Source organism: Phalangium opilio, unplaced genomic scaffold (assembly GCF_054372755.1).
Source record: "Phalangium opilio isolate 3A_F unplaced genomic scaffold, DU_Popi_V2 ptg000017l_1, whole genome shotgun sequence".
In the NCBI taxonomy this organism is placed as follows: domain Eukaryota; kingdom Metazoa; phylum Arthropoda; class Arachnida; order Opiliones; family Phalangiidae; genus Phalangium; species Phalangium opilio.
In genome coordinates this window covers 11,224,773-11,285,720 of record NW_028324151.1, presented here as the reverse complement: position 1 = coordinate 11,285,720, position 60,948 = coordinate 11,224,773, and the positions used below count along the sequence as shown (strand labels likewise).

Here is a 60,948-nt window from a genome sequence, read left to right as displayed (position 1 = left end):
GCCAATCGCTAATCGTGCGCGTTCGCTTCGTGCGTGTTTGAAAGAAAGAGAGAGCCAACGAGTTTTGGGTATCGTAAAACAATTTTAAATTCGAACCTTAAAGTGTTAATATTATTTTGGGGGCTATAGTGTGCATGCGAATATTATTCCGGGGTTTATAGTGTGCATGTTAATATTATTTTGGGGGTTAATGTAAAAAGAATACGGGAATTTAAATTAACTGTTTATTGTTTGTTAGCCAGGGCCTTCTGCCTTGGTTAGGTATTTCTTGTTTGTTAGCCAGGGCCTTCTGCCTTGGTTAGGTATTTTAATGCAATTAAATTTGATTTCGTTTGGACATTTAAACCAGTTCTAGTTATTACTCCTATATTCATACCCTAGACTTTAATTGAACCCACCGTTAGATTACGAGAAGCCTAGTATTTTATGTTTTCCGCTAGTTCAGGGAAACCAGGAAAAAGCGGTTACAGCATGGATCAATTGGGCTATGCCCTGCCTGGCCAAGTCAGCTGACTTAGGTCAAATATTTATCACTTCAATGCGACTTAATTCTAGAGATTCTTGAACGAAACATCTTGTGAACATTTTATAAGACAGGCTTCTGGCGCTGGGTTTTTTTCTGATCCAAATTTGTTTTTTAAATTTAATAAAAAACTAATTTCAACCTTTTTTTTTGATCTCTTGAGAAATTTAATAACGATAGTGTGTTACAAATTTATCCAAAAATTTATATTAACACACTGTAAATCCCTTTAACTTTTCTCAAGTAACTTTAGAATATGCACTAAAATGAGCATTATATAAATAATTAAAAATTTAATTGTTACCTAATAAAAATGATTGGAAGAGCCACAATCTATCATTTATTTTACCAGCAATTTAAACAAAAAACTGGTCTTCATAGCGGTTACCGTTGGCTGGTGGAGCCAGTCTAGAAACCTAATGTGTAGTTTGAATTAATCTACATTAAACATCAAAAATGTATCTAATTTTAAGAAAAAGGTTTATTCTAAATAGCGGTTATCGTTGGCTAATAAATAGTAACTAAAAATGTAACTGTTACCTAATAACAATGATTGCAAGAGCAGGAATAAAAAATATTGGTTGGTTTGTTGACAGGGTTTAGTTATCGTGTGATTCAATCTATCAATTATTATTTTACAAGTAATTTAAACAAACAAAATGATCTACGTAGTGGTTTTCGTTGGTCGGTTGCACCAGATATAATCTCTGTAGCTTTTATCGTTGGCAAACTGGCCATTTTTTTATTGTTTTCCTAGGTAACGTTAGATTAAACGCTTTAGACTCACCCAGTGAGTCAGGCTTCCTTGTGTTACACTTGAAGCCCAGGCCTCCCAGTGTAAATGCAATGAATCCTCTTAGTCTGTAAACTATGTATTATGCCGGGAGTGTGGCGCGCTCCTGTATGCCCAGCTTCTGGGCGGCAAAGTTTGAGGGAATACGACACATGTCGGCGTTCCTACCCTATAGGTGCCGAATGTCCCGTGTCCGCCGGAGGTGACTAACCCCAACTCCACCTTCCGTCACCTCCCAAGTAAACCTCATTTCCTTCCCTGCTTATCCTCATACGACCTAGCGGCCCCGTCTGTGCTGGGCCGCGTAGGGTCTCCCGCTCCATTCTTCCCGGTGCTCAAGGCCTAACGGCTAAGCACTAGTGCTCGTAGGTGGGAAAAAAAAAACAAAAAAAACTATGTATTATTCCTAGTTATCTTAATGTTCATTTTATGGAGAAGCTTAAGTTGTAGATTTTCATTTGACACATTCAGAGTAATGTTATTTTAACCTTCAATACCTTTTTATTTATACCAGGAGTTCATAATAACCCCCCTTCGGGGGGGAAGTATGAAACTGGCCATAGAGCTAATGGTAAAAATCGCGAACAACAAGATTTTGTCGTTGCGCATAGAAAGGATTAGCCTGTTTATGGACATACAACCTTACAGTATATCGTAGTGGTATCTATGCTCCTTGGTTTTCGTTCCAAAACTTCCGTTGGCTGGGATCTCCGTCGAAAAGGAAAATGGCGATATGGTGGACGTAGAAACACGTTGCAATTCTTATATTAAAGATACTGGGAATAAATTTGTCCAAACCGTTTTAATTTAACCACGGAATTCTCACTCACACATATTACAACAAAACATCATTGACGATTGTTTAAATGTTTTGTAGAAAACTAGAGACCCCGACTAAAAGCCAACTTCTTAGCCAAGGCTTAATTTACACCGTTCCGACAGACACAGACGCGAGCCATTTTCGGTCCCAAAATCACAAGATAAAATAGTGCTAAACCGGAAGTGTGTAAGTTAATGCGCGTGGGCGCTAAAAAATGGGGTAACTATTTCTTTGGGAGTGAAGCGGTGTATGAATCCGCTGAGCTTTACGGCGAAACTTTGTTGTTACGGGCTTTTTAACTAGTTTCGTACTTCGGGTTATTATGAACTCCTGTTTATACTTGAGTAGCACAGTTTTTAGAATGATAACTTAATTTAAGGATGATGTCAGTTTGTAAATCTCGTTAATTGAGTTCCTCATTAGAGAAGGTGTGAAATTTAAATCACTTGGCAGAGACTGGAGGTCGCAACGTTGAGTAGCAGACTCTTAATGGGTTTTTAAGAAACTGGGATACATTTAAATTGAAATTGCAAATTATAATTAAATACTTTTTGTTTGATACCTTGATATTAACGTAATCAATCCTTGAATACGTTAATTTCGTTTTATTTAAGTGGTGTTTCGCATTTCTTACTCCTGTTATCGTTGAGTTGTTGATTTAATTTTATAATTATCTTTCAGCAATTCAAATGGAGCCTTAAATTTTTCATATTAACTTTAATTAAACCATGAGTATGTTGATTGCGTTTGTCATTAATGGTATCGCCGGAATTAAGTTGCATTTAAACACCTCATTAAACTATCATTCGTTAAGCCTTTTAGACTTTGCCATAAGCAGAAGCAGGCGACCCTCTAGACGGAATTTGCAGTCTATTTATGACATCTCATTTTGCCTCTATTGGATCTCAACACAACTATCGTTAAATTTATTACTTAAATAATATAATTTTTTTAAATATAATAATCATATTAGCTAATTATAATTATTTAACTTTAAATGAGTATGTTTCATTGATTTAAATCACAATGCTAAAAATTATTGGCACGCGCTAGGCAGTCATTCTCTCTACTCTCTCTCCTCTCCCACTTACAAAATCCAGCTGCAGCTGGTTGGCGCGCGTCGGGAAGGGGAGAGTGGGTGGGGATCCACATAGTTCTACCTCTCTCTACTCTACAGTCTAACTTAACTCGGGTTTTGTACCAAGCGAGCGTGGGTCGATTGGTAGAGAGTTCGGCGTCTTCACTGGCGTCTAGTATGGATCGGCACATCGCAGGTTCGAAGCCCCGCACCGACAGAAAAATAATTTCAATTGAAATAAAATACGTTACGCCACCTATGAGGTGTAACGTGAACTATGGGTGAATTTGGAGTCGAAAATTCGCGGGAAATTCGAAATTTAAAAAGTTTATTTATGACGAATCTCATCAGGTCACACCAAAATCCAGCCAGCCGACCTGCCGTCCAGCCAACAGAGGGCCCAACAACAGTTTTCCAGCTCTAAAGAGCGGCAAAACTAAAAAGAAAACTATCAAAACTAGAGACATCTATGTCACTCTATGAGTACTATACTTGGCGGGGAGTCTACCCAGGTAGCAATTCACCATGTAAATAACGTGTATTTTGAGTGTTCTTAGTGTATATAACCAGAAGTAAATAGGGGGAAGTACGTATCAAAGGGGGTTTCGAGAGGCGTCGAGTTATGGTATTTTTCGCGCCTTTCCGCAACCGCGTTTTTGGCGGGAACTCGCGGATGAATACATTTCCCCGAAACTATTTTCTTTTCCTCTGCTCCTGAGTCAAGTCGGCTCCGTACCTTCGCTCTGTAGTCGGCCCGGCAAGCTACGGACCGGGACCGGGAGTACGGAGTCGACTGCCTGGCCCTAGTAAAACAGCGTAAAATTTTATTCGGCGTGATATCCTGTTTTAGTACATTTTTAATAATAACTGAATGTTTTCTAAATAAAAAAATAGAATAATAAAACTAAATATTTACTGGTAATATTAATTTAGATGTGATTAGAATCAGAATGATCAGATGCGTAAAATTTTAAAATGAACTTAAGCCTCTGCCTAAGCTTACAACACAAATAGCCTGAATAGTGAACTTTATGACCGAGTGGTGGCGCATGATAGAAAATTTCCCTGGATAAGTTGCCTCACTCTTATTGGACGAATTCAAATTTTGGGCCGCAAAGCGTGATTTTACAATAAAGGGACGCCTTACACTAGCTAAAGCTGGAGAAACGTACTTCCCCCTATTTACTTCTGATATAACGTGTTTGGGTTTTTCATAAGTGTAAAACACGTGGAGTATACGTTGAATATATCACGTTAATAGAGCTGATGATTTAGGGCGTGTAAAACAAGTGGAGTATAGGTGGATAATATCACGTTATTTGTGGTGTTGATTTAGGGAGTGTAAAACACGTGGAGAATAGGTTGAAACTAACACGTCAATTGTGGAGTATATTTAGACGTGTAAAGCATGTGGAGTTTTGGTTGAACACATCACGTTAATTTGGTGGCGATGTAAAGCGTGTATAACACGTGGAGTATAGGTTGAAAATATCACGTTTATAGAACTGATGATTTAGGACGTGTAAAACAAGTGGAGTATAGGTGGATAATATCACGTTATTTGTGGTGTTGATTTAGGGAGTGTAAAACACGTGAGGAATAGGTTGAAACTAACACGTCAATTGTGGAGTATATTTAGACGTGTAATGCATGTGGAGTTTTGGTTGAACACATCACGTTAATTTGGTGGCGATGTAAAGCGAGTACAACACGTGGAGTATAGGTTGAAAATATCACGCAATTGTTGGTGATGATTTAGGGCGTGTAAAACACGTGAGGAATAGGTTGAAACTATCACGTTAGTTGTGGTGTATATTTAGACGTGTAAAACACGTGGAGTTTTGGTTGAACACATCATGTTAAATAGGTAGCGATTTAAAGCGTGTACAACACGTGGAGTAAAGGTTGAAAGTATCACGCAATTAAAACACGTGGAGTTTTGGTTGAACTCATCACGTTAATTAATCAAAAATGTCTTGATTAGAATCAAGACCTAAAAAGTATCGATAAGACTGAGGTTATCACTTGTCTGAAGGATCAGATATTAATTTTTCTTTTTAATTGAAACTTAAATGCATGCTTAAGAAAAAACAACGTTCCATTACCGTTTTCCGTTGAAATAAATTATTTTACTGGTAATCAATTTCAAAAATTTACTTATCTCGGCTTTTCGACCACAATTCCATTCCCCGAAAACATATTATCATTACATTAATTACTTTTGGGAGAGTACGTGTATGGTTTTGCGTTTTAAAAGGTTCCTAAAGACGTTACATCCCCATTCGTGACCGGCACGCTTCGCAGTGGAACATTTTAATTATTCTAAAACCGATGGCACCAAAATCAGTAGGGTCAGTAAGATTTTTACTTGCGGTTTTGAAAAATGATGTAATGACCAGTTTAAAAATTGCCTGGAACAGTTTAAAAATTCAATCGGAGCGGGGTCTGTGGTCCACAGGACCACTAAGAAAATTCAAGGGTTTCCAGAGCCCAGACATTAGCTAATATTTTGTAATTATCCACTTCTTCAATTTAGCATACGACGCGTCCTGGTCAGTGGTCATGGACCAGTTTATTTATTCCAGGCCAGAGGGGTTGCTGGCCCAATGTCCAGTTTAAAAATAATCCTTATTTCTCACCCTGTTAATATCCCTCTTACGGCGTGAATCACGACAAAAACGCCGTAAGTCCAATTTAAAAAATTAGGGCTAAATAACAGTGGTAAAACGCTGTAATTCCAATACCCAAAACAACGTAAGTCAAAGAATGTGTTAATAATGATAAAAATCAATACTTAAACTTAATTGATCTTTATGAAACTTGAAAAGTAGGTAGAATGAAGTGTTATCTTTCATTTAAGATGGTTCCCAAACGTAACGAGTGAATAGTTTTCCTTATATGCCTTCGGAGAAAATGCTCTTTTTTATAAAATTCCCATGTTATGTCTATGGAAGAATATTGTATCTTTCACCAAATGTCGGATTAATTTTATGGATTCTAAAACCACCCTTAACAACTTTTTTCATTATAGAATTAACTATTAGTTGGATCTCTTTGAAATTTTAACCACAAAATTAGGGCCCAAATTTTAGTTCACTTGCAAAATTTCAAAGCAGCAAACACAATACGAAAAAAGTTACGGCCAATCAAAGAACCCTCCTTTAGCATTAGAGGCGGTATCAAGTCTTATCTAAGAGAGCGACCGCTCTCCTAGAATTTGGTGGGGATTTAAAGCGTTTAATACACGTGGAAAATTGGTGGAAAAAATATCACACTAACTTTGGTGGTGATTTAGGCCGTGTAATACACGTGAACATGAAGTTGAATTTAACAGTTACTCAATATGCCTAAATCACGTGACAATGAGGTTGAAAAAACAAGATATTTGTACTTGTGGTTGGAGTTGATTCTAACAAAGTAGTTGAAATATATACTATTTCTATTATATGAAATTATTTGTTACTTTATAGTATCACAATGTATTAAATTTAAACTTATACAATTGTTTTAATATAATTTTTAGAAAGGCAAGCACAGGTGATATGTATGGGTACAAATAAATAAGTGATTATTGTATAGACTTCATCGTTGTTAAGACCGACCGTCATTCACAGCAAATTGTTGAAGCCCACATTTTCTTTCTCTATATGACACCTACCATCTAGTACCGTTTTCTATTGACATTTTCCCTGGAGTAATATTATAGGATTAAAAATAAACGTTGCCTCATAAGTGCTTTAAAATACAGCTACGTCTCCTTCAGTATAGTGCTCCTAAAAAATAGGTAGGGTGTTCGGCCGTTCGCTTTTTTAAATCTTTCATTTTAAAACGAGGTCTAAAAAATATTAGACTTCTTTATCTATCGAAATGTTTTATCCATTTGGTTTTCGGTCGGCTAGCTGGAGGTTAGTTTCCAGCTTTGCGTTTAAAATTTAACCTGGACATATTTTGGACTTCAACATATAACATCAAGTTAAATGATCATGTGCCATTCATTTTCACCCATTTAAAGTTAATCTTATGATATTTATTAGTAACAACAACGTGATCTTCACTCTTGGTTAACGTGAATAAGACGGTGCTTAGAGGTGACATGGTATGGGTATTTTACACGTTCATAATTACGTTTACCGTACACCGCTTTTAGACGGGTAAATCACGGGTTTTGGGTACCCGAGAAACGTTGGGTACACGTGCTACCCACGTAAATTGCACTCTACGAACATTTAATTAAATTACATTCTTTTCACGTGGATTCTGAGTGCAAATATTGTTTACATATTTAATAAAAACAACGTGATCTTCACTGTTGGTTAACGTGAATAAGACGGTGTTTAGAGGTGACATGGTATGGGTGTTTTACACGTTCATAATTAGGTTTACCGTACACCGCTTTTATACGTGTTAATCACGGGTTTTGGGTACCCGAGAAACGTTGGGTACACCTGCTAGTTGCTACCCACGTAAATTGCACGTGACAAACATTTAATTACCTTACATTATTTTCACGTGAATTTTGAGTGCAAATATTGTTTTATATTTAATAAAAACAACGTGATCTTCACTGTTGGTTAACGTGAATAAGACGGTGTTTAGAGGTGACATGGGATGGGTGTTTTACACGTTCATAATTAGGTTTACCGTACACCGCTTTTAGACGGGTAAATCACGGGTTTTGGGTACCCGAGAAACGTTGGGTACACGTGCTACCCACGTTAATTGCACGTTACGAACATTTAATTACCTTACATTATTTTCACGTGAATTTTGAGTGAAAATATTGTTTACATATTTAATAAAAACAACGTGATTTTCACTATTTGTTAACGTGATTAAGACAGTGTTTAGAGGTGACATGGTATGGGTTTTTTACGCGTTCAGAATTAGGTTTACCGTACACCGCTTTTAGACGTGTAAATCACGGGTTTTTGCTACCTGGGTAGGCCTATTTCGATTTAACCGCCTCCCTTTTGGTAACGCATCGGCTTCCGCCATCTTCCAACGGATCATGGAAATGGTCCCCAGCAAAATAGAGCGAGTTACGCCATTTCAAAACGACACACTGGTGGGCGGTTGCACGAAAGAAGAACATCTTCGCTTACTAGACACCGTTCTCCAAACGCTGAAAGATCACGGCTTAAAATTAAAGCGTGAGAAATGCCACTTCCTTCAAACAAAATTAGAATTCTTGGGCCACACCCTGGATGCACACGGTCTACACTAGGGTTGTAAGTCGGAAAATTTTCCGAAAAAGGACCGAGCTATATTTTTCCGGAAAATTTTCCGTATTTTTCCGCTACCGGTTTCTCAATTAAAAAGTTAAAACTTTAAAATTTTTCAATTGCCTTTCTTTTCAAAACATTCATTATTTTGTTTTAGGTGAATTCGGAGGGGGAAAAAATTGTCCAAGGGCACAGAGTCTAGTGACCCCTATTCTCTATAGGAAAAGCTCACTCATTGGCTATCGCTTGCATGCATAGGGTTACTGTTTGCTCATATGACGGTATAAGGCGGTAGAGAGTCGAGACCTAACCGTTAAGAGACCCAAGTGAAACTAAAATTATCAGGCATAAAGGATAGTGATCGTCTGCGTCATTGTAAGGGAAACGAGGTGTTATGTTGTTAATGTTATTAAGTTTGTTAACCCTGTTTAAAGTTGTAGCGAATTGTGTAACGGTCGCTACCTTACTCATTTCAGGAAGCGTAGGTAATATTAAGATAAAGTCACTTTGTCTAGGGGATGATTTTATAGGAGGTAAGATAAATTAATTTAAGACGGTATTGAGAGTTACCAATAAGTCAATATCTTTACTATACTTAAACAACTAAACAGGTCATGACCATACAAAATTAATACACTATGGCATACAGGTTCTTAAGGAACATCTTTAAATAATAATAACAACAATAAAAATAATAAAATAATATAATAAATAAATAATAGTCAACGTGTGCTGACGAGCCGTGATCATCTTTGGCGGCTTTCGTCGCGTGTGGTACCGGACACCGTCGTCTTAATAATAGACGATTGTTTTTAATTGCCCAAGCTCTTTTAGTAATTAGAGTCTTTGCAAGCGCGGCATTCGGCGCGGGAGAAGAAGAGTTTTCGCTTAACCAAAAGCCATAGCGAACCGAAACATTTGCAAGTTGGTTTTTGCGATTTCGTGCATATCAAAGTTTAGACCTAAGTCTGCGACGTCCAGAGACCAGCTCTCTTCTTCAAAATCGTGGGGCTCTCTGTTCTATCTTTTATTCTCCCTCAAGTCTTTGGGACCCCGCGACCGAGAGCAATATTGTCGTCTCTTTTTGAAGGCGCCACTTCCATGCCCTTAATGGCTTAAGAAGAAGTCATCGTGGCTCCTCTTTCGTCTTTGGTTCTACACTGTGGTGTCTAAATAGCGCCATAATGGTGTTAAATCAATGAGCACTATTTGTACACCTTGACAAGGTGCTGAAATAGTACGAAAATAGTGCGATATTTTAAAAACACCATTAGCTTAAACCAATGGTGTAGAAATGGGTTTATAAAACATAATTTTTTAAAAGGTTTGAAAATGTTACCTTAATTATATAAATGACCCTATCGAATACCCCATTAAATGGTGCTCAAATGGCATAGAATTAGTGCGAAATATTTAAACGCTATTCGCTTAAATAAACGGTGTAAAAATGGGTTGAAAAAGCCTCATTCATAAAAAAGCGCACAAATGATTCCGAAACGATATAAAATAACACCTTCGCAAGGCCCATATAAAGGTGTTGAAATAATGCTAAAATAGAGTTATGTTAGGAACACCATTCGCTTAAATAGAAGGTGTAAAAAAGGGCTGAATAAAACCTCATCCTCGAAAACGTGCGCAATTGATATAAAATAACACCTTCGCAAGCGTCATATAAAAGGTGTTGAAAATGGAGTTAGGTTTTGAACACCATTCGCTTAAATAGAAGGTGTAAAAAAGGGCTGAAAAAACCTCATCCTCGAAAACGTGCGCAATTGATATAAAATAACACCTTCGCAAGGGCCATATAAAAGGTGTTGAAAATGGAGTTATGTTTTGAACACCATTCGCCTAAATAGAAGGTGTAAAAAAGGGCTGAAAAAACCTCATCCTCGAAAAGGTGTGCAACTGATATAAAATAACACCTTCGCAAGGGCCATATAAAAGGTGTTGAAAATGGAGTTATGTTTTGAACACCATTCGCCTAAATAGAAGGTGTAAAAAAGGGCTGAAAAAACCTCATCCTCGAAAAGGTGTGCAACTGATATAAAATAACACCTTCGCAAGGCCCATATAAAAGATGGTGAAATAATGTGAAAATGGAGCTATGCACTCTAAACTATGGTACCTAAATGGTGTTGTAGTGGTGTACAATTTATTCTGCACTATTTGTACACCTTGATAAGGTGTTGAAATGGTTTGAAAATAGTGCGAAATTTTGTAAACACCATTAGCGAAAATTAATGGTACAAAAAAGGTCTCAAAAACCATCGTTCGATAAAAGGTGCTCAAATTATACCTAAATGGATTAAAATAACACCTTCGATTATACCATTAAATGGTGTTAAAATAATATAAAAAACTTACACCATTGCAAACCCCGATTTACCCCATTTTAAGTACTTAATTAACCCATTCCAAGTCTATATTTACCCCATTTCAAGTCCCCTTTATACCATTGCAAAACCCTATTTACCTCATTTCAAGTCCATACTTAAAACATTTCAAGTATATATTTAAACCATTTCAAGTCTACATTTACCCCATTTAAAGTCCCTATTTACACCATTTAAAGTCCATATTTACCCCATTTAAAGTCCCTATTTACCCCATTTCATGCCCTATTTACACCATTGCAAAACCATTATTTACACCATTGCAAAACCCCTATTTACACCATTGCAAAACCCCTATTTACCTCATTTCAAGTATATATTTACACCATTTCAAGTATATATTGACCCCATTTCAAGTCTACACTTACCCCATTTAAAGTCCCTATTTACACCATTTAAAGTCCCTATTTACCCCATTTCAAGCCCTATTTACACCATTGCAAACCCCTATTTATACCATTGCAAAACCCCTATTTACACCATTGCAAACCCCTATTTATACCATTGCAAAACCCCAATTTTTACCATTGCAAAACCCCTATTTATACCATTGTAAAACCGCTATTTACACCATTGCAAACCCCCTATTTATACCATTGCAAAACCTGTATTTATACCATTGCAAAACCTGTATTTATACCATTGCAAAACCTGTATTTACACCATTGCAAAACCCCTATTTACCCCATTTAAAGTCCCTATTTACACCATTTAAAGTCCATATTTACCCCATTTAAAGTCCCTATTTACCCCATTTAAAGTCCCTATTTACCCCATTTCAAGCCCTATATACACCATTGCAAAACCATTATTTACACCATTGCAAAACCCCTATTTACACCATTGCAAAACCCCCATTTACCTCATTTCAAGTATATATTTACACCATTTCAAGTATATATTTACCCCATTTCAAATCTACACTTACCCCATTTAAAGTCCCTATTTACCCCATTTCAAGTCCCTATTTACCCCATTTCAAGCCCTATTTACACCATTGCAAAACCCCTATTTACACCATTGCAAAACCCCTATTTACACCATTGCAAAACCCCTATTTACACCATTGCAAAACCCCTATTTACACCATTGCAAACCTCTATTTATACCATTGCAAAACCCCAATTTATACCATTGCAAAACCCCTATTTATACCATTGCAAAACCCCTATTTACCTCATTTCAAGTCCTTATTTACCTCATTTCAAGCCCCTATTTACCTCATTTCAAGCCCCTATTTACACAATTGCAAACCCCTATTTACACTATTGCAAACCCCTATTTACCTCATTTCCAGTCCATATTTACCCCATTTCAAGTATATATTTACCCCATTTCAAGTCTTTATTTACCCCATTTTAAGTCTTTATTAACCCCATTTCAAGAATATATATATACCCCATTTCAAGCCCTATTTACACAATTGCAAAACCCCTATTTACCTCATTTCAAGTCCTTATTTCACTCCATTTCAAGCCTGTATTTACATCAATTCAAACCTCTATTTACACCATTTTTCAAACCCAATTTACTCCATTGCGAACCCCTATTCTATGTTCAAACTTAAAAATAACAATTTTCGAATCGCTTTATCAAGGGACATTTCTCCGATTTGAAAACATTTCGTTCTTCTAAACTCTAAATTTTGCTTAATATTTTAAAATACACAAGGAATTATTGCTCATTTTACCTAACCCCTCAATCTTCATTAGATAATCAGATTAACGCGGGTATCTTCGTGTTCCCGAGAATTACTATATTTCCATAGGGAACTTTTAATAGTAATACAAGATGGCCCCGGCCATATTAACGTTTTGCCTTTACTAGCTAAATTTATTGTAAGGTGACCCCGGCATATATACTTTACGGTTATTTTTTTTAAATATCAAATATCATTCCAATTGTGAATAAAAATAATCTAGCTTGATTTTGGGTTATAGATTGTGAAACAAGTAAATAATCAACTTCTGTCCTATGAACTGGAACAATTTTCTTGATATTTTTGTTGCAAACCTAATGTTTGTGGGATAATTGATGCGTTTGGGTACTAAAATTATTCATTGATTGCACACTAATAGAAATATGCAACAAGCGCTTACAGGATTGGCAACTCCCTATGTTCGACGGCAGCTTATTCATTATAAAATTTGTTCTAGCTTTGGTTCTCAGCACGACCCTGGTTCCTATACTGGAGTGATTTTGCGGTAATCTATAACCTAGTTTTAAGCGTGCTGACAACACACGAAAGAAATATTTCGAGACAAAAGACGAAAAAACACTGATATTTAGGATTTAAAATCTCGACGTTCGGAGTGAAAGAACTTTGACTGGTAGATGGGCCCTGATTAGTAGGAGATTCGAACACCAACTGACTCTCTAGCTTCTTTCTTGCCGCATATCTCTCTAGTCTTTGTGCTTTTTCTCTTTCTCTGTATTCTGGATTCAAACGTAGCCTTCTCATCTTTTCGGCTGATGTTTCTTTCACATTAGATGCCATTTCTGAACTCTCTCGTATTTGTATAACAGCTGAGTTAAACGGCACAAAGTCAATTTTGATTTCAGACCGTTGAAAATGTCCTAACTTAGTTCATGACTTGTTAGATATCCTGAAAACAATCTTAGTTTACCCGTAAATAGGCCTAACAAATAAAAATATATGACAAAACTACCCGTTCAAATAAATACTTACTTGAAGTTAATTCTGAAAATAAACTATAATTAATGGTAAATTAATAGGTCTAATAAAAAATGGGAACTATGGTAACAAAATTAAAAACAAATACTTATTTCGAACAATAAGTTTTCAATTCGCATTCACAAAAAGCATAAGAAATCTTCCACAGCCGTTAAACGCAGAGTTCGCAAGAGAACAAAGGAAAGGATGTTCAAAGCAGTGATGTCAGGTGGAACAAATGAAATTTCCCTTTCTAACCCTTAAAATTTCCCTTTTAGGACCAAAATTTTCCTAGTTCTGCCAGATTCCGCGCCTAGAACGAAAAAGAAGTTTCACTAGTGCCACCGTCCGGAGAAAACGCGAAGCTTGATCTAGGGGGAAAAAAATGGCAGGCCTGAGACCTGTAGCATCAGCGGCAGTGTATGTGACGTTTAAACTTATAATTCAGTGCCAAATGAAAATTAGTACTCGAAATTTCTTGCAATGAATGAACCACAATTTTCAGAAGAGAATATTTTCAAAAATGGTAAGTGTTGAAAACCTAATCACCCTAATATTAACCAGATTAGTTATGTAAACTCTTAAGCCTTGGTCATAACATGTGTATAAAAATTGGTAATACTGTTTTCGTTTTGTTTAGTACCTGTTGCTCTCTCTCTTGTCAAAATTGCTACGAGTATTACACATATTTTCCAAAAGATCCTACTGAAAAAATTCAAAAAGCTCTTCAGTCAAACTTTAAGGGAAATGAATTCACACAGTATGGAATTGCAAACGAAAAAAAAACACTTGTTGCTTTAAAAAAAGTCTAATTTAAAAGTACTGAAGATTGGTTTTGAAGTCAACCCTTCTTATCCATTCTTGGGGTGTTCCCCTGACGGAATAGTCAACGATAATTTGGTCGAAATGAAGTGTCCAGTCATTGGTGAAAAAGGAAACTTAGAAACAGTCCTCAAGAAAACTCCTTACGTAATCAAGAAGGACGGAACATTTTCTTTGAAACCCAAACAAATGTATTATGGGCAAGTGCAACTTAGTTTGGCCCTTTTAGGACTTCAAAGTTGTCATTTTGGAATTTATTCTAAACTGGAAGATGACTGTTTTGTTATTGGTGTGCCTAAAGACCAAAAATTTATTAGCAATCTTTTACCAAGATTATAAATTACTTATTTTAAAAGGTTTTTTGCTTATTTTAATTACTACATTCCAAATTATTTGAAATGGAATAAAAAGGACGGAATGTAATGGCGGAAATAAGGCTGAAGTGATATTTTTAAGTTCCTTAAAATGTGATAGAATCTTACAAATTTTTTAAATAAAATTGTTTTACAAAATTTCAGGAGTCTTGGGTTCATTATTTATTTGCATTTTTTTCACGGGTTTTAACAAGCTTGGGAACTGCGTAAGAGTTAATTTAAAATGATTTGAGGTCTGAACTTTACTTATTTCAAACAAAGCTGATAGAGCGGTGAATGAAATCAAATGCCAAGTTTTAGTTTCATGAGTGTCAAAAATACCCTATCTCGAGACTCGTAGTTTTCTCCCATTCTTGGCCCTCTCTACCTTATTTGTCCATGAAAAAGAGGTATGAATTTACTGTTAATATTTTTAATGATCGCATCAAATAGACCAGTACTTTGTAATCCTGTTAATGAAATTATAGAGGTGGCATTCAATATTCCATTAGAAGCATCAACATAACATGTATGATTTTCCAAGGTGTTGACCATAATGCATTTACAGGGTTGCCACGGAATATTCAAAACCAAATTCCCTGACTTTTCCAGGTTTTCCCTGACCTTTTTCTGAGATTTTCCCTGACCTTTTAGGCCGAAAGTGTAAATGTTTACAGCACGTTTTAAGTGCTTATAATTAAATAAAGTCTCTACATTTAAGTTTTCCAATGTATTTTTCACACCAAAATGATTAAGAAACATTTTCGCCAAAATGATTAAAAAAATTTTTAACTATAAATAACAGTCTGAGAGATTTCTTTAGAGAGCTTTAACTTTACAAAAACAATTCTAGACATTTTTTAGGATTGCTCTAGAGTTTTCTGTGTTAAGAGAGGATGAGAAGAAACTTTCACTACTCTTTCAATAAAGACTTTTCCCAGAAATTTTACCTACTAAAATAGAATTCCCTGACTTTTCCCTGACCTTTTTGGCCCATTTTCAAATTCCCTGACTTTTCCAGGTTTTCCAGGTTCTCCCTGACCCGTGGCAACCCTGATTTATCATTGGGGTTTGGAGTGGTGCATTTGTCGGTCTTAGTTTCCTCGGTAGTTTGTTGAACAGCATCAATCCCCAATCTTTCAGCTAGAATTTCTGCGTCTGCTGGTCCATTTATTTCAGCTGTTTCACTTGCATGCAAAGTTGGAGATTGTGAGAGCTGATTCCTTTTTTTCAGTATTTCCAATCTCCCATTAGCCTTGAACTTTTGTTGATCATGTTTCCTTAACGGGAGTTTTTTGGAAGGAACAGCCAAGGGTCTAAGTCTGGGAGGGTAACTTGACTTATCTACAATAATAACTCTCATTATAATTGGTTTTAAATTAATATTATACGCTTAAAACATACCTGAATGTTCATATTTCGGTTGAAGGCGGTAATCCTCTAATTTGAAATGAAGGTAGCAGACAACCATGGACTTGGTGTGTGGTTTACCCATTTTTAAAGCTATATCCCATTGTTTCGACAATTTAACGTCGCGTAGAAATTTACACCCATACACGCTGCAGTATTTAACCATTGTTTAATTACGTTTAAATAAACAGCAAAACTGACAAAAAGTTAAAAACTAGCCCAACTATCGTTGAGCAGATAGTTGAGTTGTTGATTTAATTTTATAATTATTTTTGAGTAATTCAATTTAATTAACTTTAATTTAACCATGAGTATGTTGATTGCGTTTGTCATTAATGGTATCGCCGGGATTAAGTTACATTTAAACACCTGATTAAACTATCTAATCATCGATCATCCGTTAAGCCTTGGACCTTGTAATATAGGAGGCAGAGAGACAACAAAAAACAAACTAGTATTTATGACATCTCATGTTGCCCTCTATTGAATCTCTCAACAACTATCGTTAAATTTATTACTTAAATAATATAATTTTTTTAAATATAATAATCATATTAGCTAATTATAATTATTTAACTTTAAATGAGTATGTTTCATTGATTTAAATCACATTGCTAAAAATTATTGGCGGGCGCTAGGCAGTCATTCTCTCTACTCTTCTTCCTCTCCCACTTACAAAACCCAGCTGCAGCTGGTTGGCGCGCGTCGGGAAGGGGAGGGTGGGTGGGGATCCACATACTTCTACCTCTCTCTATACTCTACAGTCTAACTTAACTCGGGTTTTGTACCAAGCGAGCGTGGGTCGATTGGTAGAGTGTCCGGCGTCTTCACTGGCGTCTAGTATGGATCGGCACGTCGCAGGTTCGAGGCCCCGCAACGACAGAAAAACAATTTCAATTGAAATAAAATACGTTACGCCACCTATGAGATGTAACGTGGACTACGGGTGAATTTCAAGTTGAAAATTCGCGGGAAATTTAAAATTCGAAATGTTCATTTATGACAAAATTCATCAGGTCACAACATTTCCAGCCAGCCGACCAGCAGAGGTCGGTACGGGTCGGTACAATCGTTTTCCAGCTCTAAAGAGCGGCAAAACGAATAACGAATCCAAAATCAGCCAAATTGCGGGGTTTTTCAGCCGAATGGAAGACACTCTGTTAATTACCGTAGTTAAATCAACTTGAAATGGGGTGAACAGGGGCTTGAAATGGCTTAAATGGGGACTTGAAATGGAGTAAATAGGGGGTTTGAAATGGACTAAGTAGGGTTTCAAATGGAATAAGTAGGGTTTCAAATGGATTAATAGGGGTTTCAAATGGAGTTAATAGGGGTTTCAAATGGAGTAAATAGGGGTTTCAAATGGAGTAAATAGGGGTTTCAAATGGAGTAAATAGGGGTTTCAAATGGAGTAAATATGGGCTTTGAAATGGAGTAAATAGGGCTTTGAAATGGAGTAAATAGGGCTTTGAAATGGAGTAAAAGGGCTTTGACATGGAGTAAATAGGGCTTGACATGGAGTAAATAGGGACTTGAAATGGTGTAATAATGAGGTTTTTTTTACACCTTAAATGTGGTGCTAACTATAGAAAAAATATTTAACACCTTTTTCTTTTCATTTGGTATAGTTATGTGACACACGTGGCGTAATTTTGGCTACGTTTAAGACCATTAATCTAAGTAGTAATATTAGAGTCCAACAGATTTCCCGAGAAAGATGTTAAAAAGCATTATAAATGGTGCATATGTGCCTAATATTTCCTTAAAACTTTCAAATAATATTTGTAAATGGCGTGAATTTATCATAAAAATGGTATTGAAGTACACCATAAATGGTGTCATTTTTGGCACCGAAAAAAACAGCATATATGGTGTAGGAATGCACCATTATTTTTTACAGTGTATATCATGATGGAAAAGAAGAAATCGTACGATGTCTGTTGGATGACGGAAGCCACCGTACATATGTATCATCTGATATATGCCAAAAGTTAAACCTGCCCATCATTGGAAGGGAGTCGTTGAACTTGACAGTGTTTGAAGGAAGGAATAAAAGGATTGATCGTCCAAAGGTACAATTGTCTCTAAGAAGCCTGTTTGACACTCGAAGCATAACCGTAGAAGCCATAGTATCACCAAAACTTAGCGGAAGTATCCCAGGAGTTCCGAGACAAGACTTAATGAAATTATCTGATGAAAGGGGATGGAAACTAGCCGATACGCCACTCCACGATGGACTCTCATGTTCCGACGAAATCACATTGTTATTGGGAGCAGATTACTATTGGAAGGTATCTAGCGGCGTCACCGAAAGAATTAGTTCATCTCTCATGGCACATGACACCATCCTTGGTTGGACAATTCATGGAAAGGATGAAGAATTGCAAGATGACGAGTCCTCAATAGGCTCTTACAATGTATGCGTTTTTCAAGTGATGAGTTACCATGAACGAAACGAAGAGGAACTAATATCTGAAAGTCTGAAAGCATTTTGGAAATTGGATGCACTGGGAATCGTGGACAAAAATGATGACCAATTGATGAATGAAAAAGCCATACAAAGGGATTTCGACTCTAAGATTTGCTACGATGGAAAGCGTTATACAGTTTGTCTCCCTTGGAAGGATGAAAGAAAACTTTCAAACAATAACTATCAACAAGCAAATATTAGATTTCAAGGCCAATTAAGAAAATTCAGGAGGAATTCAGAGTTATTCAACAAATATGCTGAAGTCCTCGAAACATACTTGAAAAATGGAATAATCGAAGAGGTGAACATGGGAAGCTATTCTAAGACGACATTTTATCTGCCACACAAAGTAATTAATGAAGAGAGAAGCTCCACGAAGCTTAGAATCGTCTTCGACGGATCCTCCCATGCTTTAAATTCGCCGTCATTAAACGATTGCCTTAATTCAGGACCAGCACTCAACATGGACTTACTTGGTCTACTGATCAAATTTCGGAAGAATAAATATGGATTTACGGCCGATATTGAGAAGGCATTTTTGCAAGTGGGGTTATCGGATAGCGATCGAGATGTAACAAGATTTCTTTGGATAAAGGATAGAACACTAGATCCAGATAAATTACAATATCAAGTTTACAGAATAACACGAGTTTTGTTTGGCCTAACATCAAGCCCATACTTACTGGCAGCTACAATTCGCTACCATATCGAAAATTTCAAGCATGAACAACCAGAAATTTACAAATTGTTGCGAGATTTCCTGTATTTCGATGATCTTGTGGGTGGAGCAAAAGACGAAAATAAAGTTTTTGAATTGTTCAATGGAGCGAAGACGATGTTGGCGAAAGCTGGAATGCCATTACGAAAGTTCCAATCGAACTCAACTTGTTTGAATAAAAGGTTGTCTGAAGATCCAAGTGAATACAAATCTGTCAAAAACACCGGCAAGATATCAAATATACGCTGCTAAAGGTTTTGGGAATCGCTTGGTGCCCGGAATCAGACATGTTATGTTTCGAAGTCTCCAAACTCCTAGACTTTCTCAGCAACAAGACAAATACAAAGCGTTTCATCTTGAAAGCCTCGCGTATTCGATCGCATCGGGTTCATTTCACCTTTCACCGTCCGAATTAAATGTCTGTATCAAGAACTATGGAAGAGGGGAACTGACTGGGATCAAGAAATCGATTCCGATTTGGAAGAAATTTGGAACAAGTGGTGTCTGGAGTTACCACTCGTGTCCCAACTAGAAATTCCAAGGTACTATGGTGAAAATAACGAACATTTACAATTGCACTGCTTCACGGATGCAAGCGAAAAGGCTTATGGAGCAGCGGTTTACATTTGGTCTATGGGAGAAAACAATATTCCAACTGTCCTACTACTGGCATCAAAAAGTCGGGTCTCACCTCTGAAAAACCTTAAGATTCCGAAATTGGAATTAATGGGAGCAGTCATTGGAGCCAGATTAATGAAAACCATCAAAACCAATTTCGAAGAAGAAAAGCCGTCTATACATTTCTGGAGTGACAACCAATCTGTTATTTCATGGATTCGAAGCAATGCCAGAGAGTGGAAACCCTTCATAGAAAACAGAGTGAGTGAAATTCAGGAGTTAACGGAACCCGAGCAATGGAGATATGTACCAAGTAAACAAAATCCAGCTGATTTCCTCACACGGGGTCAAACCGTATCTGACCTTCAATCAAATGAAATGTGGTGGACAGGACCAGATTTTTTGAAAGGACATAAATCAGGATGGCCAATTCAACCCGAAAGGTACACCAGAACTAGCGAAGCGGACACGGAGAAAAGACCAAAATATACGAATTCTATTGTCCTATACACAAGCGAAGTTTCAAACGAAGGATTGGAACCCATTTTGAAACTAGAAGATTACAGCAACTTCTCAAGAGTAATAAGGACGACCGCTTGAATTTTGCGAGTACATTTCAATTGTAAAAATCCAATCAACAAGAAAAAGGGTGAATTGACCACTGATGAGATTAATCTAAGCGAAAATTATTGGATCTAAGCGAAAATTATTGGATCAAGTTCACACAACAAGAAACATTTCCGCGACAAATTAAAGCCCTCAAGGAGAAACGAGAAATCCCGCCTGGTTCAAAACTTTTAGAGTTGAAGCCATATTTAGATGAAGACGGATTATGCCGAATGGGAGGACGACTGGGTTTCGCCGACCTTAAGTTGGATGAAAGACATCCCATAATACTACCAGAAGAACACAGATTTACTCAATTCATCATCAAGAACTACCATGAAAAGGTTATGCACATGGGTGTAACTTCTACACTCGCGAGTCTATAAGAGGACGATTTTGGATTCCGCGTGGACGACAGATTATCAAAAAACAATTAGCTAATTGTCTGCTTTGTAAAAGACTGAAGAAACTATCGTATCATCCAGAGACCGCACCATTACCTCTAGAACGCGCTAACGCGAATTCACCCTTTGAGACAACGGGAGTAGATTTTGCTCAAGGTGTTATGATGAGAAAGAAAGGAAATACGTACCATCAAAAACAAAAAGTTATATCGCGCTATTCACCTGCGCTACAACTAGAGCTGTTCATCTAGAACTTGTGTCAAATTTAAGCGCTGAAAATTTTATACTCGCGTTAAAACGGTTCGTGGGTTGTCGCGGTGTTAGCAGACTTTTTCTGTCGGACAATGCAAAAACTTTCGAAAGAACTCAGAAGGAATTATCGAAATTATGGAGCACTGTTCTGACTCCGGAAACAAAACAGTATTTTGGAAAGAATAAGATTGTTTGGAATTTCATAGTTGATTATGCTCCCTGGTGGGGAGGTATGTGGGAAAGAATGGTGTGAACGGTGAAAGATTGTTTAAAAAGGGTACTAGGTAGAGCGTTATTATCTTATGAAGAACTAGAAACTATTCTCATAGAAGTCGAATCCGTAGTGAATTCGCGGCCTATCACTTTCACTAGCAACGACAGTAATGAATCTGCGCCTCTTACACCTTCGCACTTTCTTATTGGATAAAGACTTGATACCCTTCCCCCGAGAAAATTTAAGATGAGTGAAATAGAATTACATAGGCCCGACTTGAGTAAAAGATGGAAACACCGCCAAGAACTATTAAATAGGTTCTGGGTGCGATGGCGAAAAGAATACCTTTTGGAAATAAGGACTGCCCAAAAGGTAAAAAGCATAAAATCAGGTTCCCCCTTAATCAACGAAAGCGATGTAGTTTTAGTACGGGATGATAAATTACCACGACACCTTTGGAAAGTGGGGCGTATCTTGGAACTCCACTCAGGACGAGATGGAATTAGTCGGTCAGCTACCATAAAAACGAATCAAAAAATAATTAAGCGTCCGTTACAATTCCTATATCCTCTTGAAGTTTGAAAAAAAAAAATATTAAATTCAATTATTTGATTTAAATTTTGTAAAAAAAAAATGTGATTTCTTAGAACTCTAATTTTTGAGGGGAATGTAACGAAATATTAGACCAAAATTTAGACATAGCAAAAAATATATTTTAATTGTCGTGTTAAGAGACTATATTGTGTAAAAAATAAGAATGAGAATAAGGAATTTTTAAAAAAGTAGACTAATGATAAGCATTTTCTTTTTATTTTGTCGCCATCTATGATGGGACAAAATATTACGGACATCCATTTATGAGACATAAAACGGAAAATTAGCTCCGCCTTCGTCTTCGCATTTTTTCGTCGTAAGCTCCGCCTTCGTCGTCGTCTCGCCTTCGCCCTCTTTAAACGACTGCCCTATCACAAGCGACTTTGTCGCCATCTATGATGGAGTCAAAATATTACGGAGCAGCGGTTGGGTTCGAGCCCAACTGCGGGAGATTTTATTATTTTCTTTAAAAATAGTTATTATATTATTTAAATATTTACATAATTTCACTCAGTAAAAATTTATTTGAATATTCATGAAAATTCACTCATTATTTTACGAAGAAAAACTATTAAAACTAAATATTATTTTTGTCGCCAACTACTACCATAAGTTCATAACTTATCTTCGATAAGTATGCCAATTAGGTCAAATCCTTAATGAGAGCTTGTCATAAAGCAGACGACACTGTGACGTCAGAACAAAAAGAAATAGCGCCTCTAGCGGTAGAAATTACAAACAAATAAGGCGGGATCAGAGCGGAGGGATACATAATGCTTAAACCTTAAACCAATCAAAACGCGCCTAAAACCCGGGTAGTCATTTACACTGTAGAGACGCAGAGTGCAGACACGTGCCTGCCAAGGCCCAAAATCCTAAATGAGCATTAAAACGGAATATGTAATTGGGCTAATAGAAGTAGCTTTGCCCAAAAACTTTAGCTAACAAAATGTTATCAATCTTCACGAACAGTTGCGCGATTCTCTTCCATCACTCATAGAACATTTGGTAGAGTTATTTTTTATTAACTTAGAGAAGCACAGACCTAAAAAAGGTTTGAAAAAAATGGAATTACAGCGAAGCAGTTTAGATGCACGCTTTCAATGGAAGTTGGTCATTAGGACAAATTTTCACTATTTCAAGAAAAAGTGTGGCTTTGAAAATGAGCCTTTGAATGTCCAAAACAACTATTTGCTATTATTGACGTTATACTCGGAGCAAGTGTTCTTAGCTTGGTGCCTCATTCGAAGAGGAGAGTCTGAGCACAGAAATACATCCAGTGACAAATCTCTGAACGTGAGTAACATGTTTAAATCATCTTTGATTTCGTACTGAATATGAAACCATGATTTTATATTTCCTCGTCATGGTTTTGCCTATCAGATATGGTGTCAAAGATATAATAAACTTTGGGCTCATTTGCCTTTTAAAAGGCTCAAAAGAGCGCTTGACCCCCTGACAACTTTAATCTGAATTAACTTCTACCTCATGCTACATTAATGAACTTATTGCTACCTTTCAGTCTAGTGATGTTTATGAAAGGTCCCTCCTGACAATAGGAGGTGGCTGTATGGGAGAAATTTGGAACGTCAATAAAAAAAGGACAATCTTTGGAAAGAAAATGGAATTAACTAGTCAACAACGTGAAAAATCCCAAATTTTATGGGACTGCAACCTAAAAATAAGAAGAACAACAGACGAAAAAGCCGAAATACAGTTTTCTGGAATAGGAATGAGGGATACCGGAGGGTATTTTATTCACAAAGAGTCTCTGAACCCCTACCTCCAACGCTTAAACCAATTATGCCGAGATATTTTATGTCCTGAAGGGGTTAAAACACATGGGCATAAAATTTTGCAGGTAAGTTCTTACTTTAAGAAAGGTTTAATAAATCAGCTCATGTTTTTTTCTACTCATGACCTGTGTAATTAGGTGGTTTTTGATCATGTCAAAAGTCATAAAGCTGAATTGGAATCATTATTCATGGAATGCACAAGAGAAATTATGTCCGAGGATAGAGCAAAAATATTCCTTGTCGAATGGGAAAGAAAATTTACGCATGCGCTGTCAAACGAATTTATCACTTCTAGAGATGCCGCAGAGGTGGAAAAGAAAAAACAAGCGTCCAAAGGCTGTAGTGGTCTCAGAGACGATCTTTACAGTATCTCTAGGGAAGGCACCAAAAAGAATGCGAAAAGGAAGGGCAAAGTAGAAGGCGATGACAATAGGAAGGGAACCAAAAACTTTGATTCAAACGACAACCAAGATCCAAAGGCTTGTGAAAAGGCTTCGTATTCTTCTTTGAACGAGACCCCAAAGCGAAAAATAAATGATAACGCGCGAATTCGAGAGAGAAAATTAGTTAAGCGCAAAGCAATATTTTGTACCAGTAGTGAAAATGACGAAGTTCCTAAAGACTACTTAGAAACAGAGGCTTGTGGCAATGTCACACATCCTTTGCACAATATCCCGAAACGAAAAAGAAATGTCAATTCGCGAAAGAGAGAGAATTTGGGAAAGGGCAAATCAATATTTCATGCCACTAGTGAAAATGACTTAGTTCCTAAAGACGACTTAGTTCCTAAAGACTACTTATTTGCGGAAACTTGTGCCAATGTCACACATTCTTTGCATGATACAACAAAAAGAAAAAGAAATGTGAATGAAATATGTGCTGTCACCATAGAGAATGTAAAAGTTCCTAAACAAACAACCAAGAAATCCGAAGTTCGATCTAGTCTTAGTGAGTGCCAAAAAACAATACCTGTTGAATCTAGTCTTAGCAAGCGGCAGAGAAAAGTACCGAGTCGTTTCGCCAATTATGATATGCAATAGGTTTATTATAAGATAGGTTTTAGGAGTTTATAGGAGCCTTATAGTGATAATTCATTACTTTCATTTCAAAAAATAAAGTCATACGTTTGAGTTACTGATTAGTCTTTTTATTTTTAAACTTTTCCTCGAACGCATCTCTTACATACAAAGGCACATCCTTATATCCATGGCCACTGTGGTGACCCTTGACGTCAATTTTGGTTAGTAAAACTTTTCTTGCAGTATTGTAATTTACACTTGATAGCTTTCCTCCAGAATTTTGTTTGAATTGTGAGAACAAGGTTTCTACGGCACTACCGTTTATCCTCACAGGGCACAGATAATAGCCCTCAGAATAATTTTCAAAAAACTCTTTCACCAGTCCTTCCAGCCCAAAAACCATTATGCGTAGCAAAGCCCAAGTCTGTACAAGTTAAAATATAAACTTATGAACACCTTAGAACGTAGTGAAAACCTAAGATATAGGTAATTTGTGGTTGTAGAAAGTAATGTACCAAGAACGTGTGAAATACTTTTGTACCGTGGGCGAGTAGTACGGGGAAAAACTACATAATATAGGACAAAATGTACAAAGGCAAATTTGTCTATTATTCTATACAGTGTGGAAACCTTCCCCGCCCACCAGTCTAAATACTTCTCCTAACGTAGCCGGACCTATCCTTTGACTAAATGGGGGCAGTTCAATAACCTTTTTTTACAGAATTCGCTTTGGTACAAATTTGCCGTTAGTTTATAAAGTTGATCCTAGTTGCACATTGGATGTACATTTCTTTCACTGAACCGTAATATATATACCTGCCACGAGAGAAACGTTTTCTGTTTGACGTCCCAAGGCTTCAATTGCGGATCTGCATCTACGTAAAGAGGGCGAGGTTTAGTAAGCTTTTATTATATCCTGTGGATTTCACCTCAGATTAATAACTCCTGGATAAGAAAGTCGAACAAAACCTAGAGTTTTGAAAACCATCCCCATGCAGCGCACTCAGACGGCAAAACGTACAACAGAGGCACTTTCAATTTGATGTGACTTTTTTAAGATGAAACTCTAGGGGCGCTAGAGATGGCGATGGCTTATTCAAACATATCCCGCTATTCACTTTCTTATGCAGGGACTATAAAGCTGGGATTTAACAAATTACCAATGAGGCTCTTCAGCCATTTAGTGAAAAAGTCTAAACCATTCCGTATATTTTTCATTACTTCACCACCATCTGCTGTTTTAATTTTTGAGTGCGAAAGAGTACCAGTCTCAAAAAGGTTGTTGCAGGCTTTCAGGTAGTTAAAAGTTGCTTGTACTTCCTCATGATCTGGAGGAGGCTTAGTCAATTTTGGGTTTGCGTACTCGTAAAGAGCCGCTAGAATATCATTTTGCTTTATTTGTGGAATAAATCGTCTAATTAGAACATGATAATTCCTAAAGAATGTCTTTAATTCACCTGCATTATCTTTGCTGGCTTCACATTGAGTTTAATCCATGGGTCCCTGTCAACATAGCTTTGATGGAGAGCTGGAACTAAACGGGGAATATTATCAGCACGACGATTGTCATCTCGCTCCTTCAGATCCTTAATTTGCTTCCAACCAAATTTTACTTCATTGATAGCAAATAGTTTTGCTCTCTCAGGGTCCGAAGAATATAGAGCATTAATTAGGCTTTTCAACTAAAATAATATAACTTAGTTATAAATATTTTTGTGTTTATGGTCTAATTTAGTTACTTGATGTGATGGGCAGATTATCCAGTAAATATTTCTACCTAATCGATAGGGATTGACGAAACATTGGTTAAACTCTACTTTGATAGCGTCTGCTTCATCGCGCTCAAAGTAAGAGAATTGACCTTGTATAGTCCTACAGTCATTTTAATTAAAGACAAGTTGGCACTTGCGCCATCGCAAACTAGTGCCGCTATGTTAAAGCCGCAGAACTGAAATGATTTTATCACCTCAAACAAACAATTGAATGTGAATTGAGTATCACACGTGCTAGCTGTTGAAAAGTATGGCCCAATGATATCATAGTTGGCAGTGATATCCCTCCACAAAAACTGAAGCATATAGTTTGCTTTTGAGATGCTATTTTCATCAGAAACTTCCGCATAAAGATCCTCCAAATAAGCATAATCTTGTCTAGCCATGGCTAAACCTATCAACTTATGATTTTTACTGTTCCCAACAACTTTGGCAGCAACCCGCACTTCGTCAAATACGAGGATACCATCACTTTGTGGTTTTAACATGCCAAGAGAAACTTGTTCTTCCACAAACTTATCATAAATGTTCTTCTGTTCGTTTAAGTAATCCATGTTTATTCCTGGCTCATCAAGATTCTTGCTGGTTTTCCGTTGAATCGATCGCCAAGAAGGCAGATTGAGTATTTTGAAACTTTTTAGAGCTTCATAAGCAGCTTTGCTACGGCAGGCAACAGCAAGAGCAGTAGTATACAAATGTTCCTTTCATGCCAGTGACACCCTGTTGACGCCTGACACCCTGTTGACGCCTGACACCCCGTTGACGCCTGACACCCTCTTGGCGCCTGACACCCAAATTGGCGCCGGACACCAAGATGGCGTCCTCACGCCAGATTTTTCGGTGGGGAAAAACTAGGGGAAAGCTTGAACCCATGTTGACTTTGTGAATGGCGTGGAAATTTTCAATTTCGGCGGGGAAAACCAGGGGAAAGCTGGACACCATGTTGACTTTGTGAATGGCGTGGAAATTTTCAGGGATAATTCCATGACGTGGCTGGGGAAATTAAGAAAATCAGGCGTCATATTAACTTTCGGCGTTGTGACCGAAATATACATGATAGGACGTGTGATAGGATGGTATAAAAGACGGGGTAGGTTTAAAGATAAGGTACAACTCTCCAGGCCTTTCTCCAAGACGACGTATATTGACAACTTTGCGACTTTCCAGGACATTTGAAAAATGTATGTACAATTCATTTTTACTTCAATTCTTAATATTATAGTTAAACCCTTTACCCTCTTAACTTATTGAATGTATCTCTTCAGGGATAACACCCACATGTTCGAGCTTTCCCACACCAAATCATGCAGCATTACACCGGACTGTAAGGTTAGACTCGGAATGACCGACGAGTCAACTGGGATCTCGCTGAGTGAAGTTGAATACCTTCAACTTTACAATATGCGCGATGTCGTCAACGATTTCTTCGAGAGGGATGATGCCGAACCCAGCACCCACTTCTTCGATGGATCGGAGGAGAGACGCATTCAACTCGTTACCTATCAGGAGAGGAAAATGCTGAACATCAGACAGATGGTACGGGGTAAGGGGGCGGACTACGCAAACCTCTACCCGACCAAGACAGGATTCGCCATAGGCCCATATTTATGGGAAAAATTGCTAGGAGTACACGTCCAAATAATAACGTTCATCGCCGAGGCAAAAAGGGTGGATGCACTCATCAGGGAAACGGTCACCCAACAGCTGACCGACCTCATCGCTGGCAGCTGTAATGGATGTCTTATCGACCACCCCTCGCAACTGGAACATGACTGTATCATGGAGGAATGGAAGGACCGAGTGGACATGCATTATTGTAACGCCGTGTCCAAATTAAATTTAGAGTTAATTGTTAACTCCTTTAACAATAAAACATTTTTAAGCCCTACATTCTGTAGGCAGATGCTTACAAGAAATGTTTTAAATGCTAAACAAAATTTATAAAATATGAATAAAAATTGATTGAATTGACTTAATGTGTTTCTAATTGTTGGTAGGCCTATCTTAATCCTTATAACACCCATAAAATATTATATTTTTTTTATGAAAAGAAAATAAAAAAGAACATAAAATCACTCTTATCATAATACTCCATCTGAAATGATAGGGGAATTAAACTCAGCGTAAAATCTCTCTTATCATAATACTCTATCTAAAAGGGTAATGGAATCCCCTATCCAGTGATGGGCATTTTCCTGATTTTTCATTTTCTCACGCTCACGCTCACGAGTATTTACTCAGAGAGTAGGAGCTCTCAGCTCTCGCTCACTTTTGGTTTTGCGAAAAAGAGTAGCTACTCTTCTCCGCTTTCTTTTACAATATATTTGTCATAGCCTCTCCTCTCATAAAATAATATGTGCGTGTTCTCCAAGATGGCGCTGCTCTCTGCTCAATTACTCTAGTAAATAAATGGCACAAAAAGCTCTCGCCTCACACTGACACAAAAAAATATGGCGAGCTCACAGTGCTCTCCGCTCTTCCATAAACCAAGTCCGTCAGCTCTCAATTATTGGGCACATTTCCACAAGGAATTTATGGGTTTCATCTCATCTCATTTCAACTGGTTTTTTCGATACTCGAAGCTCACCTCTCTTTATGGTTTTTGTGAACTCAATAGCTTATGACGCTCATCTCATATTTCGCTCTCAATTCAATACCAAATATCATCTCATTAAAATTTTAAGGCTTCTCTTTTTTTTCTTTTCATTTATTTCTGGAGTTCTTCATATATTTTACCGCTCGACTCATTGTCAAAGCTCATATTAATGAGCTCTTTTCAAAGCTCATCTCATCTCATTTTAAAATTGTAATCGTGTTGGTACTCTTCTCAATTAAAAATTTGAACAGTATAACTAGAAATGTGAGTCGGTAATTTACCGTCCGTAAATTACCGGTAATTTACCAAATACCGCATAAATTACCGTTTTATATCTTACCATAATTTTACAATGGTAATTTACCGGTAAATTACCGTGGTAAATTACCAAACATTTTAATTGCGCCTTAACACTTCATTTTACACTTAAGCGATCAATTATTTCTGTGCTTACTTGCAAAATGACTCACTAGGCGCTACTCGCTAGCCAGTACTTACAAAGTTGCACTACAAATTAGTCTTTTAATAAATATTTAGTTAGAGTTCAGATTAGAAAGGCCACGGCTGCCGTCTTGGTAGCAAAAGCCGCAAATACGTGTAAAGCAGTCAAGATAGTGCTCACAATTAAACGTTGTATAAAGTAATGGATTGTAAGTAAGGGGCAATATAAATTACCAAAAATTACCGGCTGAACGGTAATTTTTGTTTTCCCTAAATTTCAATCGGTAAATTACCGGTAATTTATCGGTAATTTACCCGGTAAATTACCGTTTTTAAAAATTACGGTAATTTCACATCTCTAAGTATAACCGCCTGTTGTATCTCATTTATGAAATTCTCTATGTACCACCATTCATCTCATCTCATTTATGATATTATTATGTCTAAAATTTTCCCCAAACTGTTTTCCGTCTTTTTTGCTCATTACTTTTTATAATTACTTCCGATAAGTCTCTCATAAACGAAAGACTAATCAACATTTCTAACTTTTCCCATGGTTTTGCGGGAAATTGGGGTCAATATTTTATGGTCCATATATCTCAGTAACATAATTGCAGACCCCAATATCTCGAACACAGCATTTAATTTATGGCGGACAAATCAGTAACACCCTGTATAAGCCTTCATTTAACACTGAAAATTACTTTCCTGCCTTAATCAAGTGTGGGAATGAGAATTTTGAACCAAAGTATTCAGTACTCATAGGAATCTGGAGTTCCAATTACAGGGACACTCACCTAAACCTCATCTCTTGAAGCCGCAAAATAGTTCCCTCACCAAAGACCCATTTTTCGGAGTTCCAAGTCATTGCGACTCACAAAAATATCATTTCTTGGAGGTCCAAATTTATTTTTACTCGCCACAAACTCATCTCTTGGAGCTCCGAACAATTGCTGCTCACCAAAACCTCATCTCTGAGAGCTCCAAATATTGCTGCTCAGCAAAATTTCATCTCTTGGAGCTCCAAAAAATTTCTGTTCCCCCGTTAATCATTTCATGCAGTTGCAAATAATAGCAGCTCACGTTAAACTCAACTCATTGAGCCATTAATAATTGTAGCAAAGGAAAATCTCATATCTCGGGTGTACAAAAGAAATACCGCTCACAAGAGTTCACCTATTCTGGTTTTAAATATTTGGCGCTCATCTTCAACTCAACTCCAGGAGTTCTCAAACATTTGGACTCGTCGCAACTCATCTCTTGGAACTCCAAAAAATAGCACTCTCATCTCCAACTCCGTTCCATTATGAAATTTTACCCCTCTCCTCTCACGCTCCTCTCACATGTAGAAAAAAACTATCTACTCATCTCTCAAAATACTCCTAGTGAGCGGAGCTTTAAGGAGCGCGCCCATCACTGCCCCTATCATCCTTGATGGAATTAAACTCAAAAACTTTATCCCGACCAATTAACTGATAATAGAAGTAAACATGATTTGAAATTATAAAAGATCGATTTTATCACTCCTTCACATATAAACTGAACGAATATTTGAACTTAATTGTATGACAGCAAATAAAAAATATGACAATGATATTTCCCCTACAAATTCCCCCGAGGATATGAACAAATGTTTGAACTTTTTAAAAGTATGGATTGACTGTAAATAATAAAGATGGAAAATACATTTCCTAAACACAAAAATTTCAAAGCATATACCAAGGATAAAACCCATTTCCAAATCAGGCGGGTAAATTTCCTGATCGAGCAAGTTCAAATAAAGAAGTAAATCAATTTCAGAAATATGGCGGGTCGACTTTCGAACCACACTCGCTTATGCGTTTAATTCATTTCTAATGTCAACATGATTAGACTATAAAAAGATCCCTCAAAGATTAGATAGTACTTTATTCTGTTCCTGACTCCAGACCTAGACGCTCCTAAGCTACTATCCAGATAAAAGTATTTTGCAGAGGGTGAGATTTTACTTTCTTTTACAAGTCTTGTGAGATAGTTTAAGTTTAATTTAAATTAAATTGTAAGAATGTTCGAGTGTAACGTTTGCAAGAGTCAGTTTTCAAAGAATAAGGCCCTCATGAGACATAATCGTGAAAAACATGAGGGAATTAAATATTCCTGCGATGACTGCTCTGCAGTTTACACGAGGCGTGCAAACTTAGTACTGCACCAGGCTAAGTTTCACGGTGTTAAAAGACGTAAAATAGAAAACCCCACGGATGTTGCCGGTCCTTCGACCGCCCCTGTTCGAGACCCCCCGCCCCGTTTCGGTCGACGACTCTAGAGCGTTGGCGAGTTTTTCACAGCCCACTCTAGCTGACTTGACCAAGCGGGAGACCAAAGCGCTACAAGCTCTCATGGAGCGATACGATGTAACAATGAAGAAACCCCAGCCGAAGGAACCTGCAACCACCACGCCGGACAACCCTCCGCCGCCGGTACTCTCATGCCACATCTGTGATAAGCGGTTCAACGGCCACGACGAGTTGAACGCCCATATGCCGGAACACTATCAAGATCCCGACTCCCTGGACGATCTAACAAACCAGGAGAACCAGGATCTCCACGACTTTATGGATACGGTGGAAGTAGACAATCCACAACCCATCACCGCCCCACTTGACGCACCTATACCTGATCAACTGGAGGAGTTGGACGTATTACATAATGCGATTTTCTGCGCTAGATTTACACCAGCAGCGGTGGAAACCGATGTAGACCTTTATGTTAACAGGCATAGGGCGGCTATAGAAAAGTATCTTAAAGATAAATTAGCTCAGGAAAAAGGGATAAAATGGTATTTAACTGTTCGGGTACGTTACACGCGGGAATTGGGGAATTCCGAACAGGATGTGGAATGTTTAATTTATCATAGGACTCGAAATCTCTCCATTCTAACCCCTGACGTTATTCCCGGACAAATAGATTTAGGAGTTTTAACTTTAAAACGTTTAATTGAGGAGTACGAGGCGCAAGGTAGTGGTTGGGTACTTGATAGAATTATGTTCCTTCAAATTAATATTATAGCATATATTCCATTACGCGGGGGAACGTATTTCGAAACCCCTAAATACCTTGCCTCTAAATTAGCACTTCTTAATATAAAAAACTCGGATAATAAGTGTTTCCTCTGGTCGATTTTAGCCCATTTACATCCCGTTATCTATACTAATCACCCTTATCGTGTTGAAAAGTATCTACAATTCCAAAACGAATTAGACCTGACAGGGCTTAAATTCCCCGTAGAGGTAAATGCAAGGGTGCTGGAAAAGTTTGAGCAGTTAAATGATTTATCTGTTAATATCTTTGGCTATGAAAATGAGGTTTTCCCACTCTATATTAGTTCGAACAGGGTCGAAGAAGGCCGACAAATAGATTTGCTGCTACTAAACCAGGGGGAAAAGAAGCATTTCTGTTTAATACGTAGTTTGAGCCGCCTTATGTCTTCGTTAACCAAACATAGGACTAAGGCATTCTACTGCCGTTATTGTCTCCATCGTTTCTCTGGTGATAACGCCAAACGGAACCACAAAGAACATGTCAAAGAGTGCAGGATACATGGACCGCAAAAAATCGAAATGCCAGTAAAAGAACCAATCCTGGAGTTTAAAAACATCGCCTGGCAACAAAAAGTAAGTTCCATTTATTATTATTTTCACCTAAGAAACGGATTAAACACGTGTTAGAGCATATGATGTAAAATCCACTGCGTGATATCAATGTTTGCTATTTCTATTCCTCTAGGTTAAATTCGTTATCTATGCTGATTTCGAGTCGATCTTAAGCAAAATACACCGATGCGATCCTGACGTTAACCTCTCTTCTACCACAAAAACTTCGCAGCACATTGCCTGCGGGTTCAGTTACGTCATCGTGGGACAGGATGGCTCAGTTTCAAAACCTGTGACGTACCGAGGGATGGATGCTGCGGAAAGGTTTTTGCAGAACCTTCTTCTTGAGGATTCTATCATCCAGGAGAAAATTAAAGCCATCGTACCCATGTACTTATCTAACTCCGAGATGGCGGAATTTTCTTCCGCTCAATTATGTTATCTTTGCGGTAAGGCATTCAACCCCGACGACTGCAAAGTTCGAGACCACGACCACGTGGACGGAGCCTACAGGGGAGCGGCTCATAGTTCCTGTAACTTGAAGTTGAAGACGTTGAAATTCGTTCCGGTGTTTATGCACAATCTCTCCCGCTACGACGCTCATCTCATTATGGACAAAATCGGGCTTTTTAAGAGAGAGCAAATTAGGTGTATCCCGACTAATTCCGAAACCTACATTTCATTTTCCTTGGGCAATCTACGGTTTCTAGACTCCATCAGGTTTATGCCGGCCTCGCTCGAGTCCCTCGTCTCCAACTTGGCCAAGGGAGGTGCGGACAAGTTTAAATGCCTAAACTCTGTCTTCAAACCGGACGAAGTGGAGCATTTACTGAGGAAGCAAGTTTACCCGTACGATTATTTCGACTCCAAGGAGAAGTTCAACGAGACTGAATTACCACCCGAGGAGGCCTTTTTCAACTCTCTGACCGATGAAAAGGTTAGTGATGAGGATTATTCTCAGGCTCAAACAGTTTGGGAAAAATTCCGAGTCGCTAACCTCGGCGAGTACCATGATCTATACGTAAAGACAGACGTTTTGCTCTTGGCGGACGTATTTGAAAACTTCCGAGCCATGTGCCTAGAATACTATAAATTAGACTGCGCTCATGCCTTTACCGGTCCCGGTTTTGCTTGGCAGAGCGCCTTACGTATGACGGGGGTTAAACTTGAACTTTTAACAGACCCTGATATGCACCTTTTTATCGAGAAGGGAATTAGGGGAGGAGTTTCTCTGATAACCCACAGGTTGGCCGAGGCAAATAACAAACATCTTCCTGAGACCTACGACGCTTCGAAACCTAGCTCCTACATCACCTACCTCGACTGTAACAATCTTTATGGAACAGTAATGTGCCACCATCTACCTATGAGGGGTTTCTGATGGCTGCAACCATGTCAGGATTTCACGAGAGAAGTTATTCTTAATCACCCTGACGATGACCCTCAGGGTTTCATTCTAGAAGTAGATCTTGAATATCCAGAAATTGTCTCCCCCTCGCCCCTGAAAGGCGTGTTATTACCGCCGGCGAACTATCTCCATATTCAATAGACCAATTGAATAAACTAAAACTTAAGATTAAAGACAGTCATCCCAAATTAGTTCCCACGCTTTATAACAGAGAAAAATACGTGCTCCATTACCGGAATCTCAAGTTCTACCTCGCTAAGGATATGAAATTAGTGAAAGTTCACCGTATCCTCACGTTTGAACAAGGGGCTTGGTTAAAACCCTTTATCGAGTTTAACACAGAGAAGAGGAAGATGGCTGCAAACACGTTTGAGAAGGACTTTTTCAAACTTTGCAACAACTCCGTGTTTGGAAAAACAATGGAAAACCTGAGGAACCGAATAAACTTTGATCTTGTTCAGACCCGGGAGAGGGCTATCAAGAAGGCGAATTCTCCGACGTTCGAAAGGTTCACCATCTTCAAGAATGACCTAGTTGGAATTCACCGACTCAAGAAATCCCCAACTTTAGACCGACCCATTTACACAGGCTTCACCATTTTAGACTTGTCGAAACTGGTTATGTATGATTTTCATTATAACACAGTCCGTGCTAAATATGGCGAAGCCGCCAAACTTCTTTTCACGGATACCGATTCCTTGACGTACCATATCTTCACCGACGACCTTCCTCGGGACTTTGCCGAGAACAAGGAGATGTACGACTTCTCCGACTACCCCAGGGACCATCCACTCTTTAGTGAGGAGAACAAGAAGGTTCTGGGGAAGTTTAAAGATGAACTCAATGGAGTACAAATCCAGGAGTTCTGTGGACTCCGTCCGAAGATGTACTCCATCCTGTCGTCGAAGGGGGAGAAGAAAACAGCGAAGGGGGTTTGTCGTCGTGTGGTAAAGAAGAAGATACGTCACGCCGACTACAAGGAATCCCTACTTCAACGCAATCTCACCGTTGAAGAAATGAAGAGGATTGTAAGTCAGAAGCATGAACTGTTCTCGGTAACTCAGAGAAAGCTTGCCCTGAACCCGTGCGATGATAAGCGATACATCATCGACGGTGTATCCACTTACTCGTTAGGGCACTTTAAAATTAGGGACCTATAAAAGCGAGTTTTCCTCCGTGGCATAGCCCGGTTTCTCGCTTTACGTAAATTATTTTTTCAAATATCTTAGAATTGTGAAACTTAAATATCTTAATAAATAACTTAGAATTGTATAACTTAAATATCTTTCGTGTAAATATGTAAATGTAAATATGTATAAACTTTTTTTTTCTTTTTTAATAAATTTTTGAATGTTCTTGAAAATAAAATAAATATATTATGTTAAAGTATTCTTATTCAAATTTTTCCTACTCTTTTAATTTTTCATGTACGAGGAGATGGGGCCCGACCTCCCCGCGAGACGGCGCGCGCGAGTGAATTAATCCGCGCGGGAAAATATTTGAATCCCGCGCACGTGCGCGACGCGTGGTTATCTGTAAAAAAAAAAATATTCAAGACTGTATTTGTTTTAAAAAAACTTTATTGAAAATCTCTTATACATAAATTCCGATATCATTTTATCATTCGTATCTTTATCAGTTTTAAACTTTGAACAAATATCAAACAATTTAATACCTCTACATCTGAACAAAGAAAAATAAATACAATATCCACCACAAGTATTGGAGAAATCTCCTTGAAACTGCTTTGAATTAAAAGTTACAGTAAGACTATTACGTTCCACGAAATCATTAAATTCAAACATGTCGGGAGGGTTTCCGAAACTGTCGAAAAACTCTGTATTTTGCCGACTTGAAAAATATATACATGTCCAATGCATGCCTTCAGTCTTTGACGAGCCAGTATTTACAATATAGAGTGAAGGGAAAAATTTTACTTTCCGGGGAAGCTGGTCGGCGGCAAAAACACCTCGAAACAGATCTTTGGTGAATTTATCCTTTTGCATAATTTTAGTTATTTGCAGTGTGTCCATTTCTTTTTAATTGTAATCGTAAATAACTGTTCTATTTTTATCAATCTCGATTAAATTCTGAAACTCAGAGTAATATAGAACTGTGATAGTCTTGGGCAAGTCCTTGGCGAATTTTAATTCCAATCGCAAGTTACCATTCCTTATCAATTGAAATTGAGAAGTTGAACTACTGAGGTCGGCGCTTAAATCAAAAGCAAATATGCAATTCCAATTGGGGAATTCCTCCCGTGAAATGTAATTTCCCTCGTCCAATAACCATTGAGAGGTTTGAGTAAAGAGATTAGTATAAGATCTCATATATTGACCACCAGAAAAGTTCGGGGTAAGAGGTTTATGAGGGACGCTAGCTCCGTCAAGGTACAAGGCATTATGATTTAAATCAAAATGTTGAAAATTAAACGGGGACTTTTTGTATTCACCCAAATAAGCATTCTGGTCTACAAGAGCGAAAAGAACTCTTTTAGGTAGTTGACCCATGAATAAATGATCTCTAACGCATATTTTGGTACCACTGTTAATTGAAAAAGAGTTACATTCCGTGCGAATAATTGGATATTTCATAGTTGCCAGTTCCAGACATTTGGCATGCGCTATAAGTACTTCCGAGGGTAATTTTACTTTGCGAACATAAAGAGATGCCAACTCGTAAACTACTTTCCATTTAACCGCCCCTTCCGCGTGTATGCAAAATTCGTTTGGACTTTTAACAAACTTGAATTTAAGATCCGTCATATTTGGAATATATCTAGGTTGTTGACAAAGATCCAAGTGTGCAGTTCCTACCATATCGATTGTTCCATTTCTAGCAAAGGCTGCTCTTGTTTTAAATCCACCGTTCTCATCCAACTCGTCAAATTTTCCAGCTGTGTCTTTGTAAAACATGGAACTAGTAAGAAAACTAGTTTTGGCCGGTCCTCCGAATGTCACCGCCGTTTGAAACATGGCCTTGTACGGATAGTTTTGCGGTGAAGGTGTAACCGATCTCTCTTGCGCCGAAAGGTGTACTTCGCTGAAAAGACTATGCAGGAAATTATTTACCGGTCCCACTTTATCAGCAGCGGCCGGAATTGTAGTCCCATCGGCCGGGTTAACAATCCTGACTTGGAGATGTAGTAAAGTCTTGGACAAGTCCAAATACGCGTCGGAACTACCAGCTACGGTAAACGTGATTGTCGAATTTTCGTTAATGTTCGATATTGGGCTGTATTCGACCCATTCTCCACTCAGAATACTGGTATTGGTAAGGGGTACGTCGAAAAGTTCGACTTCGCTACTGATTGACCCATGCGAACCGGGATGGACATGTGTCATTATATTTTTTAGGTAAAAATATCTGGATGTTTAAAGGGTGTTGCTTTCCTCTTCCTTGTCACGACTGAACTGACGAGTGATTTAGACCTACGCCTCCTTTTATTACCATTCCCCGTCATTTTTCGGATTTCTTCCGCAGCACTAAGGGCGACGTCTTTAGCCGCGGCTTTTCATTGAGATTTTACAGATGCTTTTACAGGAATCCCGCTAGCTACGTCAGTCACGACCTTCGCACCTGTGTTCAAAAACTTTTTACCGAGGTATGTGGCGCCCCTTTTGAGTAGAGGCATAGCCCTGCGAAAGGCCGATGAAATCAGGTTTCCCAGTCCGTAGCCGTGTTGCACCGGCAGTCCCCTGTATACTGCCAAAGAATTACCAATTTGGGAATGAAAGTGTTTATAATAATCAAATTTCCCACCATGTCCGATCTGGTTTAAAAAGTGTTGATCGTAGTCCGATTGGTTAAAGGACATATTTGATTTGACGATTTTCTTCATCTAACACTTCAAGTGTGAATGATATTCGAGTCCGTTTACCTTTTAATTTATAACGGTGACCACATCCTACGTGGTCTAAAATGTAGCGTAACGTGAACTCTCCCTCTAGCGAACTCTATGGGAGTACCGAGCTCACTCATTATGTTAACTTCAATTGACTGGAAAGTATTGCAGGCGAGGGGGAGGTAGTGTGGTCTAGGAAAATCTTTGTCTACCGTTTCTCCGTCATTACCCTGCACGCTAACGATTCTGAGTAGAGGTATGTATACATCCCCCACGGGTCTACTCTCGACCACGTCGCTATAAACAAAGAGTGAATGAACTCCTGCGTCGAGGTCAAAGGGGTACTTAGCTATGGTAGACTGAGAAAAAGTCGTGGATTCTGTGGAATCTCTCGAAAATCCAAGAATAACAGCTAACTCCCCCGGTATAGTTAACAAATAATCCTCTTTGAGAGAAATTTGTACTCTTCGTATGCGTTTTATGTAACTAAAGGAATACTTGAGCTGGGCGGGAATTGAAGGTTCACGCGAAATAACGCCTGACACGTCATCCTCGACGTAGTTAAGTTGCTCGATAAGGTCCTGGATATTACCATAATATCCAGCGGGTAACTCTATAATTGTAGAATATACTACTTTACCATTACTCACGAGTATATTATCCCAAGTGTGCGGGTAGCTAATTTCCGCTAAGCCTACTTCGTAAAATCCTTCCAATTTTACGGGTTCAGGGAGGTATGTCCTGAATTTACTTCTCGTATTGTTGGGAAAATACCTCATCGACGAGTCAGAAGGTAAAGTGATGTAAAAGCTCATACTATATCTATTTCCCGAACCCAACTGTCAAAAGACGGAGAGTATCCTTTCCAACGTACTAGCTTCTCTAACGTCCCGTCGGGTCTGCGACGTTTCCTCAAGATCTTTTCTATTTTAAACACGCTAGAATTTAGGTCTTTACCCACTTTCTGTAATTGTTCCTTGTAAAAAATACCGGTAATTGGTTCCGAATTCAAATCCTGGATCTTATACACCGGTGGACTGCGGGGTAATCTCTCCACCACTTTGAAAAGTTCTTCCGACCACGTGGGCAAGTAACCCTTCTCGAAAATATTCTTATGTTTACTTATCCGAACTACGTCACCAATATCGAAAGGATACTTTAATGGTGGAGAGAAGTCTATATCGCCGTAAAGGTTTTCCCATACCCGTCTGGATGTTTCGGGCGTGACCTCAACAGGTTTACACTTTATGGATCGATGATAATTGTTATTATAAGCTTGAACCATGTCTTTAAGAGCGTCAATGTACTTATAGGTATTGTTTTCCGTGAAATACCGGTACATGCGACTTTTTAGAGTTCTGTTGAACCTTTCAACTATCGTAGCTTTCTGTTCGGAATCCGGGGCAAAGAACTCAATCCCCCTTCTTTTCAACTCTCTCTGAACATCCCTGCATATGAACTCATTTCCGTGGTCACTTTGCACTCGCTTTGGCGATCGAGCAGAATCTAGAATAGCCTTAAAAGCCCTAAGGATGGTTGGTCCTTTCTTGTCCTTGGTTGCTACCACAAAGGCGTATTTACTGAAAACGTCAATGCAGCATAGAAGGTATCTCTGAACCCTTTATTGTGACGAGTTAGGCTTTTCAAATCAGCTAAGTCAATCTGCCACTGTTCATCAATCCCATAAACTATTGTCCTATTTCTCTTAAAGTTTTTTCTAGCATTCCTGTGTAATGTATACGTATCTTGGGTTTTTAAAAATGTCTCTACGTCTTTTACCGTAACCTTTAACCCATCTTCTTTAGCCGCTCGGTATAGCCCGAGAACACTCCCGTAGGAACCCGGGTCAGAAACCTTGGAATAAATCTCTTTTAGTCTATCCATTAAGGTTGCGGTTTGTTACACTACTATAATGCCAGAAGAGAAAGTCGCTAACTTCTATAATTAGGAATATAGGAATTACTAAAACTACAGTTAAAATTTTAGGTGATTTAAAAAATGTGTCTACTAGACTGGCTAACGCCACAAAAGTACCCACCTGGTTATCACAACCTTCCATGTCGGGTTACTTAAAATGAATGAAACGTGGAATGTAAATGAAACGTATTTTATTAAAAAAACAAATGCTACAAGCTTATCCAATTTCTGAAACCTTCACCAGTCTCTGATGGGAAATAATAATCCTCCTTCACCTTCCCCACCTCTTCTTTCTCCACTTTCTCTTTCTCCGCTTCACTTTTTTCAGGTGGGGGTAGGTCTGTTTTTCTAATTTTAATTAATGTTCGCGGTACATTAGCCTCATATAAAAGTTTGTAAAACTGTGAGGCGCCAATGACGAGCGACCGTTTTTTAGAACTCGCCGCAGTGTAAGCCAATAAATCAATTATATTGGAACCGACGATTTTACGATTCTCATATATTAATTCCCCGGCGTGTGTCCATCTTATTTTTGATATATGGTCCATCCATTTATACAAGTTCAAACAATCGACTGCGCTATAGGAGGGAACCGAAGAGACGATTTCAGAACTCCAATTCTGGTTTTTCGCTGGTTTCACTTTCTTCTTTTTCGCCGTTTTACTAATTTCCCTCGAAAGTACGTGGTTATATCTTAATAATTTGTCAGTATCGTTTAATTTAGCATCGTTAATGATAGATTTCAACTTATCATCCTTCTCTAACTCCATCGAAGTGTCGACTTTGAAACCGCTATTTGAATTTAACCTATTATACGTGTCTTCAGAAATTAATAACATTTTTCGCGCCATTCTATTTTATTGCGCGACTTATAGCCGTACCTGCCACTGAGCTGATGATAGATAGTAAGGGTCCAAGGAGTAAAGGGATGAAGCCCCCTTTTTGAATTAGTATTTTCTTCTTTTTTGAATTAGGGATTTTCGACGTAACTCGTCTTATGGCGTGTCGATGTTTCTTCAACCGCCGCTTCTCGTTTTCTGAAAGAGGGACATTACCCTGTAGGATATTTATACAACACTCGGCAATAGATTTTATAGCTTCTTTATTAGCATATTTTATTGCGGCATTTCTCTGACACCCATTACATTTTGATATATAATTTAAAAAATTTAAATGTTCGCGTACTCTCTCCGATGGAGCCATGTGCCTAGCCTCGCGGCTTTCACCAGGGTGCAGTTGTTGTCGTTCCGGTGGTACGTGCAGGCTTTGGGGGTCTCGCAGTCCTCGATGGTGGTCAGTTTCGGGCACCCGTACTCCTCGGCGTTGGTAACGTCCACTCCCAAGACCCTAGATAGAACCAAAGCTTTCTCCGCCCCCTTCGTAACGAAGGATGATGCTTTCTGGCGAATGTACTCGCCTACTTCCTGCAGCGTTTCGTAGGGATAATCTCCCTCCTCGAAACCTAGGTCGCAAATGTTGCGAGACAGCCAGCGAACCTGTCTTTTATCCTTAATAGATAGTTCCGAGAATGGACATGGTGATTGGAAAATCCAGACGTCGTAGGCTGCCGTCTCCTTCAAGTACATTGAAAGCTCCTTAACGATCCATTCCCCCTTGACCCTGAAAAAGTTCGCTTCCAGGATGGCCGTCATTTCGGTATGAATACCGCTGCTTGTTGCCCTGGAATTATACCTGTTCTTAATCTATGATTATCCGGGGTGTTGGCCTTAAGGTCTACAAAGAGATAACCGTAGGGTTCAGATGTCGCCTGTCTAAACGCGTCCACTACGTATTTGCTATTACCCGGTGAAATTTGTCTCGAAATATTAACAATGGCGGATTGATCACGCGGTGTTTTAAATATGACCAAGTAATGGGCGTTAAGGTTCAGGGTACGTATTTCCTTTCCAGGGTAATATAGATTCTGCATTAAAATTAGAACAGAAGTGTTTCTATGGTGGGAGCCTCTAATGAAAAGATTTGTCACATCCTTATTATTCGCTATTTCACATAATAGATCGTCTAGTTCTAGTATAACGAAATTCCTCACACATCCAATAATCCCTCGTGGAATTCCAAATTCGGGGTGTGGGATAGTATGGTACTAAAAAGATTCGACTGATATTCCGTGTAACACCAAATTATTCTTTCTGGGGTAGGTGAAATACATATATCTCTATGCTTAATTAACTCTCCTACAAAAACACTCTTCCCACATCCCGTGACCCCGGCTACGAGTCCGGTAAATGGGTGTTTCATACTTAAATCCATATCGATAAATGAGGAAAAAATGAACCGAACACTGATAATATATCCTAGGGGGAAACTGGCAAGGCTTAACTGAGATGTTTAAAAAGATAATTAGTACTTACAATGTCACTGATTCCATTTCTGTATGATGGACTGTGTATATCCTGTACAATTCAACGTCTTGGAGAAAGGCTTGGAGAGTTGTACCTTATCTTTAAACCTACCCCGTCTTTTATACCATCCTATCACATGTCCTATCATGTATATTTCGGTCACAACGCCGAAAGTTAATATGACGCCTGATTTTCTTAATTTCCCCAGCAACGTCATGGAATTATCCCTGAAAATTTCCACGCCATTCACAAAGTCAACATGGTGTCAAGCTTTCCCCTGGTTTTCCCCGCCGAAATTGAAAATTTCCACGCCATTCACAAAGTCAACATGGGTTCAAGCTTTCCCCTAGTTTTTCCCCACCGAAAAATCTGGCGTGAGGACGCCATCTTGGTGTCCGGCGCCAATTTGGGTGTCAGGCGCCAAGAGGGTGTCAGGCGTCAACGGGGTGTCAGGCGTCAACAGGGTGTCAGGCGTCAACAGGGTGTCACTGGCATGAAAGGAACATTTGTATACTACTAAGAGCTGCAATAATGTGAGACTTTTTATTCAGTAAAGTTCAATATCATGTAAAGATAACTGTCCTTAAAACATTGTCAAAACGGAAACATACCAATGCGGTAAGTAACGAGACTCCAACGATTCCCTCTTTTTCCTGGAGCTGAAAGAAATCTTAAGTTAATTGATTTCCATGTATGATTCAGTAGATTATAAATAGAGATTACAATTTCTATTCTGATCAGTTTGATAATCCTCTTTTTCCTTTTCTAAATAAGCGGCAGTGTCATTCTCCCAGATTTCTCTGAGTCTTTTTCGACTCTCTTTTGTGCTTGGTGTGTCTGGGCCTATAGCCATGTCAACAACCTCTGGAAATTGATTATTTATTGTAGAAGTGATCTCTTTCATCTGTAAATGCTGCTTAGATTTCAAGAAGATTTGAAGAGCCTCGAGTTTAGCCTCCAATTTTGCATTTCTGGTCTTTAGGTTTTGGTAGCGAAATAGTTGACTGCGTTTCTTTTTCCTTAGTCTATAAGGAGACAGAAATTGTTCGGGAATTGTTGATGACGGATTCATTTTTCTCTTCCGGCTTGGTGATTTGTTTGACTCTATACGCCGCTTTTGACACACCTTCAAATATGTAGACAGATTTTTACATGCTGTGCAAACGTTTTGTAAGGGACCCGTTGTGTTATTTGGTTTTTTGAACCATGCTGGGCAGTCTACTGAATTGAAACGTTCCGCAGGATACGAATGTTTAATGAGTTTTTTAGGAAGGTTTATTAAAGTTGGTATGATTTCTATTGCTTCTTTTCCGAGTCCTTCACAAAGAACATACTCTTTTGAAGTAAAATCGCCCAATAATTCCAATACCAAATCAGTATCGAGTGTGTGTGTGTCGGTCAAAACATTAACTTCCCTTATCGTGCCTTTGAAAATAACGTGAAATCTTAAATTCCCATCTGCCGAAAGGATATATTTTGAAGCCTCCGTGTTGTAACGTGGCTCGTAGCCATTCTTTCGACATATTTCAATAAAGCACTACCAAAGTGTACAAACAGGAGTCGTTAATGTATTGTTTTTGGATGGAACAATGTTACATTATTTAATTAGAAGATTTACTGTACCTGCTTTGTTGAGGATTCTTTTTCAAACCACACTAATGAGGGAAAAGAAGAAACCAACATCTTAAATTGCGTAGCGAAACTGGCTGTGAAAGTTGGCAGTTTGCTATTCCAGCTGGCATCAGTCTATTTAAACTTAAATGTTAATACTTTTCTATAAAAAAAATTAACAATAACTAATAATTGATAAGCTAAAACATACCTGGGATTCAGTACATTTAGTACTTTTCTTAATTGCCTGCCGGGCTAAATTTACAGACTCATTAAGCCTTTGCACTGTTTCGTAGTCACTAAAAGCGGTATACGTTGAAATTCTGTTGGTTTGAGACGCGATTTGTCGTTTGGGAACTAAAGCGTTGTAGCAATACTGTGTAGATTTATCGAGACTCATTTTAAATATTATTTTAATTACATATAGACCAAGACAAAATGATTAAGCGCGACAGCACGAAACCAAGAAACGGGCAAGAAACACACGACAGACGACGCGTATCCACGGGAAAAAAGTAGTTCTGTATTAATATGCAAATGGTTCCTATTGGCTCAACGTCGAATGGGGGGCAAAACGTAAAGGTCATGTGTGACCCTGAGAGAGCCAATAATAAATTAACACCAAGAATATATAGTTTAGACTGGATTTAGATAATAGTTGGCCGTCCAGATATTCATTGGTCGTTCTCTGACAAGCTCTCATTAGACCAAATGTATGTAAAAATGCATAAGTGGCATACTTATCGAAGATAAGTTATGAACTTATGCTACTACCCTATCACAAGCGACTTTGTCGCCATCTATGATGGAGTCAAAATATTACGGAGCGGCGGTTTTTGAAATAATTATCCTTTGCTATTATATCAATATGGAGTTCATTATACATTGCTAAAATACATTAGAAAGCGCGACAAAATTATAAGGGTTTCACTCGGAACCCCTTGTTTATTATAGTTAACATTTTAGATCTAAGCGGGGAATGCTTATCAGTTGTACTGAATTTGTAAACCGAGACAGCCACTGTACTTACAGTAGCATTAAAAATAAAAAAATTTTTTTTAACTGTTATAATGGTTTTCCGTTTTGTGTTGATTTCAATCCACCAGACATAGATTTCAGTTGTTAGAACTTTCTAAGTGTTAGATTAGAAAAAATAACAACCACCTTTTCCGAAATATTCTCCTTTTAATTAGCTACCACCTTTTCCAAAACATTCTCCTATTAATTAGCTGCCACCTTTTCCAAAATATTCTCCTATTATTTAGCTAAAACCTTTTCCAAAACATTCTCCTACTAATTAGCTGCCACATTTTCCAAAATATTCTCCTATTAATTAGCTGCCACCTTTTCCAAAAGATTTTCCTATTAATTAGCTGCCACCTTTTCCAAAATATTCTCCTATTAATTAGCTGCAACCTTTTCCAAAGCATTCTCCTACTAATTAGCTGTCACCTTTTCCAAAATATTCTCCAATTAATTATCTGACATCTTTTCCAAAATATTTCTATTATTGCTAATAAATTGTTCGTGGTAAGAGGCGGGCTTTTAATACTCATATAAATAATCTTTTTACCTCCAAACAAGGTTGGGTTGGGTTAGGTTAGGTTAGGTTAGGCTAGGGTAGGTGAGGTTCGCCGTAATTAAAACGTAGTTAAAATAAGTGCAGTAATACATTTTTATCTCACATTTATTTTAACAATAATAAGTTGTGAAATTAAAAATATATTTAATGCAAAACCACACAGTATGTCTTTTTCCAGTTCAATAGAATTTCGTACCAATGGGACTATAATAAAATCGCACCTTTTGGCTACGTTCGGTCGAATGGGTCACCACAAAAAAGCCGTTCTGTCGAATGGGAATTCGGTTCAATGGGACCAAAGCTTTAATTTGGGCACTAATATTCTCAGCATTATCATACAGATCTGGGCGACTATCAGGGTTATTGCCAGAAATGGTCGAAACTTGACCTACGGGACTAAGGTTAGGGGGATCAGAATCTTCTGGGATTCTGGATAAAAAATCAGCGCAGCATTGTTCTTCCCGGGCACATGGTGTACATCAAAATTAAAAGATTGTAAATGGGCGTTCCACCTTGCGAACTTTCCCGTAGGGTCAGGTGCGGTGAGAAGCCATTTGAGCGCACTATGATCAGTATAAATATCAAATTTCGTGCCTTCTACGTAAGGTCGAAACGTGTCTATTCCAAACTTAATGGCTAAACACTCTTTTTCCGTCGTGGAATATTTTTTCTTGAGTGTCATTAAGTGATTTGCTCGCGTATTGAATGACATGCTTTCTGCCATCAATAACTTGTGATAACACTGCACCCACGCCAACATTGGACGCGTCACAGTGGATAACGAAAGGGTATCTATAATCAGGCGAACTAAGAATGGGGGCTGATGTAAGATGGCGTTTCAGAGTATTGAAAGCGGATTTTCGGGCTTCTGCCTGTTCCAATATCTGATATTTAACAAAACTGAACTGAACCGAACTAGACATCTCTCTCTATAAGACTAGAGAGAGCGCAACAGAACTAACCACTACTCAGTAGAGTAGGTCAGGATTAGGAAGTAGTAAAAATGTAGATACCCGCTACCTCAATAAAGATATTTGTTAATCGTTAAAACTGACCCTCATTTAAGGCATAAGTAACACGAAAGTTATATAAACAAGTAGACAGAAGAGCATAACAAAACATGGTGTCAGAACGGGGATTTTTTGCTGCCGTACCCTGTTCCTGCTAAGCCTTGCCTGCCTTTCTTTGTTGGGATCTTTCGCTGCTCTTTGTGTCCGCCCTTTCTCTCTCTCGTCCCGGACATGTCTTTACACATCCCGCCTCCGACTCCCGTCTCACTTTCGGATGGGCAAGCTGTCGACAAATGGAAATTTTTCCGAGCTCAACTAACCACTACTCAGTAGAGTAGGTCAGGATTAGGAAGTAGTAAAAATGTAGATACCCGCTACCTCAATAAAGATATTTGTTAATCGTTAAAACTGACCCTCATTTAAGGCATAAGTAACACGAAAGTTATATAAACAAGTAGACAGAAGAGCATAACAAAACACTCCCCAACTCCAGGTAGTATTAATTTGTAATAAAGAATTAAGAGGGCTGGCTATTTTTGAAAAATCTTTAATAAATCTTCTATAATAGGACGCCATACCAAGAAATCTACGGAGTTGTTTAATATTTTTGGGGGTCGGATATATGGTAACCCGTCAATAGTTCGTCAGCAATAGTTCGCGCGTTATTTGTTCGCAAGCAATAGTTCGCGAACAAATAGTTCGACAACACAAACAGTACGCACATATCTTTGCGGCCTAGCTCATAATTTTACTTTTTAACATTTTTTAATAAACTATTTAAAACATTGGCGAACTTATTTTCTAGCGAACTGTTTATTTACTCGAACTATTTGTGTGCGTACTGTTTGTGTTGTCGAACTATTTGTGTGCGTACTGTTTGTATTGTCGAACTATTTGTTTGCGAACTATTGCTTGCGAACAAATGACGCGCGAACTATTGCTAACGAACTATTGACACGGAGTCGGATATATTGCTTATCGAATCCGTTTTCTCACTGTCTACTTTCATACCATCATAACTAACTACATGGCCTAATACCCGACATTCCTGTCTACAAAATTGGGTTTTGGATGCTTTAACTGTTAATCCAGAACTTAAAATACGTTCAAAAACTTTTCCGAGAGTGTTTATATGAGTCTCGAAGTCGGATGAAGCGATGATCCAATCATCTAGATACGCGCATACGTCGGAATTCAACAAATCACCGAAAATATTGTTAACCATACGTTGGAAAGTGGCAGGGGCGTTGGACAGTCCAAACATTAATACTTTAGGTCTAAAAAGACCTCTGTGGGTAACAAAAGAAGCAATATCGCGGTGAGCCGCGTGTAAAGGGACCTGCCAGTACCCACTGCGCATATCCAACGTGGTTATGTATTTGGGTTTATGGAGAGATTCGAGGATATCGTCTATCCTAGGGAGAGGATAGGCGTCTTTGCGAGCGACGGAATTTAAATTTCGGTAGTCCTGGCATAAGCGAGGAGCACGAGGAGGTTTACAAATTAAAACGCTCGGAGCGGCCCACGGACTATCGGAGGGCTCAATTAAGTCTAACATTAACATTTCGTCGATTAATTTATCTATAATGGAGCGTTTTATAGGGGAGTATCTATAAGTGGGTGAAGCGAGAGGTAAGCTATTACCTACGTCTATATAATGTTCAACTTTATGGGTTTTACCGGGTATTAAAGAAAATATGGATTTATATTGGTTCACTAAGGAACTTAGTGTCGATTTCTTATCCGCGTCTAATGGAGCTTCGTCGAGAGCCTTTGTTATGCCTTCTTCATCAATGTGAGCATTAAGATCGGGAGTGGATGACAAACTAAAAATACTGCCCTTACTGCCAAAAATGGGGGCAAAATCGATTTTATCCTTACTACTTTCTGGTTACCAAAAATTATTTGACCGAAGTCAACAATCATACCCACATTTCCTAAGAAATCCCGACCTTATTCTACAGGGCCGGTAGGCCCTTGTAGATATGACTTGATACCCGTTTGTAATGCTAAACGAAAAAAATCACCTTTTTAGGGTTAGCGTCCCATAGAAAAAGCATTACATTTTACCCGGTTTTTTAGGGAAATTGTCATAGGCGATACGGAAAAACTACAGCGAAGTTAGTTTTCGGAATACTTTCAAATTAACAAGCATTTACTACATGAGAAACTTACCTGTTTAGTTTTTAAATAAATGAAGCCTAATTTTTGTAATTTAACTAATTAATTATGCATTGAATTCCCTATTTCATAGCAGACGACAGAAAGAAAGATTATTTCATAGCAGACGACAGAAAGAAAGATTATTTCATAGCAGACGACAGTAAGAAAGATTATTTCATAGCAGACGACAGTAAGGCATCTGTCCACGCTAATTAATTTTTTGATATTTTATCCGAGCTTGAACACCATTATTTGGATTTTATAATGAAGTATAACGCCTTTAATAACCACTACTTTGTTATCAGGTCCAATTTTCGTCTAAAAAGTAATTCATGTAAATAATTACAGTTAATAGAGGTTTTAAAATCGTTTCAAGTAATTTTTCGACGTTCGTTTTGGCCAAGGCTTAAGTTGAATTTTGGTAAGTCTGTGTAATATACTCTTTATAGCGTCTTTCGTCCTTTATGATTATAAAAAAAGCTGATTTCCAGCTCCGTTTTGGAATTTGATATAGTCTGCTTCGTTTCATGCTAGAAACATATCGTAAGTTCCTAACCCTAGGTTTGACAGTTTAAAATACTACTGGAAAGATGACAAAAAGTTTAATGTGTTTTCGCTTTGGCAGTTAAGACAGTGGTGTTTACGTAAGCGCAGTTAATTCAACACTTCCATATGAGGTATACAGGGTTTCATTATTTTTTAATTATATATTAATTATTCTCAGTGAGCATTCATATGTTAGATCGCAATTTCGGATTTTTGTGATCTCCCAAGTCTCCAAAACTGTAACTTTAACATATAAGGGCAAATTATTATAATAATCAAGAATATTTCTAGATCATCACCTAATACCCATTTGATTTATGATGTGATAGATCATGTTAGGTTTAGATACAGGGTTAAGCTTATGTTAGGCTAGGTTGTTATGAGCGGCTAAATGTTCATCTGTTTTTGGAATTATCAAGTTTTATCAACTGACTTTATTTCCCCTTTTCCAAAATTTTACTAGATTGGATTTGTTTTTACCTCTGATTATTGCTAATTATCTTGTTTATTGCCACAAATTTTCTAAAAAAATGGTATTTTAGTTTCTTTCTACCCTAAAAAGAGGCCCACATTTAGCCATTCGTAGGTTGCCTTTCTTTTAGCCATAATCAATGCACCCATGATCTTCTTAGAGGGAATTTACATTGGCTGATTGCAAGCATGATTTTACTGACAGCTTCTTAAAAAGATTATAGCACATTCCTTTTTTTGTAAAGTTTAACACACGTAACTTTCTGAACACACTTATTTAAGAAGTAAACAGTTCTACGAAATTAAATAGTTAATAATTTTACGATTTTGAAAAGGCTATTAATTTTAATTAATACTCACTAATATCTCGTGCCATCATTATCAATAATGTATCACAAACCAAAGATGATTTCGATTTATATTTTATTCAAAACCGCTAACTAATAGATATTTTGGTTCTTTAGATAATAGGGACGGGAAATGACCCTTTTCAGCCTGTTAAGAGTTGACTACCGCCTTAAGACTGAAGTACAGATATTATACAAAAACGTCTTTGTTTGGACCAAGACCGAAAAAACCAACGATATGAGTGAGGTTTATCAATTGACTGAAGCTTCAGATATTGAAATTTTTCTTTAAGTATTTTTAGTAGTTTAATCCTTAATCACTATTTAATTCAATCAACTGATTTTACTCTTAATCGATCTATTCCCTCTAAATTTATTCAAAAAATTGCATATCTCCGCTTTTTCAAGAATAATTCCATTTTCCGAAAACATTTTATCATGAAATTAATTATTTTGAAAGGATTTCGTATCGATATTCCTTAACTTGTAAGCACCTTGACGGACATTGGTTTAAATATTAGTGGCTTGAGAAATTTTCAAGTTTGCACCAAAAAAGGTTTTTTCAATGGTTACAATTTGTTGAGAAGACTGATAATCGATAAAGTATGATTAAGAATAATTTATTTTGCTCGGACTAATAAAATAATGTCGTTTACCAAAGGAAAAGTAACAACTTTTGTCCCATGTGGCTACTTTTAGTAGGTAGCTCTCCTTTCATGGACTGGAAAAATATTATGTAAGCATAAAAATAACCAAACGTTAGTGTAAAGATTCCATTAAAAGAAAAATTTCTCAGTGCTGTACAATGTCATTTTATATTCTTTTCAGCGGAATTAATACATAAATCACTTCACTCTAATCAAGTTATGATATAAAATTTTGCTATCATCCGTGCTTGCAGTGTATGGGTGCTTTTCTTAGAAATTCAGTAGAATATTTCAAATATTAATTATTGATCCCTCTAAACGTACTCCCTTCAAAATAGTTAATTTCATGATAAAATGTTTTCGGAAAATGGAATTGTTCTTGAAAAAGCGGAGATATGCAATTTTTTGAATAAATTTAGAGGGAATAGATCGATTAAGAGTAAAATCAGTTGATTGAATTTAATAGTGATTAAGGATTAAACTACTAAAAATACTTAAAGAAAAATTTCAATATCTGAAGCTTCAGTCAATTGATAAACCTCACTCATATCGTTGGTTTTTTCGGTCTTGGTCCAAACAAAGACGTTTTTGTATAATATACATTGGTATGAAATGTTGGAGACATAAGCGGCTTCGAAACTAACTTGTTTCCGGGGAATACAAAACGGAGCCCTAACGGTACCCTGAGTGGCTAATAAGGTGGAATCTGGTTGAGCTAAAGCAAAATTTTTGTTGGTAGTTACAAAACCTTGTTGTTCTAATAGGGGTTTTAAATCGGTACGAATTAAAGTGTGAGTAGAACCATTATCAATTAAAGCTATGCACGGGACAGAGCCTAAAAATATGTGTAAGAAATTTCGGTTTTCTGGCAAAACATTCGTTTTACCAGATGGCCCTGATGATTCATTCCCCGTGCTAGTTTGTTTAGATTTTACATTTGTTGAGAGGGCGGCGCAGACGCGGCAGAGACGGCGCTTTCTTTCCGTTTCCCGAAACCGGGGTTTGACCATTTAATATTACCGGACAATAGGGGCGCACATGGCCGACTTCTCCGCAACCATGGCAAGTGACATTCGGGTTAAAATAGGGACCGGAATTAGGGGCCAGTCGATTAAAATTAGGATTACGGGAGCGATTGTTTACTTGGCCAATGGAATTATATGTGCGGTTCTGAAAATTATTTTGCCGATAATTATTACTATTATTATTGGGACCTGCATTATGATTCATAGATCTTCCCGGGGAAGGAATTGTCCGGCCGTTATAGCTACTAGGGCGACCCTGCGACCGAGAGCAAATTGAGCCTGGTTATATGGAAGCTTGAAAGCCGGTTTAAGGAAAGGCGGAGTAAAAGCGCGTTTGGGCAAAAGCGCTTTTGAAAAGTTGTTTACTGTTACATGCGCGCTCTTAAGAAATCCCGGGAAATTTTCCGTTTTTCACACCTGTATTTCTTCGGGGGACGATTTTACTTTAGAAGTAGCTCTGTTGTCAGTCTGTTCCTAGCTGTAGTTGCTTACAGTTGTGTTTTTTTTTCCTAATCGTAAAACATGGATGAATTAATTCAAATTTACGTAACAGTGTTAGTATTAGCATTCCAATTTCATTTGTTAACTCAAATGAGAAGGAAAATCATGCTTGATCAAATTTTGAAGCAAAGGGGGTCCGTTGTCAAGAGAATTTTAAAAATCGGCATTTTACCCACTTACGATTTTTCTCATGAGTCGGGCTTAATGAGTTCGATAAGCTCTGCTGAAATATCGAGTATATTGTTTCGTCAAAAGAAATAAAAGAGATTTTGGATGAAAATACGAAGTGGTGATTGGTGGAATCGCATTGTCAATATTAACTTTGATGATGATGATTGGGTAGAAAACTTCCGCATGTCTAAAGAAAGCTTTGATCAGTTGTGTGATAAAGTGTGCAAAGGAATGAAACCATCAGAGTATTACGTCAAAAAGAACCCATTCCAGTGAGAAAACGTATACGGATTACTATTTTCAAGCTAGCAAGCTGTTGTGAATTTTGAGTGGTTGCCAATCTTTTCGGAGTTCATAAGGCGACTGTTATAAAAATATTTAGAATGTTTTGCCTGTTGATATCGCGCGAAATGCTATCGGAATTTATATCCTTCCCTAATGAAGAAGAAGCGATTCAAATTGCACGAGAGTACGAATTGCAGTATGCAATCCCGCAAGTCTACGGTGCCATTGATGGAACGCATATACCTATAACGGCTCCAGAGGAAGGACAGAGGTACTGCTTAATTCGAGGGGCTAATCACTCTCGGATTCCGTGTACACCGATTACGGATAGCGCGTAATAATTTTAGCACTGTCAAAGGCAGGGATTTTAAAGACTACGCGTAATAACTTTAGTACTGTCAAAGGTACAGCTTGTACACCGATTACGCTAAGTGACTGCCGCCCCTCGGCTTAATTGAAAATTTATCCAACATTAATTTGCACCTCAAATAAAATGTTTCTTCAACTTTCTGGGATTTCATAAACAGAAAACAGTATGCATGTTAAATGATTTTTGTGTTCGTATGATTTTTTGTAAAACAATGTTGATTAAGACCTCAAATATAATAACTAATGTATGTATCTAAATAAGAAATCAATGTAACCTCTAAACTAAATTAATTTAAATGTATTTCTATTGAAGCTTTACTTTAAAGTGTAACTGCATTACAATTTTATATTCCCTTATCTATAAAGATCTTTTTTTTTACCTCTTTCAATACCAAGCAAAACGCCCCTCGGTACTTTCCCATCTTCTTGGAGGGTCCCATGGTCTCATCGGTTAGTAGTGGAAAGTTGCTAAAAACACTTCGTGAAGCCTCTCTTCAGTCCTTTTCATGACCATATAAGGTAAAATTTTGGAGGCACAAGAAGCTACTGACCAATGAGAAATGGGCCTCCCTTTTTTGAAAATATCTTGAAACTCTAGGAGAGAAATTCTCGCTTAAAAAGTCGAGTAGTTGCAAACTTTCGCTAGCCCTGTAAACTTCGGGAAACCTCTCTCTCTTCCCGCCTAAGGGACCCATCACGGGATGGGCGAATTTATAGAACCTTTTTTTGTAACTCGGTTGAATTTTAATTATCTTAATAAACTTAATATTTTTGTTTTTATTTAAACTAGAGTCCATGAACATTTCACAGTAAATTATACGCCCAATCGAACCATCGAAGTAGGTTTAATTTCTCGCGAAATTAGACCTAAACCTTTAGATATTTTTCAGTCGGGATTTAAAGGCGATTGACCCTAGTTCTCCCATTTGAGCACCCTCGACACCAAACTTCCCATCACATTTTGGTGCCGAAACCCGGGAATAACGGTGATTTACGTGAAGTGACGAAATCGTGAACTACTCAACTTAAAGCAAAAATGTCGGTCAACCCTGAACTCACGCGCTTAAGGCGTAAACGCGGTCAAATACGCGCCGGAATCTCTCGAATAAGTTCTCGCGTCGAGGATGAACTAAGACCGGAAAACCTGGACCCTGATCTAGAGAAACTAGAAGATGCCGTACTACAGTTGGCAGCTAAGGAACCTCAACTGGAGGACCTAAACAACCGAATCGAGGATCTGCTAGATGGTGACGAAACGGAAGCGGAACTCGACGAAGAGTACTCGCTCGTTACCAAATACGCCGAGGATATCCTTAAATGGAAAGGAGCCGCCGAAAGACGTATCAAGAAAATTAAGGAGCAATCACAACCTGCTGTGTTCGCGCCAGCCTTAAGAACAGTCAGATCTGAATCCTCAACTATAGTGAACCCTGAATCATCAACTATAGTGAACCCTGGTATCCGGGAATCTAACCTACCTGGATTTTTTAATGCTACAGAAGAGAACAATTCATTACCTGAAAATGAAAACGCGATACCTTTTCAACCTTGTGTTCGTTTACCGAAACTAGAAATAAGAAAATTCAACGGCGAAATTGAAAATTGGCAAGCTTTCTGGTGACAGTACAAAATTAGCGTCCACGATAACCCTCGAATTACCAAACAAGCTAAGTTTTCCTATTTAATGTCATATCTAGTAGATACTGCCTATGTATCAGTCTCTGGACTAGCCGTTACGGCCAGTAATTACGATGCAGCAATCGAATATTTAGTAGATCGCTTCGGCGACGAAGATGCAATTGCAGATACTCATTTAGATATATTGACAAGCTTAAAACCAGTTACTAAATCTAGCGATGTCAATGGTCTAAAAGATCTTTATGATACGTTAGAAATACAAATTCGTAGCCTGCAATCTTTAGGAGTAATTACTAGTCAGTACGGTGTTTTATTATGTCGTGTTTTGCTTAAAAAATTACCTGTTGAATTAGTAGTAGATTTTAATCGCACGTTCGATCATAAAAAGTATAAAGTAGATGACATATTGTCTTTTATACGCAAAGAAATTGCATGCCGAACTCGCGCCTATAACATAAGTCAATCTGAGCGTAAAAATCCTGAAAAAGCAAACCATGCTCATGAGCGCCACGATAGCAAAAACCACAAACCCATACGCCATCGGCTTCCGCGTTAAACGTAGGAGCTGGTAACTCTAAAGATGGGTATGTCAAAAGGTGACTTCACACTCTTACGGCGTAAATTCCGTCACTCTGATGCTAGCAGGAGCGGAAGAAGAACAAAAAGAAGATAACCTATTATCTGAACAAGCCAGAGCGTTCTGGGAACTCGATTCTATTGGAATTTTGGATTCCAACTCTAACTCAGCTGACCAAAGCGACGTGTTGGCACTCTTTAAGAACACTATTAAATTTAAGGATGAGCGATACGAAGTTTCCTTTCCCTGGAAGCCAAACAAGGACCAGTTGGACAGCAACCTTGCAGGTGCAACTAAAAGAACCAAGTCCCTACTTGAGAAGCTTAAAAAGGAACCTATTCGTTTCCTGGAATATAACGAGATCATGAAAGAGCAATTAAAGTCTGGAATCATCGAAAGGGTCAAAATCGATGCTGCTACACTGTAAAAAATTGTGGTGTCTAAATAGTGCCATAATGGTGTTAAAACAATGTGCACTCTTTGTACACCTTGACAAGGTGCTGAAATGGTACGAAAATAGTTCGATATTTTAAAAACACCATTAGCTTAAACGAATGGTGTAGAAATGGGTTTATAAAACATAATTCTTTAAAAGGTGTGCAAATGATACCTTAATTATGTATTTTTTAAACACCATTCGCCTAAATAAACGGTGTGAAAAAGGGTTGAAAAAGCCTCATTCATTAAAAGACGGACAAATGATACCTAAACGATATAAAATAACACCTTTGCAAGGCCAATATAAAAGGTGTAGAAATAATGTGAATATAGAGTTATGTTTCGAACACCATTGGCTTAAATACAAGGTGTAAAAAAGGGCGGAAAAAACCTCATCCTCGAAAAGGTGCGCAATTGATATAAAACAACACCTTCGCAGGCCCATAATAAAGATGTTGAAATGAAGTGAAAATGGAGTTATGCACTCTAAATTAAGGGACCTGAATAGTGTTGTAGTGGTGTAAAATTTATTCTGCACTATTTGTACACCTTGATAAGGTGTTGAAATGGTTTGAAAATAGTGCGAAATTTTATTAACACCATTAGCGAAAATGAATGGTGCAAAAAAGGATTCAAAAAACATCATTCGATAAAAGGTGCTCAAATTATACCTAAATGGATTAAAATAACACCTTCGATTATACCATTAAATGGTGTTAAAATAATATGAAAATGGAGCTAATTTTTAAAAAAACTTACACCATTGCAAACCCCAATTTACCCCATTTTAAGTCCTTAATTACCCAATTCCAGGTCTATATTTACCCCCATTTCAAGCTCCCATTTACACCATTGGAAAACCCCTATTTACCTCATTTCAAGTCCTTATTTACCCCATTTCAATAATAATAATCTAATAATAATAATAATGAATGAATGAATGTGGGGATTTATTGTGCATAAAAATAACCACTTACAGTTAACGAGAATATACACATTTATAAATAAAAATACACACAGAACTGGAAACTTTACCAAGAATACGTTTGTTGACGGAATGTCCATGAATTGTTACAGTGCCGAATAATAAATAATTCTTATCTTTATACATGTCAAGGATATATAACTATAAGTTAATTGTTACTTTATGTCTTTAAGTTTTGATGAGAAAATATCAAATGTTTCATCAAAGTCATTACAAACTCGCTGCATGCGAAGTATCGGATGTAATCTATCTATTGACGGATAAAATGTAATCGACCGTCTTGAATTGGTAGGCACGTAGAAGGATAGTTTGGAAAGCAATGTCGGTGAAGCGAAACTACCGTGTATTAGTTTATGTACAAATTTCACATCTGATATTTTCATAATGTACTCCAAAGGTTTAAGACCAAGGGTATTCAATAATGTAGTGTAATCGTATTCAATATTTTGAAGAAACCATGTATGACAGTTCATAATAAATTTTTTCTGAACGTTTTCTAGTTTTGTGCGAAGGTATAGACTACAACCACTCCATGCTAAGCATCCGTATAGTAACCGGGAAAGAACTAAACTTATGTAAAGTAATAATAATAATAATAATAATAATAATAATAATAATAATAATAATAATAATAAAAATAATCTAAGCTTTGTCTATGAAGTATTTCAAGTATATATTTAGCCCATTTCAAATCTATATTTACCAAATTTAAAGTCCTTATTTACCCCATCTCAAGCCCTATTTACACCATTTTAAAGCCCCTATTTACCCCATTTCAAGTCTATATTTACCCCATTTCAAGTCTATATTTACCCCATTTCAAGTCTATATTTACCCCATTTCAAGTCTATATTTACCCCATCTCAAGTCTATTTAAACCCCCATTTCAAGTCTATTTTTACCCCATTTCAAGTGTATAATTACCCCATTTCAAGTCTATATTTACACCATTGCAAAACCCCTATTTGCCCCATTTCAAGTCGATATTTACCCCATTTAAAGTCCATATTCACCCCATTTCAACTCTATATTTGCCCCATGTCAAGACTAAATTTACCCCATTTCTAGTGCATATTTACCCCATTTCAAGCCCTATTTACACCATTTCAAAACCCCTAATTACCTCTTTTCAAGTCCTTATTTACCCCATTTCAAGTCCTTATCTACCCTATTTCTTGTCACTATTTGCCCATTTCAAACCCCTATTCACCCCATTTACTGGAATCATTATTGTCGTGTTCAGTGGGACTTCACTACCTTTCCTATTGTGTATATACACGTTGAAGGCTTTTCTATTATATCAAGCTCGAATTAACACGACTATGAGTTGATGCCGTTAAAATTATCCAAATGAACTCTCTTGGGTAACAACTATCGTAGTCAGATTGGTGTTAAAAAAGAGCACATTTTACTTTTTAAACACGACCTTTCTTAGGTCTGTAAGCGCAATTTTTAAAACTATACATATATTCAATGCATGATTTCAATTATTGCTCATTCGAAAATATTTCATGACATAAGAATTGTTATTTTTATGCTACAGATCGATATTAATATAAGGTCATTGCATTCTAAAAGCGGGCCTTTTCGAAAAAATGCTATATTTCTTTAGGTCCTTGAACAATAACGCTATATTCATTAAGGTTTTTGAACAATAAGCATCTTCCTTTTCCAAATTTTGCTCTTTTTATAGATCAATTTGGGTTAGGAAAGGCATAGGTTAGTTTTGCTTAGGTGTCTTTGAGACCTACGGTTCCAAATTTAAGCATTTGACCTCTTGATAGTAAGCGTATGCATATATTCATAAACTATAAATGGTAAAAAATTAAAAACAATTTCAATAATAATAAACTTATTATCGGTGACAGCGTTTAACATGTTGGGAAACCAAAAATAAACCTTTCCCAGTCGAGACGTGGGCTAACATTTTCAAAAAATAAATTACTTTTTAAACAAAGGTCAACCAGCCAATGAGAAAAACTGGAAATAAATATCACAAATTTGGTGACACGCCAAGTGCATTTGTAAAGGTTAAGCTGTCACTTCTTTTACTACATAACCACAATAATTCCATCACAGGACATAATATCTATCACTTAAATGTGTATTTAACATTCGGCTCACACTAAGCCGTTCACACCTAAAAAATTACACGAAAGAGGGCCAATTTCGGTATCTTAATACTTAGACCAAATCGTAACAAAACTTATAGAAAGATAAAATATTAACATCCACATTATTTAGTGGAGTCTAAACTTACGTTTACACTATATATATAAATGTAGGAAAGCTGAATTAAAAAGTAAACACCAAATTAGAAATATTAAATCAAAAGATGTTCTTGGAATATTGAGATGAGACAGAGATTTATAGCTACACAACTACTTAAAGAATCGTAATGCCGAAACATATTTAAAATATTTTCATTTAATATTCTGCAAAAAGAAATTGTTATCGTTTTGTAAGAGATGTTTTCATGCTACTCGCTTTATATAAACTTTGATACACCTATGGTGTTCGATTCAGATGCAGTCTTCATTACTCGTTCTATATAAACTCTCACTTGTTTCACTTCAAAGAGAGACGTTTATCTTAAATAATTAAATAAATATAACTGATATTATTTTAATCGTCAGTATTTTACATTAACTATAGTTAAGTCGATTTAAGAAACTTTATTCCTAAAATCATTTTAAACATAGCTATTTTTAACGTTTGACTTCTAGCGAACACCTATTTCAGAACTTTTGTAAATTTAGGGTATATAAGGCGATTGATTCACGTCAAGGAATAAGAAAATGCGCAATTGCGTGAACCTTTGGTGGAAGCCCTACCATTGGGAGGCTAGACGTTTCTCGTAACCCTAGACGATCGCCGCGTACATTTTAAGCCTAACGACGATGATGGAGTAGAAGCCAAAGTTGCAGATTGGTGTCTATGTGGTATAGACGAAAGACCAGTAGATGGTGGTGTAAAAGTCAATGTAGCCGATTGGTGTCTATGTGGTATAGACAAAGGACTAGTGCATGGTGTTGTTGTTAGAAGCCAATAAATACTGAGGGTATTGAGTAAAAGAATTGCCTGTTAGTCAGCAGATGAAGGTGTAACGACTAGCTATCGATTGGCGTTAAATAAGCAATGAAGTAGAGTTTTCGGAATTTCTGTTTACCGCGAACCCGGTCCGGAAATTGCGAACACGTTTGCTCTGATTTGCGAACGCGTTGACAGACAGACAGACACGACCAGTGTAAAACCTCTCCGTGACATCATCGTCACTCGGAGGGGTAAAAATGAGATATATGCTTATGTCGTTTTTTAGAGGCACTATATTACGTTAGAAAATTGTTTTTACCTCTCCGAGTGACGTATGTCACGGAGAGGTTCTGTAACGATCGTGTGTGTCTGTGTGTGTGTGTGTGTCTGTCTGTGTGTGTGTCTGTGTGTGTGTGTCTGTTGTTACACCCACGTGACCGCGTTCGCAGTTTCCAAATCGGAGCAAACGTGTTCGCCATTTCCGAACTGCTTTCACAGTAACGGAAATGGCTCCTCTACTTGAGTTCTCACACCACCATCTTCTGGTTTTTGTCCACCCCACACGGACACCAGTCTGTACTTACTGGCTTCTAATCACCACCATCTTTTGGTCTTCGTCCATCCCACATGGACACCAGTCTGTACATACTGGCTTCTAATCACCACCATCTTCTGGTCTTCGTCCATTCCACTTGGACACCAGTCTGTACATACTGGCTTCTATTCACCACCAACTTTTGGTCTTCGTCCATCACACATGGACACCAGTCTGTACATACTGGCTTCTAATCACCACCATC

At 37.7% G+C, this 60,948-nt stretch overlaps 9 protein-coding genes across 9 annotated transcripts; 5 read left to right on the top strand and 4 right to left on the bottom strand.

Moving 5' to 3' along the window:
* The first annotated feature begins 13,890 nt into the window (after positions 1-13,890).
* On the top strand, positions 13,891-14,664 carry LOC149703755 (uncharacterized). The gene is made up of 3 exons (XM_089867179.1): positions 13,891-14,029; positions 14,144-14,263; positions 14,390-14,664. Exons 1-3 carry the CDS (start codon positions 13,987-13,989, stop codon positions 14,662-14,664), a joined length of 438 nt encoding a protein of 145 aa, XP_089723305.1. The 5' UTR covers positions 13,891-13,986.
* A 3,332-nt stretch (positions 14,665-17,996) lies between these two features.
* Positions 17,997-19,528, top strand: LOC149703754 (uncharacterized). Its single transcript, XM_089867178.1, has 2 exons — positions 17,997-18,078; positions 18,123-19,528. The coding sequence occupies exons 1-2, from the start codon at positions 17,997-17,999 to the stop codon at positions 19,526-19,528; spliced, it is 1,488 nt and encodes a 495-aa protein (XP_089723304.1).
* A 35-nt stretch (positions 19,529-19,563) lies between these two features.
* LOC149703753 (uncharacterized) lies at positions 19,564-21,583 on the top strand. The gene is made up of 6 exons (XM_089867177.1): positions 19,564-19,645; positions 19,707-20,473; positions 20,575-20,859; positions 20,919-21,088; positions 21,229-21,386; positions 21,465-21,583. Exons 1-6 carry the CDS (start codon positions 19,564-19,566, stop codon positions 21,581-21,583), a joined length of 1,581 nt encoding a protein of 526 aa, XP_089723303.1.
* Positions 21,584-21,803: 220 nt separating this feature from the next.
* Positions 21,804-24,800, top strand: LOC149703752 (uncharacterized). The gene is made up of 4 exons (XM_089867176.1): positions 21,804-21,879; positions 22,998-23,260; positions 23,487-23,825; positions 23,898-24,800. The coding sequence occupies exons 1-4, from the start codon at positions 21,804-21,806 to the stop codon at positions 24,798-24,800; spliced, it is 1,581 nt and encodes a 526-aa protein (XP_089723302.1).
* A 91-nt stretch (positions 24,801-24,891) lies between these two features.
* On the bottom strand, positions 24,892-28,696 carry LOC149703751 (uncharacterized). Its single transcript, XM_089867001.1, has 6 exons — positions 26,746-28,696; positions 26,519-26,651; positions 26,237-26,461; positions 25,940-26,171; positions 25,596-25,654; positions 24,892-25,203 (listed from the first exon to the last, which is right to left on the bottom strand). The coding sequence occupies exons 1-6, from the start codon at positions 26,919-26,921 to the stop codon at positions 24,892-24,894; spliced, it is 1,137 nt and encodes a 378-aa protein (XP_089723127.1). The 5' UTR covers positions 26,922-28,696.
* A 2,936-nt stretch (positions 28,697-31,632) lies between these two features.
* Positions 31,633-35,785, top strand: LOC149703750 (uncharacterized). The gene is made up of 6 exons (XM_089867175.1): positions 31,633-31,851; positions 31,913-32,403; positions 33,070-33,238; positions 33,351-34,562; positions 34,617-34,725; positions 34,767-35,785. The coding sequence occupies exons 1-6, from the start codon at positions 31,633-31,635 to the stop codon at positions 35,783-35,785; spliced, it is 3,219 nt and encodes a 1,072-aa protein (XP_089723301.1).
* An 879-nt stretch (positions 35,786-36,664) lies between these two features.
* LOC149703749 (uncharacterized protein F54H12.2-like) lies at positions 36,665-37,969 on the bottom strand. Its single transcript, XM_089867174.1, has one exon. It carries the CDS (start codon positions 37,967-37,969, stop codon positions 36,665-36,667), a length of 1,305 nt encoding a protein of 434 aa, XP_089723300.1.
* Positions 37,970-41,473: 3,504 nt separating this feature from the next.
* LOC149703748 (uncharacterized) lies at positions 41,474-42,908 on the bottom strand. Its single transcript, XM_089867000.1, has 3 exons — positions 42,861-42,908; positions 42,759-42,800; positions 41,474-42,066 (listed from the first exon to the last, which is right to left on the bottom strand). Exons 2-3 carry the CDS (start codon positions 42,773-42,775, stop codon positions 41,556-41,558), a joined length of 528 nt encoding a protein of 175 aa, XP_089723126.1. The 5' UTR covers positions 42,776-42,800; positions 42,861-42,908; the 3' UTR covers positions 41,474-41,555.
* Positions 42,806-47,581, bottom strand: LOC149703747 (uncharacterized). Its single transcript, XM_089866999.1, has 5 exons — positions 44,572-47,581; positions 44,373-44,495; positions 43,473-44,286; positions 43,361-43,408; positions 42,806-43,272 (listed from the first exon to the last, which is right to left on the bottom strand). Exons 1-5 carry the CDS (start codon positions 44,758-44,760, stop codon positions 43,235-43,237), a joined length of 1,212 nt encoding a protein of 403 aa, XP_089723125.1. The 5' UTR covers positions 44,761-47,581; the 3' UTR covers positions 42,806-43,234.
* Positions 47,582-60,948: the final 13,367 nt, after the last annotated feature.

What these genes read in the sequence shown, in the direction of transcription:
- LOC149703751 (XM_089867001.1), bottom strand. Translation starts at nt 26,921, where the DNA reads ATGCTTATTTGGAGGATCTTTATGCGGAAGTTTCTGATGAAAATAGCA. An exon ending in AGCCAGCAAAGATAATGCAG is followed by an intron (nt 26,172 to 26,236) that starts GTGAATTAAAGA and finishes CCACAAATAAAG; the next exon opens with CAAAATGATATTCTAGCGGC. An exon ending in AAACGTTTCTCTCGTGGCAG is followed by an intron (nt 25,204 to 25,595) that starts GTATATATATTA and finishes TAACTTGTACAG; the next exon opens with ACTTGGGCTTTGCTACGCAT.
- LOC149703750 (XM_089867175.1), top strand. Translation starts at nt 31,633, where the DNA reads ATGTTCGAGTGTAACGTTTGCAAGAGTCAGTTTTCAAAGAATAAGGCC. An exon ending in CAGGAAAAAGGGATAAAATG is followed by an intron (nt 32,404 to 33,069) that starts GTATTTAACTGT and finishes AACCAAACATAG; the next exon opens with GACTAAGGCATTCTACTGCC. An exon ending in CTCCCCCTCGCCCCTGAAAG is followed by an intron (nt 34,726 to 34,766) that starts GCGTGTTATTAC and finishes CATATTCAATAG; the next exon opens with ACCAATTGAATAAACTAAAA.
- LOC149703753 (XM_089867177.1), top strand. Translation starts at nt 19,564, where the DNA reads ATGTTATGTTTCGAAGTCTCCAAACTCCTAGACTTTCTCAGCAACAAG. An exon ending in TTTCATCTTGAAAGCCTCGC is followed by an intron (nt 19,646 to 19,706) that starts GTATTCGATCGC and finishes GTCTGTATCAAG; the next exon opens with AACTATGGAAGAGGGGAACT. An exon ending in ATGAGAAAGAAAGGAAATAC is followed by an intron (nt 21,089 to 21,228) that starts GTACCATCAAAA and finishes TCGCGGTGTTAG; the next exon opens with CAGACTTTTTCTGTCGGACA.
- LOC149703755 (XM_089867179.1), top strand. Translation starts at nt 13,987, where the DNA reads ATGAATGAACCACAATTTTCAGAAGAGAATATTTTCAAAAATG. An exon ending in AGAGAATATTTTCAAAAATG is followed by an intron (nt 14,030 to 14,143) that starts GTAAGTGTTGAA and finishes CGTTTTGTTTAG; the next exon opens with TACCTGTTGCTCTCTCTCTT. An exon ending in AAGGGAAATGAATTCACACA is followed by an intron (nt 14,264 to 14,389) that starts GTATGGAATTGC and finishes CTGACGGAATAG; the next exon opens with TCAACGATAATTTGGTCGAA.
- LOC149703749 (XM_089867174.1), bottom strand. Translation starts at nt 37,969, where the DNA reads ATGACACATGTCCATCCCGGTTCGCATGGGTCAATCAGTAGCGAAGTC.
- LOC149703752 (XM_089867176.1), top strand. Translation starts at nt 21,804, where the DNA reads ATGATAAATTACCACGACACCTTTGGAAAGTGGGGCGTATCTTGGAAC. An exon ending in GGACGAGATGGAATTAGTCG is followed by an intron (nt 21,880 to 22,997) that starts GTCAGCTACCAT and finishes TTATTAACTTAG; the next exon opens with AGAAGCACAGACCTAAAAAA. An exon ending in ATGGGCATAAAATTTTGCAG is followed by an intron (nt 23,826 to 23,897) that starts GTAAGTTCTTAC and finishes CTGTGTAATTAG; the next exon opens with GTGGTTTTTGATCATGTCAA.
- LOC149703747 (XM_089866999.1), bottom strand. Translation starts at nt 44,760, where the DNA reads ATGAGTCTCGATAAATCTACACAGTATTGCTACAACGCTTTAGTTCCC. An exon ending in AACTGATCAGAATAGAAATT is followed by an intron (nt 43,409 to 43,472) that starts GTAATCTCTATT and finishes GATTTCTTTCAG; the next exon opens with CTCCAGGAAAAAGAGGGAAT. An exon ending in TCTCGTTACTTACCGCATTG is followed by an intron (nt 43,273 to 43,360) that starts GTATGTTTCCGT and finishes ACATTATTGCAG; the next exon opens with CTCTTAGTAGTATACAAATG.
- LOC149703754 (XM_089867178.1), top strand. Translation starts at nt 17,997, where the DNA reads ATGATGGAAAAGAAGAAATCGTACGATGTCTGTTGGATGACGGAAGCC. An exon ending in TCATCTGATATATGCCAAAA is followed by an intron (nt 18,079 to 18,122) that starts GTTAAACCTGCC and finishes TGAACTTGACAG; the next exon opens with TGTTTGAAGGAAGGAATAAA.